Source organism: Spinacia oleracea, chromosome 4 (assembly GCF_020520425.1).
Source record: "Spinacia oleracea cultivar Varoflay chromosome 4, BTI_SOV_V1, whole genome shotgun sequence".
Classification (NCBI taxonomy): Eukaryota; Viridiplantae; Streptophyta; class Magnoliopsida; order Caryophyllales; family Amaranthaceae; genus Spinacia; species Spinacia oleracea.
Window position 1 is genome coordinate 168,672,002 of NC_079490.1, and position 72,089 is coordinate 168,744,090.

The 72,089-nt window shown below is 36.1% G+C and overlaps 4 protein-coding genes across 4 annotated transcripts; 1 reads left to right on the forward strand and 3 right to left on the reverse strand.

Moving 5' to 3' along the window:
- The first annotated feature begins 2,756 nt into the window (after positions 1-2,756).
- LOC110801878 (uncharacterized) lies at positions 2,757-44,247 on the forward strand. Its single transcript, XM_022007285.2, has 2 exons — positions 2,757-3,151; positions 43,901-44,247. The coding sequence occupies exons 1-2, from the start codon at positions 2,837-2,839 to the stop codon at positions 43,961-43,963; spliced, it is 378 nt and encodes a 125-aa protein (XP_021862977.2). The 5' UTR covers positions 2,757-2,836; the 3' UTR covers positions 43,964-44,247.
- On the reverse strand, positions 6,654-9,732 carry LOC130472175 (vegetative cell wall protein gp1-like). Its single transcript, XM_056842658.1, has 2 exons — positions 8,307-9,732; positions 6,654-7,570 (listed from the first exon to the last, which is right to left on the reverse strand). Exon 1 carries the CDS (start codon positions 9,709-9,711, stop codon positions 8,788-8,790), a length of 924 nt encoding a protein of 307 aa, XP_056698636.1. The 5' UTR covers positions 9,712-9,732; the 3' UTR covers positions 6,654-7,570; positions 8,307-8,787.
- Positions 44,248-45,004: 757 nt separating the features above from the next.
- LOC110801879 (F-box/kelch-repeat protein At3g23880-like) lies at positions 45,005-46,735 on the reverse strand. The gene has a single exon (XM_022007286.2). The coding sequence runs from the start codon at positions 46,511-46,513 to the stop codon at positions 45,377-45,379; it is 1,137 nt and encodes a 378-aa protein (XP_021862978.1). The 5' UTR covers positions 46,514-46,735; the 3' UTR covers positions 45,005-45,376.
- Positions 46,736-52,518: 5,783 nt separating this feature from the next.
- On the reverse strand, positions 52,519-53,223 carry LOC110801881 (F-box protein CPR1-like). The gene has a single exon (XM_022007287.1). The coding sequence runs from the start codon at positions 53,221-53,223 to the stop codon at positions 52,519-52,521; it is 705 nt and encodes a 234-aa protein (XP_021862979.1).
- Between the last annotated feature and the right edge of the window lie 18,866 nt (positions 53,224-72,089).

Consider the following 72,089-nt stretch of genomic DNA (forward strand, 5'->3'; position numbering starts at 1 on the left):
ACCTACCGCTTATTTGACCGTCGGTAATTTTCTGTAGGTAATCTCCCGTTTTCTTGTAGTGTTAGCTTCTCATGCCATTGTCTAGATGCCTGTTTCAGTCCATATATAGACTTGATCAACTTGCATACTTTGTTATTGGGATTAGGAACACCTTCAGGTACAGTCATATACACTTCTTCCTTTAAATCTCCATGCAGAAATGCATTATTCACATCCAATTGAAACAAAGGCCAGTTTCTACTTGCTACTACTGCAATCAAGCATCTTATAGTGCTCATTTTGACAACTGGACTGAAGGTCTCTTCATAGTCAATACCATATTTCTGATTAAACCCCTTTGCTACTAACCTTGCTTTGCATCTTTCTAGTTATCTAGTAGACTTTAATTTAACCTTAAACACCCATTTGCATCCTATTGGTTTCTTTCCTTTAGGCAACTCTACTAGTTCCCATGTGAGATTATCATCCAAAGCTTGCAGCTCCTTTTTCATAGCTTCTACCCAGAGTTGTTGTTTTGCAGCTTCAAAATAATTTAAAGGCTCAACAATGTCACAAGATAAAGACAAGAAAGCTTGAAACTCAGTGGGGAAAGCTTCAAATGAAACTAAGTTACACCAGTGACTTGTATCCTGAGTGTTCTCAGTTCCATTGGCTGTGTAGCACTTGTAATCTTTTAAGTAGGATGGTGTCTTATGTAGTCTAGAAGATTGTCTAATTGGGATTGGGTCAGGTGTTTGAGCAAAAACATGAGTGAAAGTGTCATGATCTGAATCATTGGTGTGAATGGGTTCAGAAAGGGGAGTAGAATCAGTTGGAGAGTTGGGTGATGAAGAAGTGGAAGAATTAGGAGTAGGAGAAGAGATTGGAGATGTTTCATTGGATGAAAAAGTAGTTTCTGGTGTGGTGAAGTCTGGTATGTCAAAGATTTGAGGGGAAGATATGGCAGGGAGATATATGGCATTGGTATAATTTGAAGTTGGTGTTTTGTGTTTATGGTAAAGATGGAAGGGAAAATGTCTCTCATGAAACTTAATGTCCCTGGTGACAAACTGCTTGTTAGTATCAACCTCAAGGACCTTGTATCCTTTCTGTGTAGTGAAGTATCCAAGTAGAACACAGGGTGTAGCCCTGCAGTCCATCTTTGTTCTTCCAACTTTAGAAGTGGAAACATAGCATAGGCAGCCAAAGGTTCTCAAGTGGTCCAGATTAGGAACCTTTCCATATATTCTGTAGTAGGGTGTATCAAGATCTATAGCTTTTAAGGGCATCCTATTAATCAAATAAGCAGCACATAGAACACAATCTCCCCAAAACCTATCAGGTACCCTTGACTGAATGTATAAAGCTCTAGCAGTCTCTAACAAGTGTTTGTGTTTCCTCTCAACTTCTTTCGGACAACCATGTCAAGATAATAGCTGGGATTCCCCTCCCAACTTCACCAATGACCGACACTCCGGTGTGGGGTCTAAACTCTTCAGGGACCTTTACTGTTAAATCGACAACTTGGTTAGCTCATGGAATAAACCCCGACAAACCAACTTGGAAGGGAAAATGGATTTGGAAAGTGGATGTACCACCAAAAATTCAAATCTTTCTATGGCAAGTCATTCATAACAGCTTAAGTGTACGGAACACCCTATTTAAACGACATATAATACCCTTCAATACTTGTGCTCTTTGTGACACCCGTATTGAGACAATTGACCATCTATTTCTCTCTTGCCCTAAGACAAAGGAAATGTGGACTCTTTCTCTAACCAAACATTGGCTGGATGCCCCTGTCTCTGTTACTTCAATCGAAGAAGCTTTTAAAAACTATCAAACGCACAAGACCGCACTTAGGAAGTTCATTTTCCTCATTTGGAGTCTCTGGAAAGAATGCAATGCCACCATTTTCCGTAATGAAAAGTTTGATGTCTTTCGAATTTATCATCGCGCTCGTCACACGTTTATGAAATGGGACTACAGAACCCGTATAGACTCTTTTCTTTCTTTGGGGGAGCCTATCAGGCAACCCCGTTCTCACCCTCCCTCTAACCACCACCTCATCTCAGTAGCATGGGAGGCCCCTCCTCCTAACTTCTTCAAACTCAATTTCGATGGTTCGGTTCGTCATAATTCAGCAGCAGCAGGAGTAATCATCCGCAACTCCAATGGTCAACCTCACAAAGCTTGTGCTTACAATCTAGGTTCTACTTCATCGTTCGTCGCAGAAGCCACAGCTCTCCACCTTGGCATCGTCCTTGCGCGTGATATGGGTATTTCTAACCTCCACATCGAAGGTGATAACCTCTTAGTAATAAATGCGGTGCTTGGTACGTGGTCCTCTCCCTAGCAAATTGATCACATTATTACTGATATTCGGATTCTCCTGAATTCTTTCTGCAATTGGAAAATCAGACATGTCTACAGAGAAGCAAATAGAGCTGCAGATTGGATTGCTAATGTTGGTCATCTTGTTTCTACTAGATTAGATATTGATATTTGTAATAACTCTAGTTTATTTCCCATCATTTCTTCTGATGCATTAGGAGTGCCCCTCGTGAGGAGGGTCTCCTAGTGCTTTTCCTTTTCTTCTTACCTTGTAAAAAAAAATAAAAAAATTCACCATTTAATTCACCACTAAAAAAGAACTCAACTTATTTGCAGGAAAAAAACAATAAAAAAAACGGTCAATGTGGACATTTAAGCGACGACTGAGAAGTAGGTCCTACTTGTTGAATTGACTGCATACGTATTGGATGATTTCACTCTCAAATCTCAATAAATATCCCCCTCCATCACATTAAACTCAAACTTCTCTGTTTTTTAAGTCCAGTCTTAGACCAGTTCCAAGATGGAGAAGGAAACAGAGGAATCACTACCACAAATTCCAGATGATGTCATCAACAAGCATATATTGGCAAAACTTCCCATAAAACCCCTTATGTGTTTCAAATATGTTTCACGTTCATGGCGCTCTACAATTTCTACCCTTGAATTCAGAAAACCTCACCTCGAATCATTCACCCCTCCATCCCCTCAATGTCTCCTTTTTTCAGGTAATGATGGTGATCATCCTCTCTTCACGTCGGCAACATTCGACGAAGACGGTGGGGTTTCTGAGATTGTGAAATTGGGATTCAAATTTGACGGTGGAAGTATTCATGTGGTAGGTTCAGTTAATGGGTTAGTTTGTTTTTATGACGAACAATTTAATTTCTATATTTGCAACCCTGCTACACAACAATGTAGTGATATCATTAATGCTCCTCCTAATACTGCTGTTTCTGGTCTTAACAATGTCACAATATGTCCTATAACTGCTGGGTTTGGTTATGTTTCGTCAATTGATGATTACAAGATTGTTTGTTTAATGGGGAAATCAGATGGGTATGTTGTTGAAGACATTGAATTGTTTATGATTAGACCTGGTTATTGGACAGGGTAGTCCAATGGATATAGGGTTAGGGTCAAGTTAATAGGGCTTTTATTGGGCAGGACTCTTATTGGATAGGGTCTTTATTGGACAGGGTCATTATAGGGTCAAACTTATACTACAATTATTTTGAAAATTAAAATAGTAATGATACAAAAAATTACGTGTATAGCTTCGTATTTACTTGTACTTGCACATGACTCTTTTGTTTTTTATTTTTCATTGCTCGTTTATTGACCCGCCCACTAATGACCCGCTATTGACCCGCGACCCGCTTTTGACCCGCCCATTATCGACCCGCTAAAAATGACCCTTTCAATACCCGACCCTCTTTTGACCCGCACCAACCCTGACCCGCCCCGCCCGATAACCAGGTCTACTTATGATACTTCAGTAGGAACACTTGACAAGAGGGAGGTGAATTGTTTCTTGGGAACTTGGGTAAGTTTCTTGCGGAATTTAAACAATAAAGAGACTGAGAACAATAAACGGAGAAAGATATAAAACGGAGGAACCTTCTTGATCCTAATCAAGAAGAACCTCACTACTCTTTTGTATTAATGCAATAACTCTATTACAAATACACTCTTTAACTCGAGTTCCTCTCGGACACGAGTTCCCCACAGCAATCCCCTTCGATTACTGTGCTATTCTTTCTCTCTCTGACTTAACTCTAAGTCGCTCCTTTTCTCTTTGACTTAACTCTAAGTCACTCTTTCTCTCTTTGACTTAACTCTAAGTCACTCAAGGATCACTCAATCCTTATACCCAAAATACAATATGATAGATAGATTCTAGTACGTAATAAAGCTTATAGTAATAAGGAACTCAAGGAACACTCTATTTTGCCAACTGATTCTTTTAAAACATTTAAGCTCTTTAAGATAGATTTTGTAGAAATCAGTTGTGTTTTGAAAAGAAAAAACTCTTTTCCTTTTATAAAGGAGTTTTACCTAAGGTTGGATACCCATATTCCCCTCAACTACCCACTAACTGTTAGTGCTCAGTGACATGGGCATAGTTGGAGAGAAACAGGGAGACCAAATCAAAATAATACTTGCACGTTTAAACAGAAATACGTGGGAGAGTTTTAAGGATCGTGGAAAATCTTTTGCTTGAGAAACAAGGAGAATGAAAACAGAATCCTACGTTTACATTTATTAATTAAATTCATTTTATTTATTAACAAAGATTTTCCAACTTAAAACTCTTTTATAATTACAGTTAATATATTTCTATTTAAAACGTACCAAAATACTTAGGTTCCTTTCATTCCAAATTACGTATAAACAATATTAAATATTTACATAAATCCTAAATATAAACTCATATGTTGTAGTATTCATGTTGCACCTTTAGACGCTTCACTCGAAGTTTTCCCAATTTGTTCCTTCTCTGGAACATCGAGGATCCACATAATATATGAGGATCTCGCCTTAGGAACTCGCCTAAAGATCTCGCCTTGTAAACTTGCTAGATGATTAATTCTTCAACGTAGTGTCTGACATGGATCAAGTGACTTGCATATATTCCACTTTGCTTAGTTTATCCAACTTAGGATCTCTCTAACTTAACATTATCCCTCTAAGGATATCAGAACCTATTTTGCAACATAACTTAACCAATAGTCAGGAGTTTGCTTTGTCATCATCAAAACTTTAGGGTCAACAGTTTAGTGCTTAACTGCTTATGTATTTTCCTTGAGGACATGGAAATGGGAAAAATTGTGTGTTGCAAATGTAGAGGGTTTTGCAGTCCTTCCCAGGGAGGTGCCGGCTTTGATTGATGATACTTTATACTGGAATCCGATGAACGAGGCCCATGTTATTCCCAAATTCTTATATGAGACTGTCCTCACCATCAACTGATGGTAAGACCAGTTCACACTTGCGAATTTAGGTATGTTACTTCTATAGTTTAGACACGTTACTTTTTTTATATAATTTTAGAGGAGGTACTTTTTTTAGTTTAGGTATGTTACTTCTATAGTTTAGACATGTTACTTTTTTTTATACGGAATAGTTTCAGGGAAGGTACATTTTTAGTTTAGAAATGTTACTTCTATAGTTTAGACATGTTACTTTTTTAGTTTAGGAATGTTACTTCTATAGTTTAGATCTGTTACTTTTTTTTTATATAGTTTTAGGGGAGGTACGCTATTAGTTTCGCGCTCGTCACACTATCAAGTTGATGGTGTGACTGGTCTCACAGGAGACGCGCTGCATGTTATTAGGGTGAATTTAGCGAATGGGGAGTTTAGTACAATTCCTTTGTCATGGGAAGATGCAGAGTATGCGTTTAATCATTATGATCGTACGGAAGGGATTAAATTATTTGGGATTAAAGGGAGATTATGGTTGTGTTATTATGGTCATGAAGTTTGGATGTTGAATTCAGATGGTATATCTTGGACTAAAGTGTATGATCTCAATGGGGATGGTATAAGTTTGCTTTGTGTTTCAGAGATTGGGAAATGGTTGGTTTTGAGGGGTGAGGTGATTGGGCTACTTAATCCAAGTAAACCTTTTCTTACACAATATGAAGGAGGAACAAGATTTGGTGGTCACGTGTTTAACGCGTGGGATTATAAGATGAGTCTGGTTTCACCTATTTTAAAATAAGTTTATACGATGAGTCTGGTTGATCGTTGTGGTTTTTGAGTAATTGAAGCTTTAGCTCGTAACTAGATTTACCAAGTCGTCATGGTTGTAGTACTAATTATGCTTTTGGAGTGTTATTATTATTACTATTATTTAATTGTAATCGCGTTTAATTTAGAAGTACATTAAGTAAGGATCAGGGATCGTTTTATTTTGATGTTCTATATGCTTATATGTAATTCAGATATTATTCAAATATGAAAGGTTGCAATTATCTTCTTATAACATGTTAAACATATTTTGTGTTTGATTTTATATTACTTACTACGTATTTCACTAAATTATGGTATGACCTGATGTCTCCAGAATCTCAATTATGTAACTCAGAAGTTATTCAACTATGAAATGTTGCAATTATCTTATACGGAGTACTCCGTAACATGTTAAACATCTTTAATTTTTTTTGGTTTATACGAAGTATTACTTATTTAACTAAATTGTAGTATGATCTGATGTCTCAGTAATCAATATATATCTTACAAATGCAACAAGAAACTCCTCGATAAAATGGCATAGTTGGACTGTTCACTGGTTAAAAGTCTTGGAACACTATCTTGTACCTTTGGCAATTCTCTTTCTTTAAGCTCAAATATTTTCCTTTTTTTTTCTTTTATTATTTTATCTCCAGTCGATTATGATTTGACAGATTTTTTAAAAGTTACTAATACAAGAAAATGATTTATTTTCCTTCCCCATGAATAGTTGTGTATTTACTGCACCTGCAAATTATTGAGTTATATCCATCATCATGATACTTTAGATTGGCCTACTATTTAGTGACAAATATTGATTAAAGTCTATCTGTTCTCATTGATTTGCCCATCATATATAATACAATATATTAGGAGTTCTAACTCCATCTAAATTAGGAGTTCTACTGCTGCTATCCTATTTGTTCACAAGCATATCATAAACGTACAGTACTAGTATTCCTATTACTAATATGCTTAGAATATTACTCTGATTAAGATACTCGCTAATCTATCGTAACATCTTCTCAAGGTGGAACATGTAAATCTTGAATGCCCATCTTGTCAAGAAAAAACTCAAACTGTGTTTTGCCGAGTGCCTTTGTAAATATATCTGCGAGTTGCACCTTTGTTGATACATACGAATATACGATGGACAAATGATACACTCTTTGATTGTGTCTCGTATAAAATGACAGTCTGCTTCAATATGTTTCGTCCTTTCATGGAATATTGTAACACCCCGAACTCTAAATCACTTATTAAAGCATAATTAGCAGCGGAATTAACCTAACTTGGTCGGGACATTACCTGCCGTAATTCCCTCTTGGAAATTACAAGGCAACTATACATAAGCTATCAAAACCCAAATTATTATAATAATCCTTTATATTCCCAAAATACAAGTACATAAATTACTAAAAGTCTTTAATTAAACTATTAAAACATTAAGCATGAACTAGGTGAATATTAATAAAGTGAAGTTCCTCGCCACTACTCGTGTCCATTGTTCCCCGCAGTACCTAAAACGAAAAAAAAACGGTGAGCCGAAGACTCAGTAACGACTACCCTAGCAACGTAAATTCATTTCAACTCATTTTATTTAATAACACAGGGAGAATAGAATCAGTAACACGTTTAATAAAAAATCATAATAAATTCATTCATAAACTTTTTAATGAAAACGTCATTCATAAACTTTTAATTAACATGCTAGTTGTCGGCAAGTACGAACCGTGAAGGAATTCTCCACTGGGCCTGGGCCCATAAGAGCCTGGGCTCATCATCGTAACATGGGCCTGGGCCCCGAGCATGGGCTCATAAACCATGGGAGCCTAGGCTCGTAATCCATGGGTGGACAGGTGTCCGTGGTGCATGCATGACCGATAGATAGGAAGATGGTAGTTTATATACCGCCAGACAAACCAGGTCTTTCACTTTCATTTATCATGTTGTATGTAATTTTACCAAGCCTTGGCTTGTATTTCAATTGAAATAACATAACTCATTTTATATCATAAATCATCATTTTGATCCTGGGATCAATAAAAATATCATTACTTTCATAGCATTGCATAAACATCATTTTATGAGAAAACTCAATCAAATCATATTATAGGAAACAATTCAATCAAATCATATTTCATCCCACAATCCATAAAACACATCAAAACATTTAATTCATAAACTCAATCATAACGTCATAATTTCATAAATCATATTTATAAAGGGATTGCGGGTACTAGCAATAGCCGTTACCTCAACCGTAGTTTTATACTTCCCGTCTGATGGATCGTTCTTCCTGAGATCCAAGTCCGATTTCTTTCAGAATATTAAATCATTCAATTAGTTACTTAAAATAATAAATAATCTAAAATCGATATTTTTATAAATAATAAAATTTATATGTAATGAATTTATAAATAACGAATTTTAATAAAAATATAATTTCATAAATTAATGGATATATCACGAAATGATATTTCAATCAAAACATAATTTATATTTTATAAATCGACTTGCATGAAAATATTTAAATTCCATTTTTGTTAATACTAGCTAGTAACTTTAATTTTAGTAAAACCGGTAATTTAAATATATTTTCCTACCTGAAAAATAATAAGTAATTTTTATTAGTAATTTATTATATAAACATATATCGAAATATTTTATCTAATTTATTTAGATAAAAACATAAAAGATAAGTTTATAAATCTGAAAATAGTAATAGAGAATGAGTTTACCAAAACCCATTAGAATTTGGGCCCATCCCCTTTTGTTTTGGGTTTGTTAAAGCAGTAAAACAAGGTTTGAGTATTTGATTTTTGGGTTCAGGAAAGGCGACCAAAAGAGGGAAAAGGGGGGGGGGGGGGGGTGCGAAACAGAGCACGAACAAGGGAGGAAAGAGGGGCGGTTGGGCGGCGGCCCTTGTGTCGCAGCAGCGCGAGACCGCGCCGAAGCAAGACGGTGATGGTGAAGGTGGTTGGTTCGCGGCGGTGGAACAGCACAGAAGGGGCAAGGGAGGTCGAACAACGGCGGGAAAGCAGAGGAGTTTGAGAATGGTTGGGCGGTTCTGGGCGGCGGAATCAGAAGCTCGCCGGGGTTGAGAGGCGGAGGTGGGTCTAGGAGGGTTAGTGAGGTGGCCGGGAAGTGGTGTTGCTGCGTGGGTGGTGCATCGAGCAGGGGAAAGGAAAAAGAACAGGGGAGAGCAGGGGAGTAAGGTGAGGCGTGGTAGTGGTTCTGGGTGGACAGGGGTGGTTGGGAGCGGTGGTGCGACGCTGGTGGTGCCGCAAGGGAAGAAACAGAAGAAGGAACAGGGGCGTGACTGCGTGAGTGGCTGCGGGGAAGGGAGCGAAAATAAGGGGGGTGTTGGATCGCGTTTTTCCGGAGATGGTGGCGGAGGTGAGGCGGGTAAATGGTGGTGGAGGTGGCTGATGATGGAGGTGAAAGAGAATGGGGGTGGCGGTTGACAGTGGTGGTGTTCACGGTGGTTTTTGGTGATGGTTTGAATCACAGGAAAACAAAGGAAAAATGGATTTGAATTTTGATTTGGTTTCTGAAATTGAAATGGGTTTTGTAAGTATGTAGAGTGATGAACAAGGAGAAGTCCTTGGTCTCCAAGGCATGAATGTAGACAGATTTCAAGGAAAGGGAGTGGAAACATACGTGGGGAGGAAGAAGAGAAATGGAATTTTTCTCTTTCAAGGGCATTTTTGTAATTTCACAAGATTAGGCCAAAATTCTGAAAATAGGTTTCTAATTTTAGGAAATTAATTAGAATAGAAATGCTTAACTAAAACTAAGTTTTAAAATAATTCTTTATAAAAATATCGTTAACGGAAAATAAATTTAGTTTTCGAATATAATAAGAACGTTAAATAATTAATTTAGTTTCCGAATAAAATAAATTTAGAAATTCGAAAATAATTAAAATTTTAAAAAGTTCGTTAAGCTCGTAAATATGAAAATTAAATTATAAACTGAAAAATAAATCGTGTAGTAATATTAAAAATTCAAGCGAAATAAAACTTCGTTAATTAAAATAAAGTTCAAATTTAGGATTTTTAAAACGATTTTAAGCTAAATCAAAATAATTAAGCATAATTAATTGAGTTTTAAAAATTCGGGGTATTACAAATATACTGGATTCTGTGCAATGTGCAAAGCAGACTGACTATCACAAAATATATACATACCCTGCTTGTGTTCCGCCCCTAGATCTTTAAGTAACTGTTTTAGCCATTTCAATTCACATGTCAATGCCGCCATAGAGCGATACTCTGCTTTAGCCGAGGAACGAGACACAGTATGTTGTTTCTTAGTTTTCCAGGACACAGGAGAAAAACCTAGTAGAACAAACCATCCTGTGATCGACCGGCGGGTCAACGGGCAACTCGCCCAATCCGAGTCACACCATCCTTCTAGTTGCAATGTAACAGCCCGCTCTTCCGAGCTGTTAATAAAGAGCACTTATCCCTTAATGATCACAATTAACTCTTAACACGCAGCGGATAATTAACCTTAATATTAAAATCGATCCTGGACCTGTGGGTTATGGGCCCACAAAATAACCTTAAATAACTCAAATTAATAATCCTTGAATAAATAATAAACCTTTCACCTCACAATTAAACTTACAACAATTTATATACTAAATGGATACAACCTTAATATATAAGACATAATTTAAATCCATTGAATATAATCAAGCTCCATTTGAATTCAGCTTAAGCCTCCACAAACCTGTTTAACAAAAGAAGAATACAAACAAACAAAAATTCCAAAATGAGTGGAAAACTCGTAACCTTTACTTCAGCCCGTTAAAACGTTTTTATTTCAAACCATTTGTCCAAAGAGTTTTCAAAATATAACTTAGCAATTGTTCGGAAATAGACTTTGGTAACTTTAAAAACGTATAGCTGGCTTTGATCATTCCCTTCACAAATCAGTGGTAAGGACAGGTTTTGGATACAAACGTATTTTAATTATCACAGAGCGTACCTTATACTTATAATCGACCATTCAGGTCTTAGCTTTAATTTCAAACACAACTTATCACTTATATTCGACCATTTCGGCCTTAGCTTTATTTTTAGAATATTTCCTCCACCTGTACCTTACCCACTTTTCCATATCCGTTCATAATCCAAGGCCAGCAAAACAAATACAAAGTACATTTTAAATTTATAATATCATTTCAAAATCTATTTCAATAGACAAATTCTTTCCGAACAATTTCACAAACAATTTCACAATATCAATCAAATTATACAACAATTCGATATAAATGCAATTCATGATATTCATGGCCATGGATATATGATGATATAAAATAAAGAATAAATTTCAAACACACACGGGCACAAAGTAATTTTGCTGAACATAAACGTTACCTCAAATGCTGATCATTTCCTTATTAACTCAAAAATAACAATCATATCTATTTCATTCATAATCCTTGATCACCATTCTGTAACTTGAACTCAGTGAATATTTCCAATAAATTACCTCATTCAGACAACAATAAGATAGAATTAATAACTCAACCAATCAAATTAGAAATCTCAACTAAATTCTCTTTTCAAGAAATTCTTTTACAAACCATAACTGAACTAAAATTAACAAATTCATCTAGCCAAAATATGATATTTGTTTATTTAAAGAATAGGTGAAGAGAAAAACTTATAATTATACCATAATCAATAATAACCAAAAATTAGTTTTGCTTTCAAAATAAAGCAGAGTAAGGGAAATGAGGAGAAAAAGAGTTGGAGTAACTCACAAAATGACAACAACAATAGTTATAGGGGTATTCGTTAAATAGCAGCACGACAACAGTACAGACGGCATATCTCCTAGCTCACATATCCGAATTGAGGGATTTTTGAGGCTAAACTGATTAACTTTTTAAGGGCTACAACTTTAATGAAGAAATTATTGGCAAAATCCGAAATGATCTTATAGGAATCGGACGAAACAAAAGATGTAATACACGAGAGGAGAGAGAAAATTGAATGGCTTGCATATTGATTTCTGGATGGTTTTCGTGGGTTTCTATTGATGCTTAAACGAGGAGGAAATAGAGGGGTTTCGGTGGTGGCCGAAGAGCAAGGATGAGAGGGTTTATTGAATTGGCAAATCCATCAAGATCCTAGAGTTTTTGAAATAATACCCAACAAAAATTGATGAGTAAAAGTGTGTGGCTTTTTCTATGAATGACACGGTGCAACAAGAAAAGAATTGAGCTTGGTAAAGTGACAGCAAATTATAAACATGTCATGAGCTAAAATAAGAGATAAAAGTTGATTACTAGTGATTTTGGCTAAACAAGGACAATTTCGTAACTTTCCTAAGTTCTTAAGCCAAAACAATACTTTAAAAATGTGTTATGATCATAAATATGTACCAATTGTCAAATCCAAATTAACAACTCATTTTAGTTGTCATTGAGGTTTAAAACACTAATTAATCTAATAAAATACAATTAACTTTTAGTTCAAAACACCTTAGTATTTTGGGCTATTACATGCAATGCACTGTCAGAACGTAAAAGAATGCCTTGACCCAGAAACTTTTTTCAAGTATCTCACCACCCGCAGTGCCGCTTCCCAATGCTCCTCTTTTGGTGTCTAGAGAAATTGAGATAGAATGTGAACCGAATAAGCCACATCGGGTCTAGTAACTGCCAAATAAATCAAACGTCCTATGAGACGTCTGTATTTCTCTGCATCATCCAACTCCTTCCCTTCTGCAAGCGCTAATTTGTGATTTTGCTCCATAGGAAAATGAAGGAAATAATGCCCTTGGTCCAAGTATGCATTTAATGTTAAGTCTAATAAATGCGGTTCAGTATTAATTAACAAGTTAATAATTCAGTGAGATCAAGTGAGTTGAATGCCTAGCTAGAGGCCGCTTCAGCTCAAGTGGAATTAATGATATTAATCCACAGCTTACTCTTGACTGAACCCGTAGGGTCACACAAATAGTACGTAAACGGATCAAGTATTTAATGGCATTAAATACTCCATCTATGGATTTTCGGAATCGACGGATCTTGGTTTCAGTGGGAGCTGAGATCGTCAAAAGCAAGAAATGAATACTCCGGAAACGACGATATTGCCGGAAACGGAAATATGGATCGTATCGGAAATATAAATATTATCCAAGTCGTAGATGTTACCGGAAACGGAAACATGGTACGTATCGGAAAATATTATTGGAAATGGAAATATTGCCGGAAACGGAAATATTGTCAGAATCGGAAATATTATCGAAATCGGAAAATAATTCCGGAAACGAAAATATTAAACATTTGTTCGAAACGGAAATTAATTCCGGAATCGGAAATATTAAATATTGTTCGTATCGGAAATGAATTCCGGAATCGGGAATTTAATCTGAAGCGTATCGTACGAATTAGCATCGGACGAGGCTCGCTAGACGAAGGCCCAGCACGAAGCCAGGCCGTCGCCCAGCAAGCCAAGCGCAAGAAACCACACGCCAAGCCTCGACCAGGCCTAGCGCAATGGCAGGCCCAACCAAGGCCTGTGGCGGGCGCGGAGCTGTCGTGGGCTACGACGATGGGCTGCGAGCAAGGCAGCTCGCGTGGGCCGCGAATGCTTGCGCGGGCTGTGCTCGTGCTCGTGCTCGTGTGCGGTTGTGTGCAAAACGAATCCTAAAGCTATTAGAATTTGTCATATGATTAAATCCTAATCCTAATAGATAAAGTTTATTTATTAGAGTCCTAGCAGGATTCTAATTAACCTAAACTAGTATTCTAATAGGATTATAAGTCCTTTTCCATAACTCTATAAATAGGGGCCTAGGGTCACAAATTTATATACAATATTGAAGTATTTAAAGGTAAGATTTTGAAGCAAAAATCAGCCAAACACTTGCAACCTATTTAGCCGAAATTCTTAGAACCTTAAGGGCGATTCTAGTTGGTCAAGCTTAAGGCGGATCTGGACGTGCTGTGGACTATCTACGGAGGGACGACACTTGGAGTCATAAAGACTTGTTCTTGTTCGGTTCGGGCGCAGCTATGGAGGGCACGCTACTGAAGGAAATAGTGCCCTTGGTCCAAGTATGCATATAATATTAAGTCTAATAAATGCGGTTCAGTATTAATTAACAAGTTAATAATTCAGTGAGATCAAGTGAGCTGAATGCCTAGCTAGAGGCCGCTTCAGTTCAAGTGGAATTAATGATATTAATCCACAGCTTACTCTTGACTGAACCCGTAGGGTCACACAAATAGTACGTAAACGGATCAAGTATTTAATGACATTAAATACTCCATCTATGGATATTCGGAATCGACGGATCTTGGTTTCAGTGGGAGCTGAGATCGTCACTGGCAAGAAATGAATACTCCGGAAACGATGATATTGCCGGAAACGAAAATATGGATCGTATCGGAAATATAAATATTATCCATGTCGTAGATGTTGCCGGAAACGGAAACATGGTACGTATCGGAAAATATTATCGGAAATGGAAATATTGCCGGAATCGGAAATATTGCCGGAAACGGAAATATTGTCAGAATCGGAAATATTATCGAAATCGGAAAATAATTCCGGAAACGGAAATATTAAATATTTGTTCGAACGGAAATTAATTCCGGAATCGGAAATATTAAATGTTGTTCGTATCGGAAATGAATTCCGGAATCGGGAATTTAATCGGAAGCGTATCGTACGAATTAGCATCGGACGAGGCCCGCTAGACGAAGGCCCAGCACGAAGCCAGGCCATCGCCCAGCGAGCCGCACGCAGCAACGCACGCCTCGACCAGGCCCAGCGCAAGGCCAGGCCCAGCCAAGGGCGCGCGCGCGCGCAGCACCGCACATGGGCTGTGCGCTTGTCGTGGGCCGCAAGGCCTGCGCAGGTGCACGACTTGTACGATGCGTGTGCGGGAAATCCTAATTCTATTAGGATTCGTGCGAAGATTAAAATCCTAATCCTATTAGATTTGCTTTGTTATTTAGAGTCCTAATAAAGTTCTAATTAACAAATCCACATCCTAGTAGGATTACAATTCCTTTTCCATACCTCTATAAATAAGGGCCTAGGGTCATTATTTGTATACAAGTTTTCAAGTATTCAAAGCTAGGATTTTTAAGCAGAAAAATCAGTCATAACTCTTGCCCATTTAGCCGAAAATAAGTAGTACCTTAAGGGCGATTCTAGTTGGTCAATCTTAAGGCGGATCCGGACGTGCTGTGGACTTTCTACGGAGGGACGACATTTGGAGTCCTAAAGACTTGTTCTTGTTCGGTTCGGGCGCAGCTAGGGAAGGCGCGCAACAAAGAGTATGCATCTAAAGTATGCTAAATGATTATGTGTAAATAATATGCTTTCCTGGCTTTATGGTTTTTCCGCATGATTTATGAATTGTCATATGTATCATAACCTGACAGTGGTATCACGAGCCTCTTATTATTTTCATAATCTAAATTGCATGAACATGGTTAAATATTACAAATTTGCAAGAATTAAAGGGGTGATTAATTTTCGTAATTGTTAATTAATTGCAAATTGCGTTTATTTAATTATACGTACGCAGTTTTTCGGCAGTTTCTTCGTTACTCATCCAAATCGAGTGTTTTTTGTGTCAATTCCGCATGTAAAAGGCATTCTAAAATTTTGACAAAAATAATATTTTCGGCCGAACCCAGAATTCTCAAATTCGAAGCCTAACTATGACTTTTCGGAGGTTTTAGTTTTTCGAATGCAAAATTTCGTAAATTTAAGATGTTAAATTAAATATTTGTGATTCTTGTTGATAAATCTTGAATTTTGATTGACCTACTGTATATGTTTAACAAGTTTGAATGCCTAGCCTTGTTAATTATGCAATCTAATTTGTAATTATGATTAATTTGTTGAAAATTGGAATAATTTAGAATTAATTTGATTTTCATAATTAGTTATAATTTAATTAGATACCTATGATTAAAAACCACCATAAAAATTGTAAATTTATGTTAAATTTTAAATTTTTATGACCTAGACTTGAATCCATGTTAATCGGAAATCAATTAAATAATAAATTTTCGATTTTTTCGCCCTAAAATTATGAAATTAATATTATTTATTAATTTGTCATTAATTTTGAATATAAATTTTTAATTTTTATGCGATTCGCTCATATAACTTGCACGCACAAAGCAATGGACGCTACGTGTTACCCTTAAGGGGTGTTGTATAGTGCGGGCATGCGACGACGAGCAAGGGAGCTCGTCGCCCATGCGGTACGAATGCAGCGAGCAAGGGCATGGTGCACGAGCACAAGGCAGCAGCCCTGCTGTAATAGCCTATTTTTAAGCAGCTCTTAATTAATTGATAATAATATTTATTAGTTTAACTATATAGCTTAAATATGTGTCTTAAAGAATTTGAGAAAATGGGTTTAAGGAATACAAATTTAAGATAAAGATTTATTAGTGTTTTAAAGATATTTGGTATTTTATTAAATCTTATTATTCTGGGTTAATGCAAAAGACTAATTTAGCCTTGAGTCTTAGTCATCATTCCTCACTCCTCTTGCATATGTGTCAACCAAAGAGGAAGACACACACACCTTATTGTTGTCAACTCCTCCATGTTCCACTTTTTTTTTATGAGTGAGTTCCTTCATTTGTGAACCCAAGGAGAAGACCCAACAAAAAAAAAAAAAAAAAACCCATCTCATCTTCTCCTTCTCGAACGTCGGTCCTGTTGGATGAAATTAATCCATCTTTCGCTCATGTTTAGCAAATTCTTTCTTCATAAAAGTTGTAGCCCTTGAAAAACTAACCAGTTTAGGTTCAAGAATCAATCAATTTGGAGCATTATTCTAGGAGATAAGCCCTTCTGAAACTGAGTGTTGCTGCTGTTGTTATCAGACAGCACCAGATTCTCCTTACCATATTTAAGCACTCTTCTGATCATTTTGAGGTTATGTACTCTGATTAAGAATTGTATATCTCTCTTCCCTGATGAATTTAGGCTCAAGAATTACTAAAATCGGAACCCTGAGCTAAGAGATACGGTCTTCTGAAGCTGACGATTGTTGCTGCCAACGTGTTGTTGTTGTTGCTCCTCTTCCTTGTTACTTCTCACTTCCCCAACTTCTTAGTTTTGTTGTTGGCTTCTAAAGTTCAAGGTAAATTGTTGGTGATTAATTTATGAAGTTCAAGATAAAATCAATGGTCAAGATTATGGTTATCGCTGGAGATTAAAGTATGGGGATGTGTTCTGGAAGATTGAATTCAGATTAAAGCGATTGATGGTGGTTGTGAAATGAGATTCTTGAAGGTTAGGTGTGACGATTGAAGGTACACATTGTCCATCCACCTTTGTAAAATTTATGACTTGTGTTTCCTAGATTTTAAGAATTTTGTGAATTATGTGATTTACATTTAAGAATAAGACTTTTGAATTAATTTCAAGTGTTACGTTATTATGATTTGGAAGTTGTGATTTCGTAAAAATATGTGGGATCTTTATATTATTAGAATTTCAATGAACTCAATGTTTTATGTTTTGAATCGAAATATTTTGATTGATTTGAACATGAGACTTGTGACCATGCGGTAGTGAGATTTGTGAGTTTGATGGTGAGACTTGTGAAAGTTGGTCGTGTGTTTGGGTATACGATTGATGTTAGATTTTGTTACAAATAATTATGCCTACATAACAATGATATGGGTTGTGAAGACATTAGTCTTTTGCAATATGGAAAGCCATGGCAAGCCTATGCTAGTGTAATTATAATGTTGGTATGATTGATAAATACTGTTTGGGCATCTTTCTAAGTATTCGAGCTATGGTGTGATAAACTTTGAAATAACCTACGGAGTACATGATTAGAGAAATATGAGTGTGACTAATATATATTAACCTCTGTTGGGATTAATAAGGTTTGGAAAGAACTATCGATTGATTCATAAGCGACAAATATATGTCCTTTGCAATTGTGCTTTTCTTGAACTATTATTTGAGCCATATAATTTTATAATAAGATTTACAAATTATTTTTATGAGATTAAAATTTTCTTTATTTATGTTATGATTAAAGTTATCGCTAAACTGGTTTCACCAATATACCAGTTATTGTATGATTTTAGTTCGAATATGACGAAAATGATTGGTTACAACGAAAAACACTTTTGAAATAAGTTTTATGATTTGGATAATCATAGGAAGTAAACTAATTGATCTTCTAGAATCTAGTTTTTGAACTACTCAATATATATTATGTATTTTAATTAATTACTTGATTTTCCGAATTATGAAGTATGGCCTATAGCAAGTTATCCTTTATTGAGTTGGGAAGCTCCACATGTTATTAAATTATTTCGTTTGAGATCTTTATATGGTTTTCTATAAAGAGTATGTTTGAAATTGAAAGACCAAGATTATTCTTGAAAAATATAAAATAATATAAATAATTTATATTTCAATACGATTAAATTGTGGATTTATATATCGTTTTATACTTTAACCCTAATGAGAATTACTTATAAGATCTATGTTACAATGTTGAGAACGTAACCATGTGCGCTTGAGCATGAAGTCAAGTTTGACTAGAACGGATTGAGCTATTAAGCTTGTTTGGGGTATAGTATTTTATTGAGAAGCCAGATTCATTTAGGACTACTTATAAGTGATCAGACTTTATGAAGATTATGCAATTAAAGGACATGAGCTTAATATGCTATTGTGATTATAAGCTAATGGTTTAGAGGTGTGATCTTTGTGTTATAAACCAAATTAATTGAGCAATTGTGTACTTCAAATTAAGGGTTCTATGGATTAACAGTGAGTTTGGAAATTTGAGCTGAAGAGTATGATTTGTGATAAGCTTAAGAAATTTGAGTTGCCCCAAAGTTTAATTCGTACTCGGGTGCGGTTAAGAGAGTAGAAATTTATATAATACTATGTTTAAAATTGTTTTTCAAAGCATCACGTACACGAAGTTTGTGAAAAATTATGAGTAACTCATTTTGATCTTCAAGCGAATATATTTAATTTTGTATAAGTATGGTTTGTGCCAAGATTTTTAATTGTGTTTAATTCAGATGTGATTTGGTTTGTGATACAAGCCTTTGAAGAATTATATTTATATATTTCTTAAATTTGTTAAATTAATTTTCAAATGTGTTTTAGGGGGGAAGAAGCCGTTAACAACGGCCATGAACAACACTGGTGTATTTGTGTGTGATCTGTGTAAATGCACATTTGTGCATCTGTGTATATGTACATATGTACATCTGTGTGGGGACATGTCCTAAAAAGTCTTGCAAGCATGTGTGAAAAGGTGGGTGACGACCCCTAAAAGTTTGGAGACAGTGGTTCTTCAACCCATCTCTATTCGTGTTCTCTTCCCCGATTTATATATACGTTTGAAAGATTAAATGTGTTTGATTATGCTAGAAGTAGCAAATATTGTGAAGTTTGTAAATGTGTGTGATTCGAAATGCAAATGATTTGCCAAAAAGCAAATATCTCTTAAATCTTTGAACTTGTGCAAGCTTTGAATTATCAAAGATTTCTAAGAAAAACATTTTTGATATTACAATGTGATATTATTTCCAAAATAAATTATCGAGAGAAAATCGTATTAATTTTATTGTTTCCGAATTAAGGAATGTATATGTGTGATGTGGAGGTGAGCCTCAACATGAAGATTTTCTCCATGTTATATCGGGAAGCGGAGAATTAGTCTTAGTTAAGTTGTGTTAGTTGTTTAAGCTCAGGTAAACTCTGAGATACGAGTTGAGAATTGGTGATGGATTCATTTTCAAAGCATATGAGATTAGTTACGTTGAAAATTGGATTTGAGTTCTTCTGAAAATATAAATCTTACGATCTTTGGGAATCACCTGTTGATTGAGTCCAAGCCCTTGCTTGATTTATTTATTAGTTATGAACATCAAAGTTTTGTTCAATGTTCAAGTACTTTAAATTATTGCAATTTGATTACTGAGCTTAATTTGAATATGATTTGATTCGTATTGAATCGGTTTTATCTTTGAAATAAATAACTCATGAAATTATGTTTTAAGCCACTAAAATGAGTTTCAGGTTGGGCAATGTGTACTCAGTTTCCCTGACTTTGTTCTTTGAACCTGTCCTGGTGGGGGCAGATTCCTATTCGTGATTTTGCAGGGTTAGTTAATGCTGGAAGTTGAATCAGGGATCGCGAATGCAAAAAGAGATATATGCTAGCTGAATTTCATATAGAAGGTTGTAATAGTTTTTGTGTGAATATTATTAAAGTTAAATATGAAGAGTTATTGAACATTATGGATTAATTCCTTGTGGGTTAAGAGCTAAGTTTGATTAATGCTATTAAGTAGTTCTAATTAGCAGCTCGTTAAGAGCGGGCTGTTATAGGTGGTATCAGAGCCAAGGTTGGTTTTAGATTTGCTATGATCTTCATATCATAGCATACTAGTTAAAAATGGGTAATTCGATCGACAAAGAATTAATGGTTATGTGAGTTACATTTGGGACGTTAAGCTCAAAGTTTTGTGTTTTAAATCGATGAGTTGGGAATTGAAAGGAAGATTTGAAGTGATGACGGTTGGCTTGTGAAATAACTTAGGGATAAGAAGAATGGAAAGCTAAACATATATTTTGGGATTTGGTGTAACTACATTTAAAGAAGTATCGAGGATTGAAGATATTAATATGGTAATGCATTTCGAAAAGATGGATTGAGAATTTTAGATTTCATTACTTGTTTTGAATTAATAGAATTATATTTTGGAATAGGATGTTTGATTTTGGAAATTAGAGTCTTAAGGAAAAGATTAAGCTCAATGTAAAAGCTATTATTTCATTTTGACATATCCTAACCGAGAGTTTCAGTATATTGTCATCATCAATCATCTAGTCTCCTTTCTCCTAATTAGATTGGGTATCGTTAATCTCATATTCATCTATTCTTGCTCAAAATCCAATAACTCATATTCGACTTACATCTGTGAAAGAAATTGAGTTATCTTAGTTTATTTCCTACAAGGTGATTTCAAGATATGATTTCAAAATAATATGTTCCTTTCTTATAATCTAAAGTTTGTATTTTGAAGTTTCGAGGACGAAACTTATTTTAAGGGTGGTAGAATGTAATAGCCTATTTTTAAGCAGCTCTTAATTAATTGATAATAATATTTATTAGTTTAACTATATAGCTTACATATGTGTCTTAAAGAATTTGAGAAAATGGGTTTAAGGAATACAAATTTAAGATAAAGATTTATTAGTGTTTTAAAGATATTTGGTATTTTATTAAATCTTATTATTCTGGGTTAATGCAAAAGACTAATTTAGCCTTGAGTCTTAGTCATCATTCCTCACTCCTCTTGCATATGTGTCAACCAAAGAGGAAGACACACACACCTTATTGTTGTCAACTCCTCCATGTTCCACTTTTTTTTTATGAGTGAGTTCCTTCATTTGTGAACCCAAGGAGAAGACCCAACAAAAAAAAAAAAAAAAAAACCCATCTCATCTTCTCCTTCTCGAACGTCGGTCCTGTTGGATGAAATTAATCCATCTTTCGCTCATGTTTAGCAAATTCTTTCTTCATAAAAGTTGTAGCCCTTGAAAAACTAACCAGTTTAGGTTCAAGAATCAATCAATTTGGAGCATTATTCTAGGAGATAAGCCCTTCTGAAACTGAGTGTTGCTGCTGTTGTTATCAGACAGCACCAGATTCTCCTTACCATATTTAAGCACTCTTCTGATCATTTTGAGGTTATGTACTCTGATTAAGAATTGTATATCTCTCTTCCCTGATGAATTTAGGCTCAAGAATTACTAAAATCGGAACCCTGAGCTAAGAGATACGGTCTTCTGAAGCTGACGATTGTTGCTGCCAACGTGTTGTTGTTGTTGCTCCTCTTCCTTGTTACTTCTCACTTCCCCAACTTCTTAGTTTTGTTGTTGGCTTCTAAAGTTCAAGGTAAATTGTTGATGATTAATTTATGAAGTTCAAGATAAAATCAATGGTCAAGATTATGGTTATCGCTGGAGATTAAAGTATGGGGATGTGTTCTGGAAGATTGAATTCAGATTAAAGCGATTGATGGTGGTTGTGAAATGAGATTCTTGAAGGTTAGGTGTGACGATTGAAGGTACACATTGTCCATCCACCTTTGTAAAATTTATGACTTGTGTTTCCTAGATTTTAAGAATTTTGTGAATTATGTGATTTACATTTAAGAATAAGACTTTTGAATTAATTTCAAGTGTTACGTTATTATGATTTGGAAGTTGTGATTTCGTAAAAATATGTGGGATCTTTATATTATTAGAATTTCAATGAACTCAATGTTTTATGTTTTGAATCGAAATATTTTGATTGATTTGAACATGAGACTTGTGACCATGCGGTAGTGAGATTTGTGAGTTTGATGGTGAGACTTGTGAAAGTTGGTCGTGTGTTTGGGTATACGATTGATGTTAGATTTTGTTACAAATAATTATGCCTACATAACAATGATATGGGTTGTGAAGACATTAGTCTTTTGCAATATGGAAAGCCATGGCAAGCCTATGCTAGTGTAATTATAATGTTGGTATGATTGATAAATACTGTTTGGGCATCTTTCTAAGTATTCGAGCTATGGTGTGATAAACTTTGAAATAACCTACGGAGTACATGATTAGAGAAATATGAGTGTGACTAATATATATTAACCTCTGTTGGGATTAATAAGGTTTGGAAAGAACTATCGATTGATTCATAAGCGACAAATATATGTCCTTTGCAATTGTGCTTTTCTTGAACTATTATTTGAGCCATATAATTTTATAATAAGATTTACAAATTATTTTTATGAGATTAAAATTTTCTTTATTTATGTTATGATTAAAGTTATCGCTAAACTGGTTTCACCAATATACCAGTTATTGTATGATTTTAGTTCGAATATGACGAAAATGATTGGTTACAACGAAAAACACTTTTGAAATAAGTTTTATGATTTGGATAATCATAGGAAGTAAACTAATTGATCTTCTAGAATCTAGTTTTTGAACTACTCAATATATATTATGTATTTTAATTAATTACTTGATTTTCCGAATTATGAAGTATGGCCTATAGCAAGTTATCCTTTATTGAGTTGGGAAGCTCCACATGTTATTAAATTATTTCGTTTGAGATCTTTATATGGTTTTCTATAAAGAGTATGTTTGAAATTGAAAGACCAAGATTATTCTTGAAAAATATAAAATAATATAAATAATTTATATTTCAATACGATTAAATTGTGGATTTATATATCGTTTTATACTTTAACCCTAATGAGAATTACTTATAAGATCTATGTTACAATGTTGAGAACGTAACCATGTGCGCTTGAGCATGAAGTCAAGTTTGACTAGAACGGATTGAGCTATTAAGCTTGTTTGGGGTATAGTATTTTATTGAGAAGCCAGATTCATTTAGGACTACTTATAAGTGATCAGACTTTATGAAGATTATGCAATTAAAGGACATGAGCTTAATATGCTATTGTGATTATAAGCTAATGGTTTAGAGGTGTGATCTTTGTGTTATAAACCAAATTAATTGAGCAATTGTGTACTTCAAATTAAGGGTTCTATGGATTAACAGTGAGTTTGGAAATTTGAGCTGAAGAGTATGATTTGTGATAAGCTTAAGAAATTTGAGTTGCCCCAAAGTTTAATTCGTACTCGGGTGCGGTTAAGAGAGTAGAAATTTATATAATACTATGTTTAAAATTGTTTTTCAAAGCATCACGTACACGAAGTTTGTGAAAAATTATGAGTAACTCATTTTGATCTTCAAGCGAATATATTTAATTTTGTATAAGTATGGTTTGTGCCAAGATTTTTAATTGTGTTTAATTCAGATGTGATTTGGTTTGTGATACAAGCCTTTGAAGAATTATATTTATATATTTCTTAAATTTGTTAAATTAATTTTCAAATGTGTTTTAGGGGGGAAGAAGCCGTTAACAACGGCCATGAACAACACCGGTGTATTTGTGTGTGATCTGTGTAAATGCACATTTGTGCATCTGTGTATATGTACATATGTACATCTGTGTGGGGACATGTCCTAAAAAGTCTTGCAAGCATGTGTGAAAAGGTGGGTGACGACCCCTAAAAGTTTGGAGACAGTGGTTCTTCAACCCATCTCTATTCGTGTTCTCTTCCCCGATTTATATATACGTTTGAAAGATTAAATGTGTTTGATTATGCTAGAAGTAGCAAATATTGTGAAGTTTGTAAATGTGTGTGATTCGAAATGAAAATGATTTGCCAAAAAGCAAATATCTCTTAAATCTTTGAACTTGTGCAAGCTTTGAATTATCAAAGATTTCTAAGAAAAACATTTTTGATATTACAATGTGATATTATTTCCAAAATAAATTATCGAGAGAAAATCGTATTAAGTTTATTGTTTCCGAATTAAGGAATGTATATGTGTGATGTGGAGGTGAGCCTCAACATGAAGATTTTCTCTATGTTATATCGGGAAGCGGAGAATTAGTCTTAGTTAAGTTGTGTTAGTTGTTTAAGCTCAGGTAAACTCTGAGATACGAGTTGAGAATTTGTGATGGATTCATTTTCAAAGCATATGAGATTAGTTACGTTGAAAATTGGATTTGAGGACTTCTGAAAATATAAATCTTACGATCTTTGGGAATCACCTGTTGATTGAGTCCAAGCCCTTGCTTGATTTATTTATTAGTTATGAACATCAAAGTTTTGTTCAATGTTCAAGTACTTTAAATTATTGCAATTTGATTACTGAGCTTAATTTGAATATGATTTGATTCGTATTGAATCGGTTTTATCTTTGAAATAAATAACTCACGAAATTATGTTTTAAGCCACTAAAATAAGTTTCAGGTTGGGCAATGTGTACTCAGTTTCCTTGACTTTGTTCTTTGAACCTGTCCTGGTGGGGGCAGATTCCTATTCGTGATTTTGCAGGGTTAGTTAATGCTGGAAGTTGAATCAGGGATCGCGAATGCAAAAAGAGATATATGCTAGCTGAATTTCATATAGAAGGTTGTAATAGTTTTTGTGTGAATATTATTAAAGTTAAATATGAAGAGTTATTGAACATTATGGATTAATTCCTTGTGGGTTAAGAGCTAAGTTTGATTAATGCTATTAAGTAGTTCTAATTAGCAGCTCGTTAAGAGCGGGCTGTTATACCGGCCTTGTGTCGTGGGCTGTGAGCAATGGGCGTGTGGGCAGGGGCGAGAGCAAGGCATGAGCAGTCGCGTGTGGGCAGCAAGCGTGCTGCGCCACAGCGCGCACTGCCTCGCGCGCAGCGAGCGCAAGCTCGCGTGCCACGAGCGCTACGCAAAGCAGCGATGGCTCGCGCGCAGCGAGCGTCAGCTCGCATACTGCTGCCTCGTGCGATGAGCGCAAGCTCGCGTGCGGGAAAGGCAGGCGCGCAGCGAGCGATGGCTCGCATGGATCAAGCGCAAGCGACGTGCGACGAGCGCTGCGCCCAGCGATGGCGTGCAGCGTGCTCGTTGCGACGTGCGACGAGCGATGCGCCCAGCGATGGGCTGCGGCAGCATGCTTGTTGCGTGGAGCGCTGACGCGCGCAGCGAGCACTGGCTCGTGTGTTCGATTGATGCCTTGCGATGGGAGCAGCAGCGATGCGACGCAGCGCATGGGCTGCGCGCACATGGCCAGCAATGGATGTGTGCGTATGGCCCATGGGCGTGCGTTGCGTGGGATTGTTGCGTTGCGATTAGATCGTTTTGAAATTTTAATTTGAAATTTTCAGTTTACGTAATTTTAATTAATTTTAAAATTAATAATTTAAATTATTTTCTTGGATTTTAATTTTTAATATTGTAATTATAATAAATTTTATTTATTCTAATTATTTTACTAAAATTAAAATCATGAATTAATTTAAATACGACTGAAATTAAATTAAACTTTTTGGATTCAATTATAAATTTATATGAGCTTTAAATTTTAATTAAATTTGTATGTTTCCGGTTAGACTAGAAATACATTTTTATGTTTAAAATTAGTAAAGCATATGAATTTATTGGTTTAAGTGGGAGCCCTTTTTAGTCATAAACTCTTGATTAGGTCTACAAATCCTTAAGGTTAAAACAACCTGATTAGAATTAATAAGGACTGAATAATTTGTAGATTATTGGTGCCCTTGATTAATTGCTGCAAATGTTTATGAGATGCATAATGTGTTTTTCTAACCAGCTATGTGGGCCATTCATGATAATGAATGGGTGAATGGTGTATATTGTATATGTACTGTTTTGCAGGTTATGAAGTGACTAGTATGACCCAAATAGGATAGAAAATATGGTCTGCGTACAATTAATTTGAATGTAATTGGTCTAAAGTACCAAAGTTGTTTTTCAATTCAAATATGATCTGCGTACCATCAAATAGTTGTAATTAGTTTTAATTATAGCTTATCCTATTTGAAGAAAATGGTGCCTCCCACGGAGATTTTCAAGACGGACTTTGAAGTTAAAGCTTCAAGATGAAGTCGGGCCATACTAGATCGCATTTATCTTATGCATGTTTTAAGTTATTTATTGCTTTTAAATATGTCTTAAAATGCATGAGATCAAAGCTTGATTATGTTGCATGATTAAGGATTTTAGTTCACTTAAAATCTAACCAACATAGTAAGAGCCTTAAGTTCCAAACTTAAAAATTGAGTTAAAAGGTGCCATGCCAAAATATACACTTGCTTGGATATCCTTTACATCAATCTAGTAATAGTTTTCGCTCAGCGAGGTGTTACTTATTGGTCCTAAAGGGGCAAGGTACACAAATAATTGTGAGTACATGTTAGTTTTGGTGAAACTCAACGATATAAGTAAGGAGTCCTTTTATGTCGTGGCAAAATCGATAGGTTTACCTAATAAGTTCTTAGACGTGCCTATCAACCAAGAATAGTTTCTAGACTATTAGCAAAAGGCTTTTGCTTACCTAAGATGTTTTAGAATTAAGTCGACAAACTGTGCTTAATTCTTCAATGATTTTAGGATCTTGGAATCATTTTATTCACACCTGCCGGAACAATAAATTCGAATAAAATGCCAATAACTTGTTTGAATTGCATGGTTGCTTTAATTTTCAAGTTATTATTCATGATAAATGTTTAGACTTTGCATGCTTCAATGTATGTTTTAATTATTGTTTATAATTAAATATCTTGCACTGTAGTAAATCCTTTTAGAAAGGTAACAGTAAATTTCCTCGATTGGTAGTGAATCCAAGAACGATTCACGGAAAAGAGAGAAAGTGAGCAATTTAAAATGTACGTTTCTTATATCGACTTTTATGGTTGTTTTCGAATATCAAAATCGAATGGCGAACCGATTGGTGCTTGTGGATTCAAAAATACGATGTAGTTTTGAGATCATAAAGCATTGAGTTTAAACGCTCAGCTTTACCAATGGTTAACAACCTAATATCTTTGTCCATTTATTTCTCGAATGAGTCTAGTCCCTAGACATTCGAATAGATTGATGCTTAGAGAACTTTACAAGCTTCTGGTAAGATCATCTAGTTGAAACAGAATATTCAACATAAATAAAATGGTAAGAACCTTGTTGAAGTGACATTGGACATGTCTGACAAAGTATAAAAGTCAACACTAGAGAATTCAATTCTTAAGACTATAAGAAAGGGTACAAGAAATAGGAAAACAAAGGAACAAATGAAAGGAATTTACGATTCCGGTTCTACCTATAAGTTTATGTTTAAAGAGAAGTGACCTAGCAATCAAACTTCCTTGGTATCATATACCGCTTGAGGTTCTTACTTCGGTAATAACTCAAACAATGGAAGCTAGGATACACTAATGACCTACAAGTGGGACATAAAGCATGGCAATGCTACATTAGTTGTAGGGTCACCTAGTTTGTTTTAAGTCCTTTCAAGGCTGGAACTCAATGGCTATTTTGTTCCATAATCAGCATACCTAAATTTCTGCTTCAAACACAGAAAGACTCACATTCAGAAGAACAAAAACAATGCTTGTTTGTTTGTTTATTTGAATAAAATGGTCATTTACGGGTTGAGTCAATATGCTTGATTAAAACAAACAACTCTTTAAAGAACTTTACTAGGTTCAAATCAACCCCTTGATTTGAGTTCCACTAATCTTTGGCATTGTTGCTTAGACCATATCAACAAGTTAACATTCAAAAGCTCTATTTTGATGGACTTTTGAAAGTTCATTGATTTTTAGATCAATTTAAGACGACTAGTCTTACTTGTTGAAAGTAACAAAAGATATGAACTATTGTTAGAACGCCTAGACAGTAGAGTTCAAAGCTAAAGAAAGATTTTATGACTTTATTATTTCACATGGATTTGAGTGAATATAGGTTTATTTACTCAAATGTGATATAAGTTGAATCTGTTTGGCTAGTTCAAAGATTCAGAAGTATAAAATCCACTTGGCAAGAAATCATAAAGATCTAGGTTAGATCATGTTGATGATTACTTGAGACCAAATATGATCATCAATGATTGTGTGTTGTAATTTCACAATCTAGCTCCATAAGATATGGCATATCTACGTTGGAATGATCGAAGTCAATTAGTACTTGATTCGATCAATGATGAATCATAAAGACTTTTCCTATAATTTCTAAACAAAATGCTCAACTACCACCAAACTAAACCAAATTCGTCAAAGCTATTGAAAAGTAACTTCAGAATAACTTTTCATAAAATATATCTAGAGAGTTGCAAAACTCAGTGGGAGCTTAGTGTTTGTCATTCAACAAACTAAGGCCCAAGTATAGATATATACTTCATTGTGATTTATTCAAATGAGACACAAGGGTATTGTTTCTACCACGAATTTTTTGAGAACATAATGTTTGTTTGCCCGAAATAATGTCCTTTTGGAGATTCGTTTCCAAAATGACAAGTGGGAGAAAATAGACCTCCAAAGTCTTCGAGGCGAACAACAAACATAAACGGACATTCCGAAGGCTTTTCGAAGTGCTTCAGAAAATCTGAACTTATTCTTTAAGGACTTTAGAAGTGGCTTTAAAGAATAGACATCTCTTAGAAGACTTTACAAGTGCTTCAAGGAGAACAGAATATTCAAAGGACTTTCACGTGTCTGTTGATATTCTATTGCTTGATGTTCTATACCCAAGTAGGCATGGAGTTCAAGTCACTGAAACTATGAGATTCTTATATTAGATAGTGAAGAAACATAGAGTTCAGGTCAATGAAACTATGAAATTCTTCTATTAGATAGTGAAGAAACCTACAACTTGCAGTCAAAACTATTGTCATTAATGAGTTTGTGACTTGCAAGAAAGCTATGACGAAATATAGATTCCCTAAAATGGTTAGAGGCCATATATAGACTCAAATGTTTTAAATGGTTAGAGGCCATAAAACATACTCAATGTTTTGATGACAAAATTGAAATTTTGTTGATTTGCAAGAATAGTTTCACACCTATTGGTTGCAAGTTTGTTTTAAAGGATAAAAACCATCAAACATTGAATTGTGTTCACACACAAAGCTAGATTAGTTGCTAAAAGTTACAAGCAAATTCACGGTGTGGATTGTGTTGAAACCTCATGCATAATCATAATGCTCAAGTCTATATTCAAGCAATGATTGCATATTGGTACATATAGCAATTGGATGACAAAACGTATTCCTCAATCAAATGTTGGAATAAACTATGTACATGGTATGTCATAGGATTTGTGGATCCAAATAAATGCTTGAAAAGGAAAGCTAGCTTATAAAATCTAAGTACAGATTTAAGCAAGCAATTGGGAATCGGAACTGTATTTTAGTGAAGCTAATAAGCATTTTAGTTTCATAAAATATACATGATTCTTATAGATATATAAGAAGTTTAGTGGGAGTACGTAAAACTTATTTGGTCCTATGTGTATCACACATATCTCTCTATTGTGAAATAACATTCAAATGCTAAAAACTTAGGTTTGAAATTATTCATCAATGATGGACCATGGCGGAACTTAGTACATACTGGGTATTAAGATCTATTTACAAAGATCTTATATTATTGTTTTGGATTAAGTAATGGCATTTACTAAATCAAACACGAAATACTCCATTGGAGATATTCGACCCATGTGAATAAATCTAAGTAATGAATGTTTGAACTATGTATAAGCATTTACTAAGTTAAAACATCAAAGAATCTAATGAGATTCTTCACCTATATTATATGTCAAAGAATTTGGTTGGATTCAGTATCTACTGTAACTGAATGAGCTAAAGTTACATGAATAAAATTCAATTGGGAATTATTCTGCAAAAGAATTTATCATGTATATAATATAATATGAGGATCGCCAAAAACGTATCGTATGACTTTAGGCATGAAGAACATATACCAATCTCTATTGATCTAAGTGAAGATCAACTAGATTGAGATCAAGAACACTTATGGTACTTAAAAAGGTACATAGGAATAGTTCTTGATTCAAGGAAATGAAGATGTGCTAAATATTGATGCTACACGCATAAACACTGGAAAAGGATCAAGCAAGACCCTTTGGAGTTAACCATTGACAAGGACGAGCTAAAGAGCATCGTGTTTTGAAATGGCAACATGGATTGGAGACCATGAGTTGTTGCGTGGGAAATTAAATATTAATTTCTATGTTCAAAGATACAGCTGGAAAGTCTTCCACATATCTGTGAACTGCTTGGATAAGTAAATCCAAACAAAGCATCACTAGCAAGCTATACAGTTGAAGTGAAAGTACTTATTGCCTAAGAAGCAATAAAACTGAGTTGTTTACATTAAAAAGTTCTTCACTGAACTTGGCTGGATCACATGTCTGCTGACTTGATGGTTCTTCATTGCAAAATACGAAGAACCACTATTTAAGTAAGAAAGACTAGATCACATAATAAACAAACTCAAAAGATCTTATCATCATATCTCGAAAATCATTCGATGAAAAGGATATTAAGATTGGCAAAGCATGATAACTAAACCTATGCAACAAGTGAGAAGCAACACTCACATTGTAGCACTGGAAATCAAGCATAGCTTTGAATTCCATGAAATGTTTTAAAGATGGGGTAGAGGCCCATGGTTGTAAAACGTTGGGGTTGAACATTTATCATATATGAAATATATTTTTCATATTCCATTTAATCTTGGTTTAGTATTAAATGATGAGTCCCTTCAAATTTGACGATATATTCAAGATAGACTGTCAGGACCAGTCCTGTGACTAAGAAATGTCTATCAAGTGAACTTGAATGTCAAAAGTTGAAAATGGTCCCTGGTCGGAGTTTTCTATAAAATTGGACGCATAGAAAACGTTAGACGACCAGAATGCAAGATGACTAGTAGTTCTGTTTCTTGAACTATGTGGACATGGCAATGTCATAATCATTTGCATAGATACTTACTTTGGGAAGACTAGTATCGGACAAGACCTATGAAACTTTACTGTAAGAGATGAGAATCTGTCATAAGTAAATTTCATTAATTTTATTAGACACTAAATCCTCAATACCTGAGTGATTTGAGATTACTTGTTTGAGAACTGGTTGCTTTGACGTTGACCAACCGTCGCACCGTAAAAGGAGCCTATAAAGGCAACGCTTAGGTAATCACCTATCAAACGAAGTCTAATCTCAAGATCGCAAGATTGGGATTGTCCTCCCATAAATCGGAATGAGATGCTTAAAAGTTGTACAAGGCCACTCGGAGAGCTAGAAACTGTGAAATGCATGGCCGTGCTCGGATGAATCATAGGCTATGATTATTTGTCTATTTGATCAGTTGAACTCTGAAACCGAGGAACACCTCTGGACATAATAAGGATGACAACTCTTACCTTATGTTCAAGAGCAAGCATCGAGAGACAAAGGAATTAGGAAATGCACACTTGTCCCTAAGGACAAGTGGGAGACTGAAGGAAATAGTGCCCTTGGTCCAAGTATGCATATAATATTAAGTCTAATAAATGCGGTTCAGTATTAATTAACAAGTTAATAATTCAGTGAGATCAAGTGAGCTGAATGCCTAGCTAGAGGCCGCTTCAGTTCAAGTGGAATTAATGATATTAATCCACAACTTACTCTTGACTGAACCCGTAGGGTCACACAAATAGTACGTAAACGGATCAAGTATTTAATGGCATTAAATACTCCATCTATGGATATTCGGAATCGACGGATCTTGGTTTCAGTGGGAGCTGAGATCGTCACAGGCAAGAAATGAATACTCCGGAAACGATGATATTGCCGGAAACGGAAATATGGATCGTATCGGAAATATAAATATTAACCAAGTCGTAGATGTTTCCGGAAACGGAAACATGGTACGTATCGGAAAATATTATCGGAAATGGAAATATTGCCGGAATCGGAAATATTGCCGGAAACGAAAATATTGTCAGAATCAGAAATATTATCGGAATCGGAAAATAATTCCGGAAACGGAAATATTAAATATTTGTTCGAAACGGAAATTAATTCCGGAATCGGAAATATTAAATGTTGTTCGTATCGGAAATGAATTCCGGAATCGGGAATTTAATCGGAAGCGTATCGTACGAATTAGCATCGGACGAGGCCCGCTAGATGAAGGCCCAGCACGAAGCCAGGCCATCGCCCAGCGAGCCGCACGCAGCAACGCACGCCTCGACCAGGCCCAGCCAAGGGCGCGCGCGCGCAGCACCGCACATGGGCTGTGCGCTTGTCGTGGGCCGCAAGGCCTGCGCAGGTGCACGGCTTGTACTATGCGTGTGCGGGAAATCCTAATTCTATTAGGATTCGTGCGAAGATTAAAATCCTAATCCTATTAGATTTGCTTTGTTATTTAGAGTCCTAATAAAGTTCTAATTAACAAATCCACATCCTAGTAGGATTACAATTCCTTTTCCATACCTCTATAAATAAGGGCCTAGGGTCATTATTTGTATACAAGTTTTCAAGTATTCAAAGCTAGGATTTTTAAGCAGAAAAATCAGTCATAACTCTTGCCCATTTAGCCGAAAATAAGTAGTACCTTAAGGGCGATTGTAGTTGGTCAATCTTAAGGCGGATCCAGACGTGCTGTGGACTTTCTACGGAGGGACGACATTTGGAGTCCTAAAGACTTGTTCTTGTTCGGTTCGGGCGCAGCTAGGGAAGGCACGCAACAAAGAGTATGCATCTAAACTATGCTAAATGATTATGTGTAAATAATATGCTTTCCTGGCTTTATGGTTTTTCCGCATGATTTATGAATTGTCATATGTATCATAACCTGACAGCTACAAAGTGTATGTATCTGAATTATGCTAAATGATTATGTGTAAATAATATGTTTCCTGACATTAAGGTTTTTCGCATGATTTATGTTTTGTTATATGTATCATAACCTAACAGAAAATCTGCAGGTTTAGCACCTAATAGGCCTGTTTCAGAAATAATGTCAAGCGCATATTTTCTCTGGCAAACGTAAAATCCACTCTTGCTACGTGCAACCTCGAGGCCTAAAAAATATTTCAGATGACCCAGATCCTTCATCTTAAAGCATTGACTTAAATATGCTTTGAAACTATTCAATGCAAAAACGTTGTTCCCTGCAATAATCATGTCATCAACGTACACCATGACGCTTAACTGCATCTCTCCATGTGACAGAGTAAATAATGAATAATCGGAATATGACTGCTTAAAACCATATTTTTTTAGGGCCGTAGATAATTTTTCAAACCTACACCGGGCTGCTTGTTTTAGTCCATACAACGATATGATTTTTTCATCCTTCAGACCATGTCAGTATTATTTTTATGAAAACCAGGGGGAATTTTCATATAAATTTCTTCTTCTAAGTCTCCATGAAGAAAAGCGTTGTGTACATCCATTTGATGTACTGCCCAATTTTTAACTGCTGCAACTGCCAAAAAAATTCTTATAGTGGACATTTTGGCAACCGGGGTAAATGTTTCATTATAATCCATACCTTCTACCTGATGATTCCCCAAGCAGACCAATCTTGCCTTATTCCGGATTAAATTGCCATCCTCGTCTCTTTTCTCTGTATACACCCACTTGCTCCCGAGTGCTTTCTTTTCCGGAGGTAATTTTTGTAGAACCCATGTTCCTTGGGCTTCAAGTGCATCTATTTCTGCACTCATCGCTTCTCTCCACTCGACATGTTTCATTGCCTGTTTGAAAGTTTTTGGAGCTATTCCGTCTGTAATTGCTGCAATAAAATTTCTGTGTTTTGTAGAGAATCGTTCATAATTAACGAAATATGTTATAGGGTAGGGAGTACCTGAGGAGGATGATGGCGAGGATGACTTTGCAGATAGGACATTATTTTTCCGTATTGTATGTGTTACATGATTCTGAAGTTTGACCGAAGGATACTTAATTCTTTTTCCTTTCCCGAGTTCCTCCTCACTTTTCTCATCTAAACCCATAATCTGTCCTTCCTGCCTAACCTGAGAACTGCTGCTGTTCTGTGCAGCGTCTTCTTCTGCTTGGTTCTGACATCCAGCAGGAAGTAAGCCTCTAGGGTCTGTACTGCACGCTGCTTGGTCTGGCTGCAGCGCCTCAGTGCTTGCTCGGTGCAGCGCCTCCTCAGTAGGCTCGTGCAACGCCTCGTGCCTTCCAGGCAGCGCCTGCAGCGCCTCAGTCCTTGCCATGGGCAGCGCCTCGTCAGTAGGCTCGTGCAGCGCCTCGTGCATCACAGGCTACGCCTCAGTCGCAGGCTCTCCTCTTTGCCTGTAGCTCCTGTCTCTGCAGCTCCCTGCTGCAGTACCACGCAACAAATCATCTTCATCATTGTCATATATGGTGATTTGTTCCCCATGTGTACCTAGCTCAATATCATCCCTCAAATTGTTGGTATACGGAAAGTGGTTTTCATGAAAGCGAACATCACGAGATACGAAAAATTTCCGTGTTTCTAAATCAAATAAATGCCACCCCTTCTTGCCAAATGGATAACCAACAAGAATGCATCGGCGACCCCTAGACTCAAATTTGTCCCCTTTACTACGTTGATTATGAGCGTAAAAAAGGCAATCAAATACCCGAATTAACTCATATAGCGGAATTTTACCAAATAACATTTCGTACGGTGTTTTATTATCAAGCAATGGTGTAGGTGTCCAATTAATCAAGTAACAGGTCGACAAAACACATTCCCCCCAAAAAATTTTAGGTAAATTTGCCTGAAATCTTAATGCTCGGGCAACATTTAATAGGTGTTGATGTTTCCGTTCCACTTTACCGTTTTGTTGAGGTGTACCCACACATGATGACTCAAATAAAATTTCATTTTTTAAAAAATATCCTTGTAGACAATTAAACTCCGTACCATTATCACTTCGTATGACCTTTATATCCTGATTAAACTGACGCTTACTCATTGCAACAAAATTCATAAACATATGTTCAACCTCAGTTTTATCACGAATCAAATAAATCCATACTCCTCTAGAAAAATCATCGACAATAGTTAAAAAGTACCGTGCACCACAAGACGAACGAGTCTTATAGGGGCCCCATAAATCTAAATGTATTAAATCAAATATACTACTGGCTCTATTCTCACTAATAGGAAAGCTATTTCTAGTATTCTTAGCGCGAGGACATATATCGCATACATTTTAATTTTTTCTAACTGCACTACTCAAAGGAGGAAGAAGCTTCACTATTTTCTCCGACGGATTTCCCATTCGTTTATGCCATAGTTCTATCACACATTCTGTCTCGACTGCCCGAACTTTGACCGACGGAATTCCACGGAAAAAATAAAGTCCATCTGCTCGTTCACCTAGGCCAATCATCTTCCTCGTCGACCGGCCCTGTATAACACATATTTTGTTAGTAAATTTAGCAGAACAATGTGATTCATCACTTAATTGTGTCACAGAAATTAAATTACAATTTAAATGAGGCACAAATAACACATTATCAAGTACTAATCCACCGTCTAATTCTACCGAACCACTTTGATTAGAGTAGGCATCTTTGCCGTCTGGAAGTCCGACGAGGCAGTGTGGGATTGTCCGTATATTTTTTAATACTGACTGGTCGTTTGTGCAATGATTGGACGCTCCCGTATCAACAATCCACCGAAGTGTAGAATTATAATTACCTTGTAATTTCGGGTTTGCGTTGGATTGTAAAATATCCAAAATCTGTTGTACTTGGGTCGATGATACCCCTGCATGCCCATCTGTAAGACTACCCATATTTTGTGATTTGCGTGTACTGACATTATGGGCCTGAACTTTATTGTCCTTGACATTGCTTTTACCTGCCCCTGTGTTGCTGCGATTCCCAGAGCCACGAACTAAGCTCCTGCCTCCACGAACACCAGACCGGCCAGAACCTCGGCCCCCCTTGCGGTCCCCCGACCACCACTCTGGATATCCGATCAACTGGAAACACCCATCCTCATCACATCCGACCCGATTACAATGATTACAAACTTTGTCACTGTTATCATCGTCGCGGGTCCTTGTACGAGATTCAACCTTGAATGCTACCACAGATTGACGGCTCTCTTGACCCTGTTCTTCGCGGAGGTCCTCTGTGTTGCAGACACTCAAGTACGCTTCTTCCACGCTGGGTAATGGGGATTGTGCCAGCAATTGGGCTCGAATGGCTTCATACGGAGTATCCAAGCCAATCAAAAAATAGTGGAGATAATCTTCTGCTGGGATTGCATTCATCTGGCCAACGATGTTACACGTGCACGATTCACATGAACACTTAGGTACACGGGCATAAGCAATAAATTCTTTCCATAGCGTTGAAAGACGACCATAATAATCTGCTACATGTTCGTTAGGCTGTTGTTTGCAATTACCTAGTTTCTTCTTTAATTGGCACACACGAGTACCACTGACAACACAAAAACGTGTCTTCAAATAGAGCCACATAACTCCGGCGTCGTCGAAATCTCCAACAGTTGATCGTAAAGATTCATCCAGTGTATGCGAAATCCACGAGACAAGCATCGAATGTACGACTATCCAATCTGCAAGTCGATTAGGGTCTGTAGGTTCTGGGATTTTGCCTTCCACAAAACCAAATTTCCTTTTTGATATGAGTGCTCGACGAACGGAGGCAGCCCACTCATCGTAATTTTTTGAACCACGTATTTTAATGGGCGTGATAATGTTTCCGGGTGCATCACTGGAACCTAGATAGTATGCTTTATCGAGCGCATCGTCTGGCTTGGATTTCGGTTCCTCGTCGTCCTTGCCCATAGCTCATGATTTGTGTTTTTAATTTTGCGAAAAAAAAATGAACCTTTCACTAGAGGAAAAAGCCTCAAGTGAGGGCTCATTTTAAGGGGTTTAGTGCGGGCTTTTACATGTGCAGCACATGGCCTGCCCGCACTTGATGTTTCTCAAGTGCTGCCAAAATATTGGCAGCACTTGATGTTTCAAGTGCTGCCAATTTGGAAAATGAGCCCGCACTTGACATATTTTGTGCTGCCAATTTTAGAATATGAGCCCGCACTTGATATACTTGGTGCTGCCAATTTTGAAAATGAGCCCGCACTTGACATATTTGGTGCTGCCAATATTGAAAATGAGCCCGCACTTGACATATTTAGTGCTGCCAAATTTAAAAATGAGCCCGCACTTGACATAGAAATGGGCAGCACAAGCATAAAAATGACCCGCAATTGGCCTATAAATGAGCCGCACTTGATAGATTTGTTGTATAACCGATTTCCCTGCTACAAATATTACAATTGGACCACGCCACTGATTAACCTCCATACGTCGTATAAAAAGTATCCAATTATATAGATAATTAAATAGTATATAATTGTAAATATAAAAGTCGATTACATTACAATCATATGAAAACCTAGCTAGCATCCGTAATTTAAGATTCAGTACAAGAAAATATCAAAGACAATCACTGGTAATGAAGTTTGCCAACATTTCTCGAACTTCATCTATTTCCTCAAAGGTGAAAGGCCGCTCCCTCGGATTATTGAATACCTTAAAAAGATGGACCATCAAAAAATATATATACACTTTAGTTATAGTATAAATACTGAATCGTACAATAAATAGAAGTTAACTACTATGTAAAACAACAACAAAAAAACTATGTAAAACAACCACAGGATTCTCCAACAAAAAGTGTGTCACATAGAAAAGTTGGTCAAACAACTAAACAAAATATGGGAAATTTTCTTACTTTTAAACACGGGTTTGTTGTTTAAGAGAGTTATTACAACAACTAAAACATGAATATTTTGACAACAGGTTCATAAAATAGAGATTCAATGTTCATACCACCTGCCCCTGATTCAGATTTCGACAACGTTAATCCACACAAAAATTCATTTCAAAAGTTATACCTTAGCAGCTCTGGTAATGGTCACTAATCTTAACAAAGAAAGAAATTTTTTCCTACTGAGATCATGGGTCCTTAGTCCTTACAATAAAGTTGCTGGGAAATTTTCCTTTGTAAAGAGAAAAATGTTGTATATCGAGTTCACATTACAACTTAACCATTTGTCTTTCCTCATACCTATATGACTATATCCAACACCACAAAGAAAACAAGGAAAAAATATTTCATGAGTCACATCAAGACATCAAGTTCACGCAGTCTAGCGTTCACTTGACTAGCTGCGTCAAATTCAAATAATGCATGCACAAATGACCAATCTTTAAAAGAGTCCTAAAAACATAACTAAGAAGTTATTAGATTTCTTTTAGTGAATTTTCCTCACTAAGGCACTACCTTTAATAGGGTGTTATATATTTTCCATCAACTATTATTAAAGGGCTATATGCAAGGAAATACACACAAGGGCCCAAACTCTGAAGACTGTAGCATTATTTAGTGAACAAAGGTTGCAAGAAGAATGATTAATTTTAGCTGAAAATCTGAAAAGGTGGAGAACCAATTTAACAAATTCACAATTGAGAAGATAATTTCTTCTTTGACAAAGCCATAAGAAATATAATTGCCTAAACATGTACTCCATATATTAAACTGATCACAAAAGTACAACAATAAATTAAATGACTGATTTCTATAAAGTGAATAATCAGGACGCAAATTCCCTATAATTGAAATTGATTAGTATGCCGATCTAGATGCATTGAGCATGTAGAAAGTGAACTGCATCTTTAATCCAAAGCTAATTCAATTTTTTTACACAAATATTCAAGATTAGATAAACTAACAGTAAATCATATCAATCAAATTAAAAAGTAAAGTATTAATTTTGAAAGACTACCAACAAAAACTAAAAACAAAAAGCTAATTGAGATCTCACAGAATATCAAAAATTTAAATGAAAGCAATCTAAGTAGAACCCTAGAAACAAATAATGCAAAAAATTTATTAATTTTTTTAAATGTTCAGATGTAAGGGAGAGGACCTGAGAATAAGAAGCTTAATAGCACCTACATAAGATTTTTGACCTTGATCCCTTTCATGGAGTTCCATAACTTCATCTTCGGCGCCTGCATTTGTTACGAAAGGAGTAATTTAATATCAAAACCAATAACTCCATTTCAACTAAAGCTTAAAAGCATATAATCTATTGAAATTAAACCTTAAAGCTCTATAATCTACTAAAATCAAACAATGTAATCCAAAAATATATTAGAAATAAAAAAAGTATAGGACAGAGGATGGGAGAATGTGAATGTCGTATTGTAAAATTGAATTAAAATAAAAGTGGTATGTTTGGGAATTAGGAGAAGTTTAACAAGCTGACAATTGAGAACACATGCATGTGTAATTTCAGAAGGATTAGACAATTATCAATCAACCATTGATAAGTTTAGCAGTGCCAAAGGTAGCCTAAAGATACGCCTTACAAGTAATAGATATGCATACCAAAATCTGGTCAGATCCAACAAAATTTGCAGCAAGCAGACGCTAAATGGTTGAAGAATCCTGGGAAAAGAGGTAAAAAAAGAAAGCGTCGGAAAGAAACAAAATCTTGACAAACTGAAATCCAACATTCAATAAAAATAAAATCGAGCATTGTGATTTAGAATAACAATCGCAGCCAGATAACTTAGCTCAAGCACCAAGCATATTGCCAAGATAGGAAGCAAAACAAAAATCATGTTACTTGAACTTTTCATTAAGTACCCCAGTGTTTGATACTCCGACGCATTGGCATGGTCACAGGGGTACGGAGACTTAACACTTCACTAATCATTCTACACCAAAACACCAGGCAGAATTGAAATAGAGAAAGAAAACTTAAGGTTCTATTCAAATACTCACTTGCGTACCAGAACCTTATTTTAAAATCTTGGAAACTAATCTATGAGAAACAAACCAGAGCAACAATCACGCAAGAGTAGAAGGTATATTATACCATACCTGAAGATGATACCTGAAGTAAAATCAAACAAATTAACCCCACTTCAACTCTTATTAAGTAATCTGGAAGAACAACTTTACTGTGTCTGGAAAACACACCATTGTTACATCTTCAACCTCAGCCTAACACAAAAAAAAAAAAAAAATCAGGGAGACAAAAAATAAAGTCATCTAAATGATAGAAAGACTGTCGACAGATGCAAAATACTATTTCAAAATAGTACTATCACATTGTAACTGGCCAACTATTTAAATAACGTCATTAATAGAAATAACAGTAACACTTGGAAAACTTATCAGTATGAGAAACACACAACATATCGATATCAAGGCAGTACCACAAAAGGTTTCCTGCTAAAGGCAATCCAGCAACCAAAGCAACAAAAATACCAATGCATATAAAATCTGGTTGAAGGAACCAAGTGCACCTAAATTTTAGTTGGAGAGATCTGCAAATCAGGACATGTTCAGTCCCCGTGACTCGACAGATTCAAAATAGACAGACAGAAAACATATATGATATTACCTCAGAAATGTATAATGGAACTAAGGCAGATGATAAGTCAATTCCAATGCCACAAAGTAAACGACCAATCATCATTATCTGTATGAAAGATAGAAGGGAACGAAGGGAAGGAAGGGAACGAAGGGAAATGAAGGGAGCTCATGCTATCAGCATTGTTTTTTCTTTTTGTTGAACTACACTACATGAGTAGCCTCAACAACTCAACTCTCAGTTTGGCTTCTAGTACAGACCTTGGTCAGCCCTTGGTTCATAAGCCGAAAATCAAGACTAACCACAAGGATTTTCTAATGTTAACATAACTTTTCCAACCACGTCCTTGCGTTTCTGAAAAGTGTGATAACTGAAGAGTGTGATAACGAAGAGCAGAACCTTATTTTAAAACCTTGGAATCCAACACAAGTTTGCATTGGTGTTACTTCCAGCACAATGACTACATGCACACAAGTTCGTCAAGAGTTTCAAACACAAAATCTAAGAAACAAATGGAGTGGTATCAAAATTATAAAATAATAGACCATAAATGAAGGTTATGTTTCAGCATGTAGGACGAGCTAATTCGCATCACATCAATTCTTGAAATAAAAGTGAAGGTACACCAGCCCACGTTGAATCAGGAGGGGCAATCCTTTTCTCAGATGAACGGAACAATTCCCAACATAATTCACCGAACTTTCAACGATACCCTTACATTGTATTCAAAACCAACAAAGCTGATATAGATGCAATATACGAGAAGTAGCCAAGATGACTAAAACAAAGAAGATGGTTCACAAGGAAAGCGGACCTGATGGTTTCAAGAGGTGCTAAAACCGTCTTCGCCATTGCCCCAACCAACCAGAGCACCACTAAGAAAATCCCCTACTTCTCTGGTTCCAATAAAATTCTAAGCCACATTAGAGCAGCATTTCAGTCAAGTTCAAGTAGACACACATCTTTTAACCAATTAGACAATGAATTTGCTATCTAATGCTAATCAGTCGAAACAAAACCGCCATCAATTTAACAGTAAAAGAAACAATAAATTCACATAAATTAATCGAAAATGCAACTCTTTCAGTCTTTCCACCAAAAACCACATAGCATATAAAATCGTAGTCTGGAATTTCAATGTATCACACTCATTTGAAACCTAACCAAACCAAACCACTTGAACTTACGAGCTATACCTGAAACGCTTTGCCAACACTAGGAACTTGGAATTGAAGGTCCATATTCTGGGATTTTTCAAGCTCCACCTGTTTAGGAAGCAAAACAGCTCCATAGACATCCCCAAACACCAACTGCTTGTTATTCTACAAATTCATTCAACGCCCATCTTTTAAAATTTAATAAAACACAAAAAGCATCAACCAATAACAACTACCCTATTCAGAAAACACAAAAATAAATCACAAAAATCGAAAAAATAAGGAGAAAATACCTACAAAAAACGATCAAACTCTTACGCAGCACCGCCACCAGCCACCTGGTTGAGACTGAGACAAACAACACATGAATGGTGGTGGGAAGATCGGAATTTGGTGGATTATTATGGAGTTAGATTTGATGCGAGGAGGCTGAGGAGAGATGAGAGAAGCCTTAGGTTGGAAAATGAATTAGGGAAAACGATCCAGCAAATGGAACAAAAGAAATAAAGGAGAAAAGGGATAAAGAAATTATAATTAGGAATTATTTTGTGCACAGTACAATACTATAATTAGGAATTATTTTGTGCGGGTTTTTTTATAAATGAGCCCGCACTTGAACTCAAGTGCTGCCAATTTTCTAAAATGTGCCCGCACTTGTGAAATCTTTTATTTTTTTATTTTTTTTTTGCTCTCAAGTGCTGCCAATTTATTAAATGCCCCGCACTTGAAGAGAAGCACATGACGATTTTTCCTCTAGTGTTTCTCTTGATACCATGACAAATATTGATTAAAGTCTATCTATTCTCATTGATTTGCCCATCATATATAATACAACCAAAATTCTTATATGAGACTGTCCTCACCATCAACTGATGGTGAGACCAGTTCACACTTGCGAATTTAGGTATGTTACTTCTATAGTTTAGACATGTTACTTTTTTTTTTATAACTTTAGAGGAGGTACTTTTTTTAGTTTAGGTATGTTACTTCTTAGTTTATACATGTTACTTTGTTTTATACGGAGTAGTTGTAGGGGAGATACCTTCTTAGTTTAGGTATGTTACTTCTATAGTTTATACATGTTACGTTTTTTATACGGAGTAGTTTTAGGGGAGATACCTTCTTAGTTTAGGTATGTTACTTCTATAGTTTAAACATGTTACTTTTTTTTAAAATAATTTTAGAGGAAGTATTTTTTTAGTTTAGGTATGTTACTTCTATAGTTTAGACATGTTACTTTTTTTTTTTATAATTTTAGATGAGGTACTTTTTAGTTTAGGTATGCTACTTCTATAGTTTAGACATGTTACTTTTTTTAATACGGAATAGTTTAGGGGAGGTACATTTTTAGTTTAGGTATGTTACTTCTATAGTTTAGACATGTTACTTTTTTTATATATATAATTTTAGAGGAGGTACTTTTTTAGTTTAGGTAGGTTACTTCTATAGGTTAGATCTGTTACTTTTTTATATAATTTTAGGGGAAGTACACTATTGGTTTCGCGCTCGTCACACCATCAAGTTGATGGTGTGACTGGTCTCACAGGAGACGCGCTGATAATACAATATATATTAGGAGTTCTAACTCCATCTAAATTAGGAGTTCTACTGCTGCTATCCTATTTGTTCACAAGCATATCATAAACGTACAGTACAAGTATTCCTATTACTAATATGCTTAGAATATTACTCTGATTAAGATACTCAGCTAATCTATCGTAACATTTAGACCTTTTTTTATATATAATTTACCGATTTATTATATTAAGTGGGCAAGAAATGTTGCGGGAAATGTTGATCACTTTATAGATAGCAATGACTTCCGCATGATTGATTTCTATGTAGGGGATGGGGCTTGAGAAGAGGCACAAGAACTTTCCCTCAAGACTCCTCCAAATCTCCAATTGACGATATTGAAATGGAAGGATTGAGAGATGGTGTCCATATTCCGTTTTATGAGGCCTTGTACGTGGTGGGGGTGACTATGTTATTATTTGTGGGTGTAACGCCTTAATTTCTAGGTCTTTGTAATGTAGTTATGTAGTGGAAGACCATTTGAGACACAAGGGGTTCCGTAGTATTTCATTGGACGGGTAAGGGAAGATGTCACCCATCCTTTAATCCACCAGCTTAGGCAAAGAAGCACAGGGTTCGGTAGGTGGCTCCGTCCCTTAACATTCGTCCGCTTTCTTTATAAAGTTGTCTCTTAATACTCACCTCGTTTTTAAATTGACATACTTTTACTAATATTATATCATTTTCTCTTACTTAATCATGGACCCACGTATATATTCTTATTTCCTAAAAAAAACATTAACCCCACCCCATTAACACATTTCCTACTAAATATATTAAAAAATACTCCACTATCAACTACCAGAGTACGGGTAGTCTAGTGCCTATACTAAAGTAAAGTTTTCATTGGAAGGAATTTTTAAAATCATCTAATGAACTCCAATCATGTACGGAGTATAATAAGTTTTATCCACCCACGTCGAACATATTCCAAGCAATCGAACTAAACCCGGATGGACCCAAAGTCAACCTAAAAGTAGGATATATAGGTTTGAATTGAACAACTTAAATCCGGATCAATTGTTGTTGGTTCAGTGGTGATTAGGGCTGAACTTGATAGTGAATACCCGTGTTTGATCCCCGGTAACAACAATATGGAGGGGACTTGAACCTATCCACCCAAAACTCGCCCCAAATTCAAATTAGCCTTAAGAATGAAACGGGTGCTAACACAAAAAAAAAAAAAAAAAAAAAAAAAAAAAAATCAAGTCCAGTCAAAATGACTTGGTTTACGAATAAAACAGTATAAAAGATTAAGAATGCAAGAGAATTTAAAACATAAGTTCATCAAAACTTTTTAAAAAAAGGCCATAAAACTTTTGTCAACGAATTTTAATTTCTTTTCTTTATATTAAAAAGTAACTAACTAAGGCAGATGCAAAGTTCCTAACATTTCTTAGTACAATAGAAAGCAATAACTTAATAACTCAATATAAAACCAGTCTTATAATCTCAAAAATTGACCAATTGCCTGTTGTTTCAATGGTGATTGAGGCTGAACTTATTAGGAAGAACTCGTGTTTCGATCCTCGCAACAACAATTGAGAGGGAACGGAAACCTATCTACCCAGAACTTGCCCCGAATCCGGATTATCCCTACGGGTGAATCGGGTGCTAACACCACAAAAAAATTGACTTGAATACAAACAACAATAGCAGCTTAAATCTAAGCGTGACTGTCGATTGTGGTTTAGACATGGCTATTCCGGAACAGGCGAAACCAGACTCATATTATAATCCCATGCCCTAAAGTTCTGTTCCAATACCGGCAGCTGTCAAAACAGGTGAAACCAAGCTCTCCTTATATTCCAATGCTTTTGAAAATTCATCAAAATAACCAGAAACAGAAATTCCTTGATCGAATTGCCTTACAAACATCTGAGTTTTGGTAAGTAGCATAAGCTGTTTTGCCGAGGATATCACCAAAAACTTTCCTGACTCTGTTAAATAAAGCAAACTTATGCAACTGGGTTTGAAACAGAATAATTTCTTCCAACCAGATTCATCTGACTTTTGTATCCAAACTTCAGATTCGCGATAATTTGGCCTAGTACAGTACAATAACTTCCCTTTCATACTAAATATTTTGGTCCTGTAACACCATAAATAATAAGAGGGTATCCTTGGATAATGCGGATCCATCAATAAAATTTTACTTAACTTCCCAGTTAATAAATTAACCCCAACTATGTAGTTTGTGGCGTTTTCCTCATTCAGGTCCAGAGGCCAGTACAGAGTATCATTGATCAATGTAGGCACACTTGGAAAATTAATTCTAATACATTCTGGAATAGATGATGAACTATCTGTTTTTTCCCATTTTCCAGTTGTTGAAGAAAATAAATAGACGTTAATCAAATCATCCTCATCATTAATCAATATATAAGCTAACCTATAATCATCAATGGAAGATATGTACCCAAACCCAGCACCAATGACCATCAGAAAACAACCATTAGGACCTGCAATATCATGGTAACAATGGCTAGCCGGGTTCCAAAGACGGAAGTGACCAAGAAGATTATTACCGTTGAAGATAAAAAGGCAAACTAAGCCATTACAAGAACCCAATACACAAAAAGATTTACCACCATTGTTGGAATACTCCAAGTTTACCAACTCTTTCACATTATCACATGATTCATCTAACGATAATGTAGCGAAACGATTTTGTTCCCTTGAATGAAGAAGAATTTGAGGGGATGAGAATTTGAGGTGTCTTTTAGTAAAATCTTTAGTGGTAGTTGTAGATAGCCAATATTTGCAGACAGATTTGAAGCGGATTAGAGATTTTACTGGTAATCTTGGGAGGATATCTTCCACTATGAGATGGTCTGGAAGAGTTGGAACTTGGGATTGTGATTTCTCTTCCACGTTCTGCATCTTGGAATTAATCTATAACCTATTGTGAATGTCGATCAGGATAAATTAGGGTTTATATAGTGGAAAAAAGAAAAGACCTGCCTTTTCGGTTAGGTATTCATTTGCGGGCTTGGGTTGGAACCGGAGTACTTGTATCCAATGGGCCTATACAATTTACTCTTTTTATAGTCTAATAGGTGTGTATTCTCCGTCCCAATTTAGTTTGTTTTTTTTTTAAATTGTTTTTGGCAAGAACCAACTTATTACTTTATTACTCCTTTATTAGAGATCTAGATATTAGAGATATAGGAAAATATATTAGTGTCATATATTTTTCATAATGACAATAGGATATGTCTTGGGATAGAATTAGGAAGCAATTATAGAGGTAGAGTTATATTAAGTTGTGTTTCCAATAAATTGGAGTAGGTTTATAAAACGATTGTATTGTAAATACGTTGACACATTGAGCAATATTTGTCGAGATTCCTAATTCAACCAAACAAAATATTGTTAGTTGCCGTAAGACTTCGAAATTTTTAATCGACTGCCCTTTCTCTAATCTCTAATTTGAATCGATCTACACTTTTTCTACATCTTCAAATTGTGAACACTTTGGTAAAACCCAAATTCTTGTATGAGACTGTCCTCACCATTAACTGATGGTGAGACCAGTTCACACTTGCGAATTTAGGTATGTTACTTTTATAGTTTAGACACGTTACTTTTTTTTATAATTTTAGTGGAGGTACTTTTTTTAGTTTAGGTATGTTACTTCTATAGTTTATACATGTTACTTTTTTTATACGGAGTAGTTTTGGGGAGATACCTTCTTAGTTTAGTTTAGGTATGTTACTTCTATAGTTTAGTACATATTACTTTTTTTTATATAATTTTTGAGGAAGTACTTTTTTTAGTTTAGGTATGTTACTTCCATAGTTTATACAGTTTATTTTTTTTATACGGAGTAGTTTTAGGGGAGATACCTTCTTAGTTTAGGTATGTTACTTCTATAGTTTAGACATGTTACTTTTTTTTTAATAATTTTAGAGGAGGTATTTTTTTTAGTTTAGGTATGTTACTTCTATAGTTTAGACATGTTACTTTTTTTATAATTTTAGATGAGGTACTTTTTTAGTTTAGGTATGTTACTTCTATAGTTTAGACATGTTATTTTTTTTATACGGAATAGTTTTAGGGGAGGTACATTTTTAGTTTAGGTATGTTACTTCTATAGTTTAGACATGTTATTTTTTTTTATATAATTTTAGAGGAGGTACGTTTTTAGTTTAGGTATGTTACTTCTATAGTTTAGATCTGTTACTTTTTTTTTATAGTTTGAGAGGAGGTACGCTATTGGTTTCGCGCTCGTCACACCATCAAGTTGATGGTGTGACTGGTCTCACAGGAGACGTGCTGTTGGTAAAATATATACTTTATATGTTTTTTTTATATGTATAATTGCAACATTATGATTTTCACATTTGCCAATACATAATTTGAACAATTTATATATTTAATTATCGATAAATAAAAATTATAAAAAATTGATATTTAAACGTATATATCAAGACAAATTTAACAAGATTATGTGAAAATGTTTTTTTATTAAATATAATTATAAAAAATAAAATAAATAAAATATGTGAATAGTGCAAAAAATAAAGTGTTGCAACTACTCCGTATAAAGAAACGAAACGGAGGAAGTACTAAGCTAGATCGCAAAACTAATCACACTCATAAAGTATGTGCCCTTGTCTTGAAAACAATCATCCACTGAAACCCTTTACCTGATTGCACTATTTATAATCCTAAGCTAGTACAATCATCAAACCAAACATGAAACATAGAATGTTTATACTTTATAGAGATGCAACAAAACAGCTAGCAAAAGTGATGGACAAACAACACTTACAATAGCAACAGATTAAAAAAAACACTCAAAAAAACAAACACAATGATAAATAAGAAACTAGCTAGTGTGGCTACTTGATCGAATTAATACGCCATTACTCCAGTCGATTTCATAGTTGGATTAGTCCTCATCAAAACTTGTTGTACCAAATGGCGAAACAAGACTCTCAACAAAATCCAGTGTTGGAATTACTAGACGAGGAAAATCAATTCTATGTTGTGACAGTTCTGGATCTTCTTGAGTTGGGTAAATTACACGAAGTTGGTTCCCTATATAACATAAGGCACTATCCCAACTTATATCGTGCTTATAGTAGATCAAACACTTTCCACTCTCCATGACATTTAAGAAGTTGTTATTCAAGTTCTTTTTGAGAGAGATCGTTGTCTCCCATGAATCCCAACAACCAGATGATTTCAACAACCAAATATCGGAACCCTCATTACTGCAACAATGCAATGATAAACACCCACTTATCACAAGTAACTTTATTGAACTACATCCATCAAGCCATTTCATCGTTGGAATTTCTATAAATTGTTCCCTAACTAAATCATATCCAATAATTAAGCTACCCGTACCTTCGTTGACAACCCAGTATGCAGAATCATCAACCACAACCGAGTTTCCGGAAGCATGTTTCAATTTTGTGCAGTTCTGTTTTGAGCAAGGAATTCTGTTCCATTTCCCAACTCTCCAAGAAAAAACATAAACAGGAAAATCTTGGCTAAAAAGTGAATTAGGCGACGCAGCAATCTTGTAATCATCAACAGAAGATCGACACATATCCAAATGCATGATTCCAACCAACCAAACAGTAGTAAGGGTGAGTAATAACTCGAAGCTGATGTGTAGCAGGGTTCCATAGACATAAGGAATCATCACGTATGAGATACAAGCACACAAGACCATTGCTGGAACCTACTAACTCAAGAAACGTAGAAGATTCATGTTCGAAATCTAGTTGTTTGACGTTGATATATGAGGTTATCATCATAGTCGAACAAGAAAAGGGAATGTGGTGTATCATTATAGATCAAACCATCAGTAAGGATGATAAATTGTTGGAAACAAGGGAAGAAGCGAAGGCGGGACTTAGCGAAATGATAGCTTTGAATGGTAAATAACCAATGTTTGCAAACAGATTTGAACCGCAGTAGGGAATATCATCTAGTAGAATGTGGTCTGGTAGAGTAATAATGGTTTGAATTTGCAGTTTTTCTTTGTTTCTTCTCTTCATTTTTCTGGAACAGAGTAAGAATCAAAACATCATACGAATAAGATGTTAGAGAAGTAATTAAGGTTAGATGATTCTCGGAGATGAAGAGATAGAATCAGAAGAGATAATTAGTGCGTCTTTCCAAGGGAGAACTGTAGGATCAATGAATCAAGACTGACTTAATGATGCTTTGACTCTTTCTTTTTTCATTTTTTGTTTTAAAAAGTCACGTACAAGTCATGTGTAAAGTCAACGTCGGAAAAAAGAGTCAACTACCGGAATTTGGCTAAAGGTGGTATCTCGCAAAAATATTTGTAAATCGGGTTTCTTCTCGCAATTTTATTTTTAAAAGTTGGTTTTTCGCAAAATTTCTATTTTATAAGGTGGTTTCTGACAAATTTGTCTTAAATTAACCAGTCGTTTGACCCGTGCAAGGCACGGGTTAGTATTAGGATATAGAATATCTTATGTGTTACTCCGTATTTTTTTAAAAAATATTTGGGTGGTGGGTGAGTGTTCGTATTTAGTTTTTAGTTTTATTGTTATACGCAGTATGAGTAGTTATTATGTAATTTAGCCCAAATACGTTATAAATACACTAAAATAAACCTATGAAATGAACCTAAAACATCTATGGAAAAATTAGTTATCTTAAAGGTATTACATGTGTTCTTATTTATATAAGAGTTCTACGAAAAATATTTTCTTGGAGTCATTGTATTTCATCCGTAAGGATAATTTAAGATATATAATCCGTCTAATTTTTATTTCCTCATAAAAATAAATAAATAAAAGCACAAGATTTTTCGACAAATATAACGCATGCACTTGAGGAACGTTGATGCGAATTTTGTAATATGTGAATTTGTTCATGCCCAAACTTGAACCTCGCTATTTTCATGAGTCCTAAAATACATCATTTACTACAGTCATGTACAAATATTTAACCATTATGTAATCATACTACTACATCATACATCATAAGAAAATACAGTATAGATAAGTGCAACTCTAATAAAGTTATTCGTATGATATTTTAACTAATATTCAAATCAATGAAGGATCTATAAATAAACATTTTGTGCGTACTTCTATTATCCATCTCCGACATATACATGATGTGATTTAGTACATAGTACTCTCCGTGGTAATTCGCATCAACGTAATTTATAACAGTGAAAACATTATAAATAAACGTAATTTTTCTTGTTTTAAAAAAAAGTAGAGGAATCTCAATGCACATTAATTAGTTATAATAAACGTGTAAAATGCTAAACATAAAGAACAAAAAGAAACGGAGTGAGTAGTTCGCTATAAATTGTTCGTCTTGATTAATTCGTTTTTAGTTCTTTTTTATAGTAAAATCAATTTATTAATAGAAATGTCATACAAAGGAAATCCCATTTGACTTTTCGTGGTCTGAAACACACGACTTAAAATGTAAATATCTCTAATTTTACATGCGTAAAAATTATAAAATGTTAATATTCCAAAAATATATATTGAAACGAATATAACAAGACCGACTCACATGACTATATTATTTTTTTATAGGCCAATGAGAATTTGTGATCAAGGTTTATAAAATTTGACTCTAATATTACAATGGGACAATATTTTAGAAGTAGAGAAAATATTAAATTATCGTTCAATACTTCCACTACCAAAGTGGTCGATTGGCCGTAGATGAGTAAGGGTGATATTTTTGGGTCATTTTACTTTCTTTCTTAAAAAGACCTCAGTAATTATCGGAAGTAAAAGTCGGTCTTTTCATTTTTCTACATTTTATAAATTTGAGGAAACAAAGATAGTTTTGTTGGAGATGGGGTCAAACCTTGTATCATGGGGTTCAAATATGAATCTTTAACCACTAGAGTAAAGGGGAATTGATGGCTTATTGTTACAGTTATAAATACATATGGTTTATTTTTTTTATCTTGGGGGGGACGGCCTCCCCTACCCGCCCCTTGTCTCCGCCTCTGCTTGTAATCTCGCACAAACTCTGCTATTGCTAATTACAGGTATTTCAATCCTAATTCCCATCTTCATTTTCATCTGAACTTTACAAATAAATAAACGGATTTTTCATGAAATTCCCCCTGAGGTTTGCTTTAATGTACCAAATACCCAAGAACTTTCCAAAATGCACCAAACACCCCTGAGGTTTTAAAAAATAACACAAAATACTCAGTACATCGATGATTATATGTAGGACTAAAATGGAGATGCCTGAAGTTCACTCTTCTTCTGATTGTTCTCAATTCAAAAGTCACCTTCATTCTTCATCAAATATGTCTAACAAACGGATGTAATCAGTCACATGCATATGCTTATACGATGGGTTGTTCTACACTTCTACCTAGCTTGGGTCAAGTCGTATAAGCTGCTACAGGAGGAACGTAGGACCTTTTATCGCGTTTTATAAGATTTTCACTTAAATTAGCATCGTTGAAAGTTAAAAGAAATCAGATGTCAACAACCATTTACATGATTAATTAGAAGTTCATCCACAAAACAAATTAAACAGCACGAAGAACAAGAACAGTAGATTGCAGTCAGAGTTCTGCAACGTTCAACAAATTGGCCAGAAAATTATTTTGTTCAAAGGGATTAGCTTAGAGGTTGTAGCCACCTAAGTTTCTAAAATTTTACAATTAACGTATCTCAACTCACTGTCACTTAAATCTAATAATTTTAAAAGCATATAATAGCACATAATTTATAGATAACTTGCAAACAGAGTAAAAGGGGCCAAAAATAGAACCAAATATTGATCCAAAGTACATGAAGTAAAAAAGCATTTGAAGAACTCACACCTCTTACAATCCTAAAACTGACATCTACTTAAACCGCCGAGGCCAACCACAGCTGAACATTGTGTCTTCTTCAGTCTCAGTCATCTTCTTCATTGTCATCAGACACAGTTGTTCCAAAAGGCGAAATAAGACTCTCAGCATAACCCCAAGCCTCTTTCAAATATCCCTTTGAGTAAATTTGTTCCTTAGATCCTTGCCAAATATCAGTACCTTCTTCATAGTGTTCTGGAGCTACTTGACTAGGATCATATATCATAAGATGATCTGAGTCTAGTCTTACCAAAAACTTACCTGTCTCAAATGACCTAACCAAAAATCCCGCTCTAACATGGAAAGAGAATTTTTTTTCCCAAGAACTCCAGTCACTATGTTGCTTCAACATCCAAACATCAAAAACTTTACTAGAATAATCACCATCCTTGGAACAACACAATGACAAGCACCCTTTCATCTGAAACACTCGAACCTCATCACCATAACCAATAAGCAAATTCATCAATGGAAATTTTTTCAATTTCCCATCAACTAAATTCAATCCAACTATGTGGTTTCCCTCATCCACAAGCGCAGGAACTCGGGGAGGCCAGTATAGAGTATCATCAACCAACACTGCCTCAATTGGCCGAGCAATTCTGAACTTAAAATCCACAAGATTTACACTAGCCATTGTTTTCCATTCCATAACCTTCAAGGAAAAAATATACACATAGCACAAGTCTTCTTCGCATATCAATAATCCGATCCTATAATCGTCAATGGAAGATACATGACCAAACCCCATACCCGTAACATCATTAGGAAGGCTGAAGAAAGATTCAAAGAGTTTTGCTGCTAAAATGCAGTGGTTTCTTCACCAGAAATTCTGGTGTTTTGTGTTTTGTATTTCTATATTTTGTGAGGTCTCAAAACGGCACAAAAGGCCTGCCTTCACCTTATATACAAAGGTCTATGCACAACCCTAAATTACATGTGTACAAGAGGCCAAAACAAAGCTGGCAAGATCCACCTAGGATCACTACAAAACATACTACCTAGGAAGAGTAAAAGAACAAACCAGAAAACATATGCATGTGACTATCCTAGGTGTAGAATTTGCTATAAATAGCATGATATTCTCAATACACCCCCCTCAAGTTGGAGCTGAGGGAGTGATGCCCAACTTGAAAGAGAGATGATTATGCTGTTGCTCACTGAGAGACTTAGTCATTAAGTCAGCTAAGTGGAGAAAGGATCGAACATGAAGAACGTTTAGCAGCCCATCCAGGATGTGATCTCTCACATAATGACAATCCACATTCAAGTGTTTTGTTCTTTCATGGAAAACAGGGTTATGTGCAAGATGAATTGCTGACTTGTTGTCACAGAAAAAATCAATAGGCTTAGGTACAGTGAACCCCAGGTCTTCTAGTACCCCATTCAACCAAACAATCTCACTTGTTGTTTGTGACATACATCTATATTCTGCTTCTGTTGATGACTTTGACACAGTCTTTTGCTTCTTTGTTTTCCAAGACACTAGTGATTTTCCTAAGAAAACACAGTATCCAGTGAGAGATCTTGAACTAAAGGCACAGTTTCCCCAATCTGAATCACAGAATGAGCTTAGCTTTACTTCAGAATCAGCAGGGTAGTATAAACCCCAATCAATTGTACCAGCCAAGTACTTTACCACATGGATAGCAGCCTGCAAGTGTGGTTTTCTTGGCTCACACATAAACTGACTTAACTGCTGCACACTATAGGAAATATCAGGTCTTGTCAGATTCAAGTACAACAACCTTCCAATGATTCTTCTATATATTTCAGGATCTTCTAGTAGTTCACCTTGATCAACTGATAATTTGATCCCTTTGGGAAAGGGGAACTTTGCAGGTTTACAGTCCTCAGTCCCTGTTGATTTCAGTATGTCAAGAATGAACTTTCTTTGATTTAACATGGTTCCTTTTGGACTTCTTGAAACTTCTATCCCAAGAAAATATCTCATCTCTCCAAGATCCTTCACAGTGAAGGCATTGTCAAGTTCTGTTTTGAGCTTTTTCATCTCATTTGTGTCATCTCCAGTGACAAGAAGATCATCAACATAAACTAGCACAATTGTCTGCTTTCCATTTTCAATTTTAGAGAACATTGAATAATCTCTTTTGGATTGTGTATAGCCATGCTCAATGAAGAACTTGGTCAGTTCTAGATTCCATTGCCTAGAAGCTTGCTTCAGACCATATAAGCTTCTTTTCAGCCTACATACTTGCCCCTCCTTTCCTCCAGTGTAACCTTTTGGTGGTTTCATGCACACTTCTTCATCCAGGAACCCATGCAAGAAGGCATTGTTGATATCAAGTTGTTCCAACTTCCAATTCATGGCTGTTGCCAAGGCTATCAGAGTTCTCACAGTAGTAAACTTAGCTACTGGTGAGAAAGTATGTTTGTAATCTTTACCTTTGATCTGTTTATCACCTCTTGCCACTAATCTAGCTTTGAGTTTCTCTATGTTCCCATCTCTGTCAAACTTGATTCTATATACCCATTTAGAATCTATTGCCTTCTTTCCTTCTGGTAAATCTGTCATTTCCCATGTTTCATTCTTATCAAGAGCATTCAGCTCTTCCTTCATTGCTTCCATCCACCCTTGATCTTCAGATGCTTCTCCATAGTGAATTGGCTCTCTTTCTCTCAAAACATTATTCAGAGATGCTAAGTATTCCTCTGAATAGTATTCTGAATCCATGAGCCTTGCTATGATCAAGTTAGCTGTATGTGTTGCAGCTCTTTTTCCTGGGATATCAAAGACAAAATCTTTGAACTTTGCTGGTATTGTTCTGTCCCTCTCTGATCTTCTCACAGTTTCTTGAGTGTTTGTTTCCACATTGGTGACATCAAGGTCAGTCTGACCTTGTTCTACCACCATAGTGTCTTCTTGAATCATTTCTTCTTGCATCTCCTCCAATTCTGGTTCTATTTGATCAATATCCTGCTCAAACTCTTCAGTGAAGATATTAGAGAAATCAATATCATTTTCAGTTTCTGTACTTGACAAATTGTTCCTCAAACAAGTTGCAAAATCATTGTTTCCTTGTTTAAGAAGAAAAGGAAATATCCTTTCTTTGAACACCACATCTCTGCTCACAAAAATTTTTCTAGTTTCCAGATCCATAAGCTTATACCCTTTCTGACAATAAGGGTATCCAATCATGATACACCTTATTCCTCTTGCTGCAAATTTATCAGTAGGCTTCTTGTGGGGACTTGCATAGCACAGGCTTCCTATGACCCTCAAATGATCATAGTCAGGTTCTTTCTTCATCATTCTCTTATATGGAGTTTCCCAACCAATCACTGCACTAGGCAATAAATTGATTAAGTGAGTTGCAGCCAAAATACACTCACCCCATAAATATGCAGGCAGTCCTGCATGGATCTTCAGGGCTCTTGCTATCTCAAGCAGGAACCTGTGCTTCCTCTCAACTCTTGCATTCTGTTGAGGTACACCTGGCACACTTCTTTGGTGTGTAATGCCCTTTTGAGCAAAGATTTGTGCACATTCATTCTGAAAAATTTCTGTTCCATTGTCACTTCTCAGGGTTTTAACAGTGGTGTTAAAATGATTTTCTATATGAGCAAGGAAACCAACCAGGATTCCCTTAACCTCTTCCTTGTTTGACAACAAATGTGTCCAAGTCACTCTACTATAGTCATCAACTATAGTTAGGAAATAACTTGCACCTGTAATACTCTTAGTCCTGTAAGGACCCCATAAATCAACATGAATCAATTCAAAAACATTTCCAGCAATAGATTTACTTGGAGAGAAAGGTAACTTGTGATGTTTAGCAACAGAACAAGTGTCACAGAAATAGCTCTTTAAGTCTTTACATTTGCAAAAATCCAAATGTTCCATCTTAGAAATAGAAACATGCCCTAGTCTAGCATGAATTAAATCTAGTTTCTCTACTTTATTACAGCTCTTTGATTCTTTTCCTTCTTCCTTCACCAAGCAAACCTCCTCCCTTCCTTTTCTCCTTCTTGTCAGCTTACTTTCAAAGTTGATCAGCTTGTACAGATCACTTTCATTCTCTCCAAACACTACATTATCTTCAGTGGAAAGGCCCTGAAGAGAACACCCATGTTTATCAAATAAAAGCTTCAGGTCATCTTTGTGAACCAATTTGCTCACTGACAGCAAGTTGTGTTTGAAATCACTTACATATAACACATCAAAAAGAGTCACATTATCATTCAATTTCACATCTCCTATTTCTTTAACTGTTTTGACATTTCCATCAGGTAATCCTACCCTTATTTGCTTGTCTAATGTTCTCATGTTAGTAAGAACACTTTTGTTTCCTGTCATGTGATCACTAGCTCCTGAATCTATGAGCCATGTATTACAGTAAGAGTCATCATAATGATTCACTGCATTAGAAAGAATTTCTTTACCTGCAAAGTTGCTGTGACTGCTAGCTGTTGCATTCTGCTTCTCACCAATTGCTTTCATCACTTCCTGTACAACATAAGAAATGAACTTGTCATCATGTTTCATTGCATTACCTCCTGCATTTCCAAACTCCAGGGGATTGTCTCCAGAATATTCTTCTTCACTCCTAGTTGCATTTGCAGCTTGTCTTGTGTTTCCTTTTCCCTTTGGATTGTTCTTAAACCAGTCAGGATATCCAACTAGCTTAAAACACTCTTCCCTTAAATGTCCCTTCATTCCACAATGCTGACATTTCTTTGCATCTCTTTCAATCTTCTCAAGTCTCATTTTTTTGTATTCTCTTTTATTAAAGTTCATCAGAGGACCAAGACTCTCTCCTTGCCTGTTTGCTGCTAGAGCACTTGTTTGACTCCCAATACTGATTTCTCCTGTGATCTGCTTTTGTTTCTCAACCTGCATGACTAGATTGTACACCTTGTTCACAGGCATCAGTGGATCCATCCCAAGGAAATTTGTCTTCATCTGCTCATAATCAGAGTTCAGACCCATGAGAAACTTCATGAGCTTGGTGGATGATTCCCTCTCAATCATTTTTTTGACAATGCTGCAGCTGCACTTTGCCAGAGCTCCACAAGAACACTCTGGTATGTCTTCAATTTCTGAGATTTGATCCCAAAAATCCTTCAATTTGCAGTAGTATTCACTTACACTGAGATACCCTTGCTGCAGTTCCCACATGTCTTTTTTCAGTTGAAAGAGAAGAGGAGCACTTGTTTGCCCATGCCTTTCAACAATTTCTTCCCACAACCTCTTAGTTGATTGCATAGTCACAAGGCTGCTTGCAATTTCAGGCTTCATGGTGGCCAACAACCATGACCTCACCATATAATCACATCTAGTCCATTTCTGGATTTCATCAGGACCTTCAGAAGGTTTAGGATGCTTCCCTTCTAAGAATCCCAGTTTGTTCTTGGCACCAAGAGCAATCCTGATGCTTCTGCTCCAATTCAGGAAATTCTTTCCATCAAACAAGATACTTCCAAGTGGTGTTGCAGCACTCTCATTTACTGCAATAAAGAGAGGATCTTTGTAGGGATTCAGATTGTTTGTTGAGGAGGAATTTGTTTCACCCATTTTTGTTTCTGTTTCGAAAGCTTTGATTTTTCTTGCTGGTTTGTTATTTCAGAACAGCAAACTCTCAAAATCTTTAAGATTTAAGAACGTTTAAACCTGCTCTGATACCATGAAGAAAGATTCAAAGAGTTTTGCTGCTAAAATGCAGTGGTTTCTTCACCAGAAATTCTGGTGTTTTGTGTTTTGTATTTCTATATTTTGTGAGGTCTCAAAACAGCACAAAAGGCCTGCCTTCACCTTATATACAAAGGTCTATGCACAACCCTAAATTACATGTGTACAAGAGGCCAAAACAAAGCTGGCAAGATCCACCTAGGATCACTACAAAACAGACTACCTAGGAAGAGTAAAAGAACAAACCAGAAAACATATGCATGTGACTATCCTAGGTGTAGAATTTACTATAAATAGCATGATATTCTCAATAAAGGCCATAATCAAAATTAGGAGTAGAAACACTCTTGCATTGATTAGTTGCAGGATTCCATAGATAGAAGCAAAAGTACTCACTATATAAGCAAACAAGGCCATTACAATGACACCGTACTGGGTAGGGGTCGAATAGAATTAGCCTAATCACCACGCCGATCGGCTACTCCGGCGATACAGCTCTCTAATTCCTAGATACAGAAACACCACTAGGAAATAGTAGAGAAGGGAACCTTGGATATAGTAACACCACCAAGGGGAAGGGAGATTATACTCAACCTAAAGAACACTCAAAGTGTTTGATATATTTCTCATACAAAGGCTTGTGTTCAGCCGATTACAACCATGGCTATTTATAGCCTTAATTCAAGTACTATTACAACTATATAATTAATGCTTTCAAATGTAAAAGATACAAAAGTCAGCATTATTGGGCTAAGAGGTGACAATTTCTACGGTTGTTGACTTAGGGTGGCAATAGGGGGTGGCTGTAGGGCAATAGGGGTGGCTGTAGGGAGGTGCTTCTTTGTCAAATTAGATGTTCACATGTAAGACTGTGTCAAACTCCCTCTGTTGGAGAAGACTCGACCTCGAGTCTTTGCTCTTCCTCATCCTCATAATATGGGGACAAATCAGCAACATTGAAGGTAGCAGAAACATTGCATTCCCCTGGAAGCTCAATCTTGTATGCATTTTCTCCAATCCTCTCTAGAACTTTGAAAGGTCCATCGGCCCTTGGCTTCAGCTTTCCATGTGTCCCTCGTGGAAACCTTTCTTTCCTTAAGTGAATCCAAACCAAATCTCCTTCTTTAAAAGTGGCCGGTTTGCGAAATTTATTCGCTTGCTCTTGGTAACGTTGATTTTTCCGTGTGATCTGAGCTCGGACTTTCTCATGAAGCTTCTTGATTTCTCTAGCTCGTTCATCAGCATCACCACTAAAGTTGTTAGGAGAAGGTAGTGGAGCAAGATCAACCGGTGTGGTCGGATTTTTACCATAAACAATCTTGAACGGGCTTTCACCAGTAGTTTGACTTGGAGAACAATTACAGGCAAATTCTGGTTGAGCTATCATCAAATCCCATTGGCGAAGGTTTTTATCCACAAGACTTCTCAACATGTTTCCAAGAGTCCTGTTGACAACTTCGGTTTGACCATCAGTTTGAGGATGCGCCGCAGAGCTAAATTGCAACCGTGTACCTAATTTGCGCCATAGAGTACGCCAAAAGTGACTCATGAATTTGACATCTCAATCAGAAGTGATTGTCTTTGGAATTCCATGTAGACGCACAATTTCTCGAAAATAAAGATCAGCAACTTGTGTGGCATCATTAGTCTTGTTGCATGGAAGAAAGTGTGCCATCTTTGAGAATCGATCAACAACAACCATGATGGAATCTTTGTTGCGCTGGGTACGAGGTAACCCAACAACAAAATCCATACTCACATCTTCCCAAGGAGCATCAGGAACAGGCAATGGAGTGTAAAGACCTGTGTTTTGACCACGAGCTTTTGCAATATGACATGCTCGACATCTTTTGACATATCGATCGACATCTCTAACCATGTGTGGCCAATAGAAATTCTCTGCAATAATGCTCAATGTCTTGTCTCTACCAAAATGTCCAGCAAGGCCACCGGCATGACACTCGTGTAGTATCATATCACGCAAGGAACATCTTGGTACACACAACTTATTTCCCTTGAATAAGTAACCATCTTGACGATGAAACTGGCGGTGAGGACCTTCAACACATTTCTTCCAGAATTCTCCAAGGTCTTCATCATCTTCATACAAATCCTTGAGAACTTCAAAACCAATTACTTTGACTTGAAGAGTTGAGAGAAAAGCATGTCGTCTACTTAAAGCATCAGCAACTTTATTTTGAGTTCCAGACTTGTGCTTAAGGACAAAGTGAAAAGGAGATAAAAACTCACTCCTTTTTGCATGACGACGCTGGAGCTTTTGTTGGCTGTGAAGATACTTGAGTGACTCGTGATCAGAATATAGAACGAATTCCTTAGCTAGCAAATAGTGACTCCAGTGATCTAAGGCTCGTACTATTGCATAAAATTCCTTCTCGTACGTTGAGTACTTACGCCTTGATTCATTGAGTTTCTCACTAAAGAAGGCAATTGGTCGACCCTCTTGACTAAGAACTGCACCTATACCAACTCCTGAAGCGTCACAATCTACTTCAAAAAGCTTGTCAAAATCTGGCAAGGCTAGAGTTGGTGCTCTCGTGATAATTTCCTTGAGTTCTTCAAAGCTTTGTTGGGCAGCTCGGGTCCACTCAAACTTTTCCTTTTTCAATACTTCAGTGAGTGGGGCGGCAATAGTGCTGAAATTCTTGATGAAGCGGCGATAGAAAGATGCTAGGCCATGAAAACTGCGAACATCATGTATTGATTGAGGAATTGGCCAGCTAATAATTGCCTCAATTTTGCTGGGATCCATCTCAATCCCATTGCTTGATACAACGTACCCAAGAAATACCACTTTGTTAGTCAAGAAGTGACATTTCTTCAAATTGGCATACAATTTCTGTTCACGAAGAACTTGAAAAATTTGTCGCAAATGCTCCAAGTGTTCTTCAGAATTTCGACTATACACAAGGATGTCATCAAAATAAATAACCACGAATTTTCCAATGAAAGGGCGGAATACCTGATTCATCAATCGCATAAAAGTGCTCGGTGCATTTGAAAGACCAAATGGCATGACCATTGATAACACAATATTATACGCATTTTATATGTCATATTAGTCCATTGTTTGTCATATTTCTTTCATATTTTAATCTTAAAGTGTTATTATTCGTTATTTTCGATGTTTCTCTCCTCGTGTTTGTTTTATTTTGTTTTGTAGGAAATAGCTCAAGTTGGTAGGCCTCGGAGGAGATGTTGATAGCGTGAGTACGAAAGTACGATGTCTAGTAACCATCCACGTTTATAAGGTGTTTACATTGTGATACAAACAAGAGTTCAAGATAAATACACGATCACCGGGCAGCCAATACCACGACGTGCCCGTGGCCTACTTTACATCCCACACCCGAGCCGTAGCACTCTTCTTTCGATCCCGTATTAAACGTTTAATGAGCTAATTACTAGAGTTTAATAGTTAGTATACTTCTTATTATAATTAGGTATAAATACAAGTAGTATAGAAGACCTAAATTTTTCTTCCGTCAATTAATTTTCTCGCAAGCAGCGATTTAGAGTTCCAGGCTCCTGTCATTCTTGATTTCGGAGGATATTAATCGCTGCTGCAATTATTTGGTATTCTTCATTAATTATGTGAGTTTTGTTCCTGCACTTTAAAGCAAAAAAAGTGACGTGAAGTTCCTTGGCATAATCATTAATAAGTATTACTCTTTTTACTTTTCTCCTTATGCTTGTTATTTAGCTATGTTTTCTCCGTTAATTCATCTTGTTTATTTAGTTAATATGCGTGAGTAGTTTTATAATCTAGGGTTAAGTAAACCCTAGTCATGATTGATGTATGATTTATTCTTTTAAAACCCCAAATTAATTGTTTAATTGTTCTTGCTTAATTGATTGTACAATTTCCAATACTAGATTAGGGATAATTAGTATTGTTATCATTCCATTGTCTTTACCGTAACGGGAGTTGGGTTTTGACGGATTTGAATATTTCAATTAAGGACATGAATTTCTCCACGGGAGTAGGTAGAAGGGATTGTTAGGAAATTACGGTATTGAGTTTAATGTCTTTAATTTGCATGATTCCACGGGAGTAGGTCTTGATTGCATATTAGGGAAGCCATTGATACTCGGGAGAGGTTTATGGTACTATTTAAGGTTTACCTGTACCCGTGAACATTTATTTAATTAGTTTGGGGTAGGAATTTATCTTTACATTGATTATACTAGTGGTGATGCTTAACTCTAGGTGTTTTTAATCCTTGATTTTAGTCTTATTATTAATTACGTCATTAGCTAGAATTAGTTTAATTATCTATTCTCAATCGTTGTTTGGTTACTTACTTAGTATTAATTCAAGTCAGTTTAACTAGTTTTTAATACATTAGTCTCTTGGGATTCGACCCTTACTTGCCCGACTACATAGTTAGGAGGTCTAGTTAGGTTATTTTTGATAGGCACGCGACAGCCTTGTCAACCATCCACTCGTATAATCCATCTCTGGTCTTGAATGCAGTCTTCCACTCATCTTCAGGTCGCATTCGAATCTGATGGTACCCACTTCGTAGATCAATTTTGGAAAATAAAAAAGCATTATGCAATTGATCTAGTAGGTCATCAAGGCTAGGAATAGGAAATCTGTATTTGATTGTGATCCGACTGACAGCACGACTATCGATGCACATACGCCATGATCCGTCTTTCTTTGGCACAAGGAGTGCTGGAACTGCGCAGGGACTCACACTTTCACGTACCAAACCTTTTTGCATAAGCTCGGTGACTTGTCTATGAAGTTCTTCATGCTCTTTTGGACTCATTCGATATGCGGCTTTGTTTGGGATCACTGCGCCAGGAACAAAATCAATACAATGTTGAATGTCACGCATTGGAGGTAGACCAGCTGGGATTTCTTCAGGCACAATGTCATTGAATTCACGAAGTAAAGGCTTGATCTCGTCTGGAATCCCTTGATCTTCTTTATTTTCTTCGAGCATGACAAGGACACAAGCAACTCTGGATTCTTCTAACGCCATAGTAAACATTGATTCAGACACTGTGAGACTCTTCTCTTGGCTTGGGTTTACTAACATTTCCCTTTTAAATGGAGCTAAAACAATTTTAACACCATCTTTTTCAAAGGAATAAGTGTTTTTAAAGCCATCATGAATTGCATGACGATCATATTGCCATGGACGACCCAAAAGTAAATGACAAGCATCCATAGGAATGACATCACACCATACCTTATCTTGATATTTCTTACCAATGGAGAAATCAATTAGGCATCGTTTAGTGACCTTGACATCATTCCCCTTCTTCAACCATGTGAGCTTGTAAGGATAAGGGTGATCCTTTGTAGGCAACTTCAATTTCTCGACCATTGTTGCGGCAACAACATTTTCACAACTGCCACTATCGATGATGACATTGCATATCTTCCCATGAGATGTACACCGAGTGTGGAAGATGTTGTGGCGCAACCATTCATCTTCTTCAACCGGAGCTGCGTTGAGGATACGTCGAATAACGAGTGATTCACCTTCGTCTGCATGTAGGACCTCTTGACCAGCTTCATCTTCTTGGCTTTCCTCAGCTTGTTCGTCTTCAAATAATTCTTCTTCGACAAAAGAGATTATTCTAGAATTTGGACATTCTGAAGCAATGTGTCCAAATCCTTGACACTTAAAACATCTCCTCGAAGTAGGATTACTTACTTGCTTGAAAGGCTTGCTGGTTGCGGCTGGATTCTCAACCTTTTTCATTGTGGTGCTGGAGTTAGCTTTTGGTGGGAACCTTGTTGAAGGGTTACCACGATAAGGTGTCTCCTTCGTGACAGTTTTGAATCCAGTCTTCTCTTTTGCTTGTTGGCCTTTAACTTTTAAGGCTAGCTTGGTGACGTCGTTGATGTTAGGTTATGATACATATGACAATTCATAAATCATGCGGAAAAACCATAAACCCAGGAAAACATATTATTTACACATAATCATTTAGCATAGATTAGATGCATACTCTTTGTTGCGTGCCTTCCCTAGCTGCGCCCGAACCAAACAAGAACAAGTCTTTAGGACTCCAAGTGTCGTCCCTCCGTAGATAGTCCACAGCACGTCCGGATCCGCCTTAAGATTGACCAACTAGAATCGCCCTTAAGGTACTATTATTTTCGGCACTTTATAGGCAAATGTGTGACTGAATTTTTCTCTCAAAAACTCACTTTGAATACTTTGAAACTTGTGTTATAAATTGTGAGCCCTAGCCTCATATTTATAGCGGTATGGAAAGGGAATCGAAATCCTATTCAGATACAAATTAATCAAACCTAGAATCCTACAAGAACTCTAATTTAATTAATTTATCAAATAGAATTAGGAATTTAATCATTAACCGAACTCTGCATGTTTTAGGAAACGTGCACGAACACAAACACTTGCACACACACGCACGGCAGCCACGATGGGCCCCATGCGTGCGCGCGAGCAGCAGCCCACTCAGCGCCCGCGCGCGCAGCGCGCTGCGCGTGCTGTGCGCTGCGCGCGCTGCGCGCTGCGCGTGCTGTGCGCTGCGCGCGCTGCGCGCTGCGCGTGCTGTGCGCGCTGTGCGCGCTGCGCGCTGTGCGCGCTGCGCGTGCTGTGCGCTGCGCGTGCTGTGCGCGCTGTGCGCGCTGCGCGCTGCGCGCAGCCTGCTGGGCCTGGCCTTGCGCTGGGCCTGGCGTGGCTGTTTGTGCGGCGCGCTTGGCTTGCTGGGCGATGGCCTGGCTTCGTGCTGGGCCTCGTCCGGCAGGCCTCGTCCGATGCTTATTCGTACGATGCGCTTCCGATTAAATTTTCCGATTCCGGAATTCATTTCCGATACGAACAATATTTAATATTTCCGATTCCGGAATTAATTTCCGTTTCGAACAAATATTTAATATTTCCGTTTCCGGAATTATTTTTCGATTCCGGTAATATTTCCGATTCTGACAATATTTCCGTTTCCGGCAATATTTCCGATTCTGGCAATATTTCCATTTCCGATAATATTTTCCGACACGTACCATGTTTCCGTTTCCGGCAACATCTACGACTTGGATAATATCTATATTTCCGATACGATCCATATTTCCGTTTCCGGCAATATCATCGTTTCCGGAGTATTCATTCCTTGCCTGTGACGATCTTAGCTCCCACTGAAACCAAGATCCGTCGGTTCCGAATATTCATAGATGGAGTATTTAATGCTATTAAATACTTGATCCGTTTACGTACTATTTGTGTGACCCTACGGGTTCAGTCAAGAGTAAGCTGTGGATTAATATCATTAATTCCAATTGAACTGAAGTGGCCTCTAGCTAGGCATTCAGCTCACTTAATCTCACTGAATTATTAACTTGTTAATTAATACTGAACCGCATTTATTAGACTTAACATAGAATGCATACTTGGACCAAGGGCATTATTTCCTTCAGTCTCCCACTTGTCCTTAGGGACAAGTGTGCATTTCCTAATTCCTTTGTCGCTCGATGCTTGCTCTTGAACATAAGGTAAGAGTTGTCATCCTTATTATGTCCAGAGGTGTTCCTCGGTTTCAGAGTTCAACTGATCAAATAAACAGATAATCATAGCCTATGATTCATCCGAGCACGGCCATGCATTTCACAGTTTCTAGCTCTCCGAGTGGCCTTGTACAACTTTTAAGCATCTCATCCCGATTTATGGGAGGACAATCCCAATCTTGCGATCTTGAGATTAGACTTCGTTTGATAGGTGATTACCTGAGCGTTGCCTTTATAGCCTCCTTTTACGGTGCGACGGTTGGTCAACGTCAAAGCAACCAGTTCTCAAACAAGTAATCTCAAATCACTCAGGTATTGAGGATTTAGTGTCTAATAATTTTAATGAAATTTACTTATGACAGATTTTCATCTCTTACAGTAAAGTTTCATAGGTCTCGTCCGATACTAGTCTTCCCAAAGTAAGTATCTATGCAAATGATTATGACATTGCCATGTCCACATAGTTCAAGAAACAGAACTACTAGTCATCTTGCATTCTAATCGTTTAACGTTTTCTATGCGTCCAATTTTATAGAAAACTCCGACCAGGGACCTTTTTCAACCTTTGACATTCAAGTTCACTTGATAGACATTTCTTAGTCACAGGACTGGTCCTGACAGTCTATCTTGAATATATCGTCAAATTTGAAGGGACTCATCATTTAATACTAAACCAAGATTAAATGGAATATGAAAATACATTTCATATATGATAAATGTTCAACCCCATTGTTTTACAACCATGGGCCTCAAACCCATCTTTAAAACAGTTCATGGAATTCAAAGCTATGCTTGATTTCCAGTGCTACAACGTGAGTGTTGCTTCTCACTTGTTGCATAGGTTTAGTTATCATGCTTTGCCAATCTTAATATCCTTCTCATCGAATGTTCTTCGAGATATGATGATAAGATCTTTTCGAGTTTGTTTATTATGTGATCTAGTCTTTCTTACTTTGATGGTGGTTCTACGCATTTTGCAATGAAGAGCCATCAAGTTAGCAGACATGTGATCCACCAAAGTTCAATGAAGAACTCATTAATATAAACAACTCTGTTTTATTGCTTCTTAGGCAATAAGTACTTTTACTTCAACTGTTTAGGTTGCTAGTGATGCTTTGTTTGGATTTACTTATCCAAGCAGTTCACAGACATGTGGAAGACTTTCCAGCTGTATCTTAGAACATAGAAATTAATATTTTAATTTCCCACGCAACAACTCATGGTCTCCAATCCATGTTGCCATTTCAAAACACGATGCTTTTTAGCTCGTCCTTGTTAATGGTTAACTCCAAAGGGTCTTGCTTGATCCTTTGCCAGTGTTTATGCGTGTAGCATCAATATTTAGCATATCTTTATTTCCTTGAATCAAGAAGTAATCCTATGTACCTTTTCAGGTACCATAAGTTTTTCTTGATCTCAATCTAATTGGTCTTCACTTAGATCAATAGAGATTGGTATATGTTCGTCATGCCTAAAGTCATACGATACGTTTTTGGCGATCCTCATATTATATCATACATGATAAATTCTTTTGTAGAATAATTCCCAATTGAATTCTATTCATGTAACTTTAGCTCATTTAATTTCAGTAGATACTGAATCCAGCTAAATTCTTTGACATATAATATAGGTGAAGAATCTCATTAGATTCTTTGATGTTAACTTAGTAAATGCTTATACATAGTTCAAACATCCTTTACTTAGATTTATTCACATGGGTCGAATATCTCCAATGGAGACTTTCGTGTTTGATTTAGTAAATGCCATTTACTTAATCCAAAACAATATCATAAGATCTTTGTAAATAGATCTTAATACCCAGTATGTACTAAGTTTCGCCTTGGTCCGTCATTGATGAATAATCTCAAATCTAAGTATTTAGCATTTGAATGTTATTTCACAATAGAGAGATATGTGTGTGATACACATAGGACCAATTAAGTTTTTATGTACTCCCACTAAATTTCTTATATATCTATAAGAATCATGTATATTTTATGAAACTAAAATGCTTATTAGCTTCACTTAAAATACAGTTCCAATTCCCAATTGCTTGCTTAAATCTGTACTTAGATTTTATAAGCTAGCTTTCCTTTTCAAGCATTTATTTGGATCCACAAATCCTATGACATACCATGTACATAGTTTATTCCAACATTTGATTGAGGAAGTTTTGTCATCCAATTGCTATATGTACCAATATGCAATCATTGCTTGAATATAGACTTGAGCATTACGATTATGCATGAGGTTTCAACACAATCCACACCGTGAACTTGCTTGTAACTTTTAGCAACTAATCTAGCTTTGTGTGTGAACACAATTCAATATTTGATGGTTTTTATCCTTAAACTTGCAACCAATAGGTGTGAAACTATTCTTGCAAATCAACAAAATTTCAATTTTGTCATCAAAACATTGAGTATGTTTTATGGCCTCTAACCATTTAAAACATTTGAGTCTATATATGGCCTCTAACCATTTTAGGGAATCTAGGCTTCGTCATAGCTTTCTTACAAGTCACAAACTCATTAATGATAATAGTTTGACTGTAAGTTGTAGGTTTCTTCACTATCCAATAGAAGAATCTCATAGTTTCATTGACCAGAACTCTATGTTTCTTTACTAACTAGTAGAAGAATCTCATAGTTCCAGTGACTTGAACTCTATGCCTACTTGGGTATAGAACATCAAACAATAGAATATCAACAGGCATTTTGAGAGTCCTTTGAATATTCTATTCTTCTTGAAGCACTTGTAAAGTCTTCTAAGAGATGTCTATTCTTTAAAGCCACTTCTAAAGTCTTAAAGAATAAGTTCGGATTTTCTGAAGCACTTCGAAAAGCCTCCGGAATGTCCGTTTATGTTTGTTGTTCGCCTCGAAAACTTTCGAGGTCTATTTTCTCCCACTTGTCATTTTGGAAACGAATCTCCAAAAGGACATTATTTCGAGCAAACAAACATTATGTTCTCAAAAATTCGTGGTAGAAACAATACCCTTGTGTCTCATTTGAATAAATCACAATGAAACATATATCTATACTTGGGCCTTAGTTTGTTGAATAACAAACACTAAGCTCCCACTGAGTTTAGGAACTCTTTAGATATATTATGAAAAGATATTCTGAAATTACTTTTCAATAGCTTTGACGAATTTGGTTTAGTTTGGTGGTAGTTGAGCATTTTGTTTTAGAAATTATAGGAAAAGTCTTTATGATTCATCATTGATCGAATCAAGTACTAATTGACTTCGATCATTCCAACGTAGATATGCCATATCTTATGGAGCTAGATTGTGAAATTACAACACACAATCATTGATGATCATATTTGGTCTCAAGTAATCATCAACATGATCTAACCTAGATCTTTATGATTTCTTGCCAAGTGGATTTTATACTTCTGAATCTTTGAACTAGCCAAACAGATTCAACTTATATCACATTTGAGTAAATAAACCTATATTCACTCGAATCCATGTGAAATAATAAAGTCATAAAATCTTTCTTTAGCTTTGAACTCTATTGTCTAGGCGTTCTAACAATAGTTCATATCTTTTGTTACTTTCAACAAGTAAGACTAGTTGTCTTAAATTGATCTAGAAATCAATGAACTTTCAAAAGTCCATTAAAATAGAGCTTTTGAATGTTAACTTGTTGATATAGTCTAAGTAACAATGCCAAAGATTAGTGGAACTCAAATCAAGGGGTTGATTTGAACCTAGTAAAGTTCTTTAAAGAGTTGTTTGTTTTAATCAAGCATATTGACTCATTCCGTAAATGACCATTTCATTCAAATAAACAAACAAGCATTTTTTTTTGTTCTTCTGAATGTGAGTCTTTCTGTGTTTGAAGCAGAAATTTAGGTATGCTGATTATGGAACAAAATAGCCATTTAGTTCCAGCCTTGAAAGGACTTAAAACAAACTAGATGACCCTACAACTAATGTAGCATTGCCATGCTTCATTTCCCACTTGTAGGTCATTAGTGTATCCTAGCTTCCATTGTTTGAGTTATTACCGAAGTAAGAACCTCAAGCGGTATATGATACCAAGGAAGTTTGATTGCTAGGTCACTTCTCTTTAAACTTATAGGTAGAATCGGAATCGTAAATTCCTTTCATTTGTTCCTTTGTTTTCCTATTTCTTGTACCCTTTCTTATAGTCTTAAGAATTGAATTCTTTAGTGTTGACTTTTATACTTTGTTAGACATGTCCAATGTCACCCCAACAAGGTTTTAACCATTTTAATTTATGTTGAATATTCTGTTTCAACTAGATGATCTTACAAGAAGCTTTTAAAGTTCTCTAAGCATCGATCTATTCGAATGTCTAGGGACTAGACTCATTCGAGAATTAAATGGACAAAGATATTAGGTTGTTAACCATTGGTAAAGCTGAGCGTTTAAGCTCAATGCTTTATGATCTCAAAACTACATTGTATTTTGAATTCACAAGCACCAATTGGTTTGCCATTCGATTTTGATCTTCGAAAACAACCATAAAAGTCGCTAAAAGAAACGTACATTTTAAATTGCTCACTTTCTCTCATTTCCGTGAATCGTTCTTGGATTCACTACCAATCGAGGAAATTTACTGTTACCTTTCTAAAAGGATTTATTGCAGTGCAAGATATTTAATTATAAACAATAATTAAAACATACATTGAAGCATGCAAAGTCTAAACATTTATCATGAATAATAACTTGAAATTAAAGCAACCATGCAATTCAAACAAGTTATTAGCATTTTATTCGATTTTATTGTTCCGGCAGGTGTGAATAAAATGATTCCAAGATCCTAAAATCATTGAAGAACTAAGCACAGTTTGTCGACTTAATCCTAGAACATTTTAGGTAAGCAAAAGCCTTTTGCTAATAGTCTAGAAACTATTCTTGGTTGATAGGTACGTCTAAGAACTTATTAGGTAAACCTATCGAATTTGCCACGACATAAAAGGACTCCTTACTTATATCGTTGAGTTTCACCAAAACTAACATGTACTCACAATTATTTGTGTACCTTGCCCCTTTAGGACCAATAAGTAACACCTCGCTGAGCGAAAACTATTACTAGATTGATGTAAAGGATATCCAAGCAAGTGTATATTTTGGCATGGCACCTTTTAACTCAATTTTTAAGTTTGGAACTTAAGGCTCTTACTATGTTGGTTAGATTTTAAGTGAACTAAAATCCTTAATCATGCAACATAATCAAGCTTTTGATCTCATGCATTTTAAGACATATTTAAAACAATAAATAACTTAAAACATGCATAAGATATTTGTGATCTAGTATGGCCCGACTTCATCTTGAAGTTTTGACTTCAAAGTCCGTCTTGAAAATCTCCGTGGGAGGCACCATTTTCTTCAAATAGGATAAGCTATAACTAATTACAACTATTTGATGGTTCGCAGACCATATTTGAATTGAAAAATAACTTTGGTACTTTAGACCAATTACATTCAAATTAATGGTACGCAGACCATATTTTCTATCCTATTTGGGCCATACTAGTCACTTCATAACCTGCAAAACAGTACATATACAATATATACCATTCACCCATTCATTATCATGAATGGCCCACATAGCTGGTTAGTAAAACACATTATGCATCACGTAAACATTTGCAGCAATTAATCAAGGGCACCAATAATCTACCAATTATTCAGTCCTTATTAATTCTAATCAAGTTGTTTTAACCTTAAGGATTTGTAGACCTAATCAAGAGTTTATGACTAAAAAGCGCTCCCACTTAAACCAATAAATTCATATGCTTTACCAATTTTAAACATAAAAATGTATTTCTAGTCTAACCGGAAACATACAAATTTAATTAAAATTTAAAGCTCATATAAATTTATAATTGAATCCAAAAAGTTTAATTTAATTTCAGTCGCATTTGAATTAATTCATGATTTTAATTTTAGTAAAATAATTAGAATAAATAACATTTATTACAATTATAATATTCAAAATTAAAATCCAAGAAAATAATTTAAATTATTAATTTTAAAATTAATTAAAATTACGTGAACTGAAATTTTCAAATTAAACATTCAGAACGATCTAATCGTAACGCAAACACCCTACGCGTTGCACGCCCATGGGCCGCACGCACACAGCCATTGCTGGCCATGTGCGCGCAGCCCATGCGCTCGTCGCATAGCTGCTGCATCCCCATCGCAAGCCTCCGCACGCATTGGTGCTCGCTGCGCGCGCCAGCGCTCATCGCACGCGAGCTATCGCTCGCAGTGCGCGCGCGACATCGCTCGCTGGGCGCGCGAGCCATCGCTCGCTGGGCGCGCGACATCGCTCGCTGGGCGGGCGACATCGCTCGCTGTGCGCGCGAGCAATGCTAGGCGCAGCGCTCGTGGCACGCGAGCTTGCGCTCGCTGCGCGCGAGGCTGCGCGCTCTTGTGCGAGGCAGCGCGCGTTGTGGCGCAGCTCGC

What these genes read in the sequence shown, in the direction of transcription:
- LOC130472175 (XM_056842658.1), bottom strand. Translation starts at nt 9,711, where the DNA reads ATGTTTCCACTCCCTTTCCTTGAAATCTGTCTACATTCATGCCTTGGA.
- LOC110801879 (XM_022007286.2), bottom strand. Translation starts at nt 46,513, where the DNA reads ATGCAGAACGTGGAAGAGAAATCACAATCCCAAGTTCCAACTCTTCCA.
- LOC110801881 (XM_022007287.1), bottom strand. Translation starts at nt 53,223, where the DNA reads ATGGGGTTTGGTCATGTATCTTCCATTGACGATTATAGGATCGGATTA.
- LOC110801878 (XM_022007285.2), top strand. Translation starts at nt 2,837, where the DNA reads ATGGAGAAGGAAACAGAGGAATCACTACCACAAATTCCAGATGATGTC. An exon ending in ACGGTGGAAGTATTCATGTG is followed by an intron (nt 3,152 to 43,900) that starts GTAGGTTCAGTT and finishes ATTTCTATGTAG; the next exon opens with GGGATGGGGCTTGAGAAGAG.